General features: G+C 37.6%; 8 protein-coding genes across 10 annotated transcripts; 5 read left to right on the plus strand and 3 right to left on the minus strand.

Moving 5' to 3' along the window:
• The first annotated feature begins 542 nt into the window (after positions 1-542).
• Positions 543-19,628, plus strand: LOC145911048 (uncharacterized). 2 transcript variants are annotated; one of them, XM_082998288.1, is made up of 27 exons: positions 543-641; positions 1,143-1,213; positions 1,430-1,715; positions 6,084-6,313; positions 6,707-6,835; positions 8,147-8,258; positions 9,005-9,036; positions 9,097-9,145; positions 9,257-9,300; positions 9,630-9,681; positions 9,915-9,985; positions 10,445-10,511; positions 10,968-10,999; positions 11,214-11,259; positions 11,358-11,404; positions 11,668-11,739; positions 12,163-12,306; positions 12,918-13,058; positions 13,112-13,283; positions 13,338-13,533; positions 13,609-13,789; positions 17,723-17,815; positions 17,884-17,998; positions 18,448-18,608; positions 19,088-19,201; positions 19,277-19,365; positions 19,486-19,628. In XM_082998288.1, exons 2-27 carry the CDS (start codon positions 1,157-1,159, stop codon positions 19,613-19,615), a joined length of 2,862 nt encoding a protein of 953 aa, XP_082854414.1. In that variant the 5' UTR covers positions 543-641; positions 1,143-1,156; the 3' UTR covers positions 19,616-19,628. The 2 variants fall into 2 exon arrangements, with proteins under 2 accessions (XP_082854414.1, XP_082854413.1); XM_082998287.1 differs by lacking the exon at positions 543-641 and adding an exon at positions 651-792.
• On the plus strand, positions 13,796-17,197 carry LOC145911050 (uncharacterized). Of its 2 annotated transcripts, XM_082998289.1 has the most exons (5): positions 13,796-14,138; positions 14,285-14,494; positions 14,779-15,099; positions 15,170-16,642; positions 16,743-17,197. In XM_082998289.1, the coding sequence occupies exons 2-5, from the start codon at positions 14,299-14,301 to the stop codon at positions 16,871-16,873; spliced, it is 2,121 nt and encodes a 706-aa protein (XP_082854415.1). In that variant the 5' UTR covers positions 13,796-14,138; positions 14,285-14,298; the 3' UTR covers positions 16,874-17,197. The 2 variants fall into 2 exon arrangements, with proteins under 2 accessions (XP_082854415.1, XP_082854416.1); XM_082998290.1 differs by having other exon boundaries at positions 13,796-14,494.
• Positions 19,629-19,753: 125 nt separating the features above from the next.
• On the minus strand, positions 19,754-22,073 carry LOC145911051 (uncharacterized). Its single transcript, XM_082998291.1, has 8 exons — positions 21,892-22,073; positions 21,694-21,819; positions 21,494-21,627; positions 21,241-21,429; positions 20,779-20,854; positions 20,658-20,720; positions 20,528-20,597; positions 19,754-19,899 (listed from the first exon to the last, which is right to left on the minus strand). The coding sequence occupies exons 1-8, from the start codon at positions 22,003-22,005 to the stop codon at positions 19,817-19,819; spliced, it is 855 nt and encodes a 284-aa protein (XP_082854417.1). The 5' UTR covers positions 22,006-22,073; the 3' UTR covers positions 19,754-19,816.
• Positions 22,074-24,979: 2,906 nt separating this feature from the next.
• LOC145911320 (uncharacterized) lies at positions 24,980-27,828 on the minus strand. Its single transcript, XM_082998627.1, has 4 exons — positions 27,683-27,828; positions 26,858-27,580; positions 26,635-26,761; positions 24,980-26,367 (listed from the first exon to the last, which is right to left on the minus strand). Exons 1-4 carry the CDS (start codon positions 27,776-27,778, stop codon positions 25,430-25,432), a joined length of 1,884 nt encoding a protein of 627 aa, XP_082854753.1. The 5' UTR covers positions 27,779-27,828; the 3' UTR covers positions 24,980-25,429.
• A 2,449-nt stretch (positions 27,829-30,277) lies between these two features.
• Positions 30,278-31,436, plus strand: LOC145911423 (BTB/POZ domain-containing protein 19-like). Its single transcript, XM_082998749.1, has 2 exons — positions 30,278-31,192; positions 31,265-31,436. Exon 1 carries the CDS (start codon positions 30,297-30,299, stop codon positions 31,173-31,175), a length of 879 nt encoding a protein of 292 aa, XP_082854875.1. The 5' UTR covers positions 30,278-30,296; the 3' UTR covers positions 31,176-31,192; positions 31,265-31,436.
• A 5,849-nt stretch (positions 31,437-37,285) lies between these two features.
• On the plus strand, positions 37,286-38,137 carry LOC145911939 (uncharacterized). The gene has a single exon (XM_082999370.1). The coding sequence runs from the start codon at positions 37,286-37,288 to the stop codon at positions 38,135-38,137; it is 852 nt and encodes a 283-aa protein (XP_082855496.1).
• A 184-nt stretch (positions 38,138-38,321) lies between these two features.
• Positions 38,322-42,249, plus strand: LOC145911940 (uncharacterized). Its single transcript, XM_082999371.1, has 3 exons — positions 38,322-38,745; positions 39,054-39,600; positions 41,178-42,249. The coding sequence occupies exons 1-3, from the start codon at positions 38,322-38,324 to the stop codon at positions 42,247-42,249; spliced, it is 2,043 nt and encodes a 680-aa protein (XP_082855497.1).
• A 3,394-nt stretch (positions 42,250-45,643) lies between these two features.
• On the minus strand, positions 45,644-51,614 carry LOC145912586 (high affinity cationic amino acid transporter 1-like). The gene is made up of 13 exons (XM_083000109.1): positions 51,397-51,614; positions 50,440-50,559; positions 50,068-50,196; positions 49,185-49,340; positions 49,007-49,111; positions 48,705-48,851; positions 47,608-47,830; positions 47,205-47,344; positions 47,010-47,144; positions 46,838-46,957; positions 46,328-46,488; positions 46,165-46,273; positions 45,644-46,054 (listed from the first exon to the last, which is right to left on the minus strand). The coding sequence occupies exons 1-13, from the start codon at positions 51,524-51,526 to the stop codon at positions 45,960-45,962; spliced, it is 1,770 nt and encodes a 589-aa protein (XP_082856235.1). The 5' UTR covers positions 51,527-51,614; the 3' UTR covers positions 45,644-45,959.
• Positions 51,615-54,473: the final 2,859 nt, after the last annotated feature.

The following is a 54,473-nucleotide window of genomic DNA, read 5'->3' on the forward strand; positions in this document are numbered from 1 at the left end:
TCCTTGAGGCAACCTTGTCCAAGGCCGTAAATTTTTTAAAAGACAAATACCCCCCCAAAAAAAAATTAACAGACCCCACAGAATTTTATCAAAGTTAGTTATTGCCTAATATAATATTATGTTGTGTAATTCTCCCTCTTTTGTATATGCTCTCTTCCAAATCATCAAGTTATGTTGTGTAATTATCCTTCATCATTCGCGCTTGCTTCTTGTGTTATCCTATTTTTGCATGCGTTGCCTTTGTTTCATTATCTCGCTTTGGTACACGCCGGGCATCTACTAAATGCCCTTGAATAAAAAAAAAATATATATATATATATCATAAATATATTATATCATGTATATAAAAAGTAACAACGAATTATGTTGTGTGTTATTTTTTAAAAAATATCAGAAATAGCACACGATGACAGGACAGAAAAAGATAAGCTGCTTATCGGATAGATATGTACATAGGTTGGTATATCGAAAATAAAAGTTCAAATACAATTTTTAAAATTTAACGTTGCAAAATTTGACTAGAAAAAGATCATCTGGCAACCCTGCTGAAGCAATCACGGTGATTTTTGTGGTAACCGGCCACGATACTGTGACTGCTGGTTGTTGTTTGGTGTGGCGTCCCTGACTTCACTAGCAACAGTGTGAGAAAATCAAATATTTACGGATACATTCAACAACGCCAGTAGTAATTGCGAAAGTTTCTCCCAAACATTTAAGTATCCAAGGGCGTCTAGCGAAGTATTTCGTACTGGCACTATTAGGGTTTCTTACCAGAAATCATAATCATTTTCTGTAAGTAAATAGAAAAGTACATAAAGTGCCCTGTTAGGGCAGTAGCTAGCAAAAATAGTAGCCTATATATATAATTGTTTCATTTTGGTAGCCTACTGTATGTTAGATTTGTCAAGCAATTTGTTTTTTATATGCTTCATTATCATCAAATAAAACAAAATAGCAAATAAGAGAGGTAAAAGTTGTTTCTAATCCTCTCATATCAGCACAATACATAAACCACTGCAATTCAACAAATATATATCTTGTCTATGTGTAATAACCAACCATAACAAAAACCTTTGGTATTGTATGCAAGAAATTAATTGGTGAAATACCTAATGGTCAAAATTATGTGTCATATCATGCAGATACTTTTGTTAAAATGACCGATTTTCCCTTGCCTGGCAGTACAGAAAGTTTGCAGACACCCCTTCAGCTGGTAAGTTTTATTTAATTTCTTCAAAACATCAAATAAAAAATTTAAGGTGACAGATAAGCTAAGTGTCTGTATTACAACACCACAAAAACACGAAGTAGGCTGTGGCACTCAGCTTTAGGCTGCATGATTTATGCAAAACAAGAGTATATTTTGTATTGCAAAATTCTATTTTTCCAAGTAATTAACTCATTTTAAATTATCAATTGTAACTTGTAGAAATTTGATACATCCAATAAACTCGACAAAAGCTATGATGAAGAAACTAGAGATGACAATCAGTCTATTCCTACTTTAAAGGAATCATCAAAATTTAACAGGCTAAAACAGCTTGGGTCGAAAGTAAGTTTAAGTAGAAACAAAGTTGAGCCACTAAATGGAGAGAAGAGACCATCATCTGCACCTATTTCTTCTGCTGTTGTGGAATCTTCTGGATTAATGAGACCTAAAACTGCAATGGATAGACCCACAAATTACATGGATCTGAAGTCCTTGAACCCAACAGGTTTTTTATTTTTCTTTGCAGTTAACCTGAAATATAGTATATCCAGAGGGAGTCAAAGGGTCTCCACACTGTATTTATTTTATTGTAAGCCACAGCTTCTAAATGTTTTTCCTACCATTTGGGCTACTAAAAGTTAAGGGTGGCTTTTTTTTCAACATTTTGACGTGAAACATCAACATAGTTTTATTGTCCAACATAGTTAAGGTTTACAGCCCAAATCACAATTTTGAAAGACAGAACAATGTTTGTTTTCTTTTCATCAGAACAATGTTTGTATTCTTTTCATCAAGATTAGCTTATAGTCAAGTAATTACAGTACCTTTAAAACTTTTGACTCCAAGAAATAAGTATTAGCTGTGTCATTTCATTATAATACAGTCACTCTGTGTAACCCACAATTTTCGTATATGATCTCAAAATGTTTGTTACTTCATCCCCTATGTAATTTGTAACACTCAAATAGGTGGTACAATTCAAATTTGTTTTAATTTTTGGAATCACTGCAGTAGAAAAACATAGAGGCAGAATTTAATTACACCAAAAATAAGACAAGCGTTTTCGATATATCTTAAATATGACTCTTAAATGGTCACTCAGCACTCGGAAGGGGCCAAAATTCAAAAATTTTAGGTTTGATTTTTGTCCTACAATAATTTAGTTTCTAACAAGAAAAATTATAGACATTTTATTTTGGTGTTATAATTCCAAGCTATACCTTCATTTTTACAAAATGCTAGAAAAAATTTGTACTTCTTTTTTAATTTAGATTTTTGTATTATATATATTTTTGGTGAACAAACTGTTGTTACGTGTGCATTTTACTTAACATTATGTTTTCAGTAGAACAAAAACCAGTGTATGTTCTCCCTAAGGTGTAATTTTTGTAATTTATTCTTGTGAGTTTTGCTTCTTTAATTTGATTTTTGTTTCATTGCTGACAGCTATTGTTTTCCACCACTTCACATCAAATCCGCATGTTTATTTTTATCAAAAAAATACTTTCCATTTGCAACAATAATGTGAACATAAACAGTAATTTAACAAAGTAAAGTGGGTAAAGTATACTGCAAATTAAACAAAACTATTAAAAACACATACAACTGAAGATCAACATTTGGCTGATAAAACATGTGGATGTGGATGCATAAACTCCATACAAATATTGTTTTCTCTTGGATTGATTTCTATCACTGTGCCTAGCCACCAATGTCCATCATAAATTGCAACAATTTTCATAATATTAAAGTCAAGTGTTTGTTCTGTATAAAAATGTGAATTGAAGTAAAAAGAACCTACTAGTTCTTCATCTTCTGCAGTCTGTTTATATAAAATACAACCTACAGCAGTTGCAATAAAAACATGAAAACTTGAATCGTGGTTTCACGATGTAACACTATGAAAGAATCTTTCTGGTAAATTTTATTTCTTCTAATGCGATAAAGTAAAATTTAGATTCCTTCACATCTGATTGACAGTTTGTAAATATATCTATGGCAGTTAAAATTTGGTTTGATACGGTCCGAGTTAAACTTTCATGGTTTATTTTATGCTTGATTGGCCCAAATAATCCATCGAGGTGACTTCCCATGACTTGTTGCGAAGAAGTTCTAGTTTGTATTTAGGCTAAAGTCTTTATTATAATAAGTAACATTCAACATTCTGAGAATAAAGAGACTGGACCATATTATTTTTAACATTGCCATGTTTCATATTGACAATGGTATGGGTCAGTCTTGTTATTCTTAGAATTATGAGCAAATCCGTAAACAGTGTTCCGAACATTCAACAGATTTTGAAGTTTTTATGTTAGCCAGCACATCCATCTGAAAAATGCTCTATGGTTTGAATTGCAGGATGGTGAGTTTTCTAATATTTATATTAATAACACTGAAGTTTGTGAACAAAGGCAGTTTTATGGTTCAAGTCATCTAAGAAAAAATGCCATAGATTTACATTCTGTCATACCCACTTGATTAGAAAAGAAGATAATAATTGAATGAATTGTGCATTTCATTTTGTTTGAATGAACTTAAAAAACTTACTACGTTCTGTTGTCCAAGATTGGGGCTTAAGTAATAAAACTTGGATTTTTTCAGCATATGATACTTAGTTTAAGTTTTGTTTGAGTTCATCCGAAAATCTTGAGAAGAACTAGATACTGTGTCCAGAACAACTATTTGCAGGAGTTGATAGACCAATAACAGAAAAAGCTGATTCCAGATTTTTACAGTTATTTTGTTTTGGGCCTGTAATTTTTTTTGACTAGTAAAAGTCCTTTCAAAGCAAAAAATTGGGGAATTCCAAAAAAATATTTGGACCCTCCCTTTAGATATCCTGGATATTTTGGCCTGTTTGTTGTTTATGTTGAGAATGAAAAGAAAGAGGAAAAATATTATTTTGTGTCAGGGAAGTGTTGAGAATAGAGAGTTGGTTTTCTTTTTCTAAATTGTCAGATACAAAAGACACATTCATTTCTTCACTGTTTGTAGAAGTAGGTTCATGTGTGGAGTTGGCAAATAAAAAGCAGGAAACACAAAGTTTTTCTCCTGGAACAGTATACACGGAATTCTTTATAAGATAACCTATTTAGCTAATGAACAGATTGGAAAGTGTGTTTTTGCGCTGAGGATTTTTTTAGGTAATCGTTAATTGCGACGATCGAAACGTTTTCGTATGTTATTGCATTAGCAAATGTTTATTGCCAGATTATCGGTAAATTTTCGTAAAAGTTTTTTTCCAATCTGGGCTAATGATAATGATATTCCCTTTGTTGCGTTGGGTTTCCTTCTCTGTTGGTGTGCATTAAAAACATTGCTACATTATTTTTTTTAAGAAAAACGTTCTTAAATAAACCTCATAGTGGTGCAGGCATTCCTGACACAGATTAAAACTTGTTATTCCAGCCCTCCACATTATCATTCCTAATTCTTCCTTGCTAAGACCGAACATATTAGTGTGTCCTTTCTTTCTAACATACCACTCTCTGTGGCAAGGATTCTCTGCCTTTTTGTTTTTTTGTACAATTCTCCATAATTATATAACTAGCACCAGTATGTTTGCAAATGATTGTTTACAAAGAAATGCTTGTTAGTTATGATGTCATTATGACATTATTACCTTATAATCAGCTTTGTATGCACTTTATAGTTGAGGTGGTAGTTAAGATGAAATAACATCTTTAAATTAACTTCAGAGAAGTTTTTTTAATTCAATTTAAAAAAAGAAGTACAAAAATAAACTATCCAGCATTTTGTTATAATAAGGATATAGCTTGAAATTGTAACACCAAAATAAAATTTTAAGAAACATGAGTTATTGTGGGAAAAACAGATTTTGGTGGAATTAATTTCTATCTTTACATTTTTTGTTGGTTGTTGCTCAAGGAACTTTTTTATATGGTGGTGTGTTACAAAAAAAAATTTGACTGTACTCTAATGGAATGACTGAGCACACACACATGTGTACATATCGCCAATACATATAAGACAGATTTTGTTTCTATTCTTTCTTAACTACCTATACACAATATTAATCAAATCCTTTTTTGGTCAGATATATTCAAGATCTATCTAACTAAGTAAAAGACTAGAGTGCATGTAATACAGTAAAAACACTGAGTTTTTGGTAGCATAACACAATTACCCTTTTATGTGGTAATTAGCTCAGTCTATTTTATAAGGCTTGATGACTAGTAAAAGTCCTTTTAAAGCAAAAAAATTGGGAATTCCCAAAAAATATTTGGACCCTCCCTTTAGATATCTTGGATATGCCATAGTAGTAGCAATAAATTTGTCACAGCATTGAGTCCTAAATGTGACAAGCAGTGACTTTCTTGAGATTTATTGCATTTTTATTGCAAAGTTGATTTGTTTAACATGCATACTCTTGACCATTTTTGACAATTGTTGTAGGACAACATACTTTAGTTAAGTACTGTATTTAAAAAAATGCAGTCTCTAATGCGCTTCTACAAATTTGGGTGAAATGATGGTAATCCATTTTGTGCAAACCTTTTTCTCTTTGGTGTTTATTTGCAACTTTGTTGAAAATGTTAGTGCATGGTCCGGTGTAAATTGTCAAATAATATTGCCAGAGTGATCCTTTACACAAACAAAACATAATAAATAGAAATGAAATAATTCAACATTTGCTCTACTCTTCTTATTCACAAGAATGAACTTAAATCAACAACCAGCACAAGTAGCACAGAAAATTGTGTAGAATATCACAATGGAAGTTGACTTCCTAACTAGGAACCATTGAATTAAGTTGATATTATTTATTCATAGTTTATCAAATTTAGTTACCGTATAAACTTTTTTCCACCACTAAAAACATGTCAACATATTTCTTTTATAATTTAAACAGAATCATTTCATTCATTGAAGCAAGTTGATGATATTGGTTTGTTTTCCAATGAAAACAATTCAGATGTAAAGCCGACGGATGTGTTAAATGAAACAGCTTATATTCCTTATGAATATGCTCATGCAATGATTAGTCGCATTGTTGATGATATGAAAGAAATGAAACTTCATCATGTATCAGTTGTTTCCAAAATTGAAAGTCAATATCAGTCAATAGAGCATGAAACGCAGGTATAAAATTTTTTTCCAGATAGATGTGCAGCTTGAATGAACGAAATCATCAATAGCTTAGTTTATGATAAGCAATGTGGAGCCAATAATATGAAATTGTGTATAAGCTGCAGACAGATGGCCACTGTTTCGACCTAAAAGGTCTCATCAGTTATAGTCACACCAGCTGCACTGATGAGACCTTTTAGGTCGAAACAGTGGCCATCTGTCTGCAGCTTATACACAGCTTAGTTTATGTTTGGTACTGTAGTATAAACATTCTTTGTCCACTTTTGAGCACATGACCCATTGGTTCGCCTGACAATTTTTTAATAATTTCTGTCACATGAGTCGAAAAGTTTGTCTATACCTGGTTGTTTAGTTTTATTTCCATTATCAAATGCTTTCTTTCAGGCACAATTTGAAACTTTTCTTCAAAAATTGCAAACAAAAAACAAATCAAAAATTAGATCTTTGCTTCACATTGTTGATGTCCTCAAAGGCCGCCTTGCATCTTCTGATGAAAATCTGGATACTATTGACGTGAGTTTTCTAAACAAGCCTGTGTAAAATGTCCAGCTTTGCCACATTTATAAGAGGAAGTTTACAAGTATTAGGAATTCATGATATCATGACTATTGTAAAACCAAGTTCTATGATATAGTTGCAAAAATTTATATGTATAATATATGTATGTACATAGGCACCTATGCCTGGAAGGGTGACAGGTTGTCCTTTCCAAAAAAATTATGTTGTCACAATATAGCCGCCCACCCTCAAAATATGAAAACAAGGCGCATATATATATATATGATGCTGGTAAACTGTTTACCAGCATTATGATCAACAGCATTCTAGCTCCGGCTTTTTTATTTACTACTTAACACCATATATTTTGCACCCATATGCATATATTCTTTGTACCAATATAAAAAATACTATCAAAAAAGAATCTGATGATGCCTAAGTAGCTGAAATCAATTTTTCGAGTATTACTAATTAACTGGCTGACATTAATCTGAAGCATTTTGTTTCACACAATAAATTACCTATCTTAATATATTGTTGTCACTGGTATCAAGACACTCTGCTAGAATTAAGGAACTAGTCTTAAATTTCAAATACAAGGTTTTTTCGGTGATTGTCGCATTTACCCATCAAATGTAGCTAAAATACATTTATACTGTTGACTCGATTTAATTTTATCAATGCAGGATCTATTTCATTTTATTTCTCTGCTTCAAACACATTTGACATGATTTGTTAAAGAACAAATTGCCTGGCTTTAATTGTATCAATGTATCAAAAACATTTAACCATACAATGTGCAAGAAGTATAGCCACAAAATGTTTATTAATGCTGATACTTACAGTAATAAAACTTTTTTTAACATGTGGTGATTTGGTACTTACACAACTTGTGGCATAATTTGTACTAACACAACTTGGGGCATTATAACTATACAGGCACCACAATCAAAATTCAACTGAAAATATGAGCATCACTGATTACAAAAAAAGCATAAATATTTTTTTTCTACCAATCTAGCAATTGTTTTCTTAATGTATTAGTCAATTAAACATGGAAGAAGGTACAACTGATTTATCACAGAGAGTTAGCTGCATAGTTGGTCATGAATTATTGTTTGTCATTTTCTAATGCAGTGTTTTACCTCTCCATGTTTTACCCAATTTTCTGTTTTTTTTCGTCTAAAACTGTACTTGCTGTAAATATCAGCAACCAATTTATCTCAACTGCATTTGCTTTAATTTTGTTGATCTGAAACATTTTGCATAATTTTTGCTAACTGCCATTTCCAAGATGTGAAAAGTAATGGCTGTTTATTCTTGCAGGATCTTAAACGAAAAAACTTGCAGCTGCTTTATGACAAAAATATAATTTTGAAAGCTCAAAAGGAAACTGTTCAAGGTGCAGTTATTGTCCCTGCTGTTGAAATTGAAAAAGGTTGTTATAAATATGTTTGGTTAATATTCATATTTAATTATTATCAGTATATCTGGTATCAATGTTTAATATAATTTTTTTTTGTGTAAATGCAAGTAAAAAGTAGGTAATAAAGCAGTTTTTTGTTATTTTTAATTTTTTTTGTACAAGTGTTTTATTCAACAAAAAAGTTCTCTTTAACATAGCTTAATGCTATGTTGTTTCTGAACATTTTAACTGTGACACCTCTCTTTACTGTTTGTCCATTGTGTGTCATTCAGCTGGTTACTTTTTCCAAAGGTCATTTTGTTTCATAATAATAATGCTCTTGATATCAATCACGTCAACTGATGATGGCATAAGTTCTTGCCAAACGTTTTTCAAACATGACAAGGTTAACAACAGTATGGGCCAGTCTTTTTATTGTCAGAATTCATTTCCTGCTTTGGCAATTATTTGCAAATATTATTTTTTTAAAGAAACCCCTTTGAGGGTCAAAGACTACTCTGTACTATTCATTAGTTTTTAAATAAACAAAAAAAATTATTGTTTGTCATATAAATTGTCATGTGGAATTAGTTTATCTGGCAAATACCATAGTTCGCAGATATTTCATTGATTATTCAATGCAAAAAGTCCTAAGATTGGTCAGAATCATAGGCGGGGAACATGGGTATACCTATGCCACATAATATACATATCTAGACAAAACAAAGAATTTATGTTATGTTTAAAAACTTTATTTTAGTTTATTTTTAATTGTACAGGGTACTCGAGTCAAGACCATAATGAAGAAAAGGTAAGATTATGTAAAATGAAACAAAGTACAGTATTTGTTAAATTTATATAAATATTGCAGATTAAAGATGATCTCGAAGAAACAGAGAAAACACAAACAATACATCCTGGTATATATTTACATTACTGTTACAGTTTTATACTAATACAGAGTTTAGAAGTGTGCAATGTTTATTTTTACAACTTTTAAAAGTATTAAAATATATTTTTTTTAAATGTAGAAATAAAGTTGGGAGTTGAAGCTACCATCACAAGGGACAAAAATGTGGGTGAATATTACTTGGCATAAATATTTGTACCATAAGGGATCTATACATCGACTGTATTTTGCTAATATCCTATTCAAAAATTGCTTTACTAGCTGTCTATCACTTAAACAAGCTTAAACCACACATTGTGCACGATTTGTATTACCACATTTTTAAGTTAAATGTTGAACCACAAAAAACCTTCTAAAACTTTAACATGTCGGGTTCTATAAAAAATACTATGTATACAAGACAACTTTTCAGAAATCAGGTGAAAATTTAAATACCCAATCACAGAATATTCCATTAGTTACCTGAGGTTTACTTGAAAGCACACAATTTTCAGGCCAGCAAGTCTTTTGAAGATTTACACTTACCACAAGAGTCTTATGTGTCAGGTGAGAGTTTTATTTTCTATCTTTATTAAATTAATTAAAAAGCCACTGGAAAAAAATTTTGCCCTTAAAGCTCATCTAAAGATGGGGTTTTGAAGGTATCTAATGTTTTAATTTAGTTGTTATTTTTGTTGTTATTTATCACCATGCCTTACAGTCATTTTACAGTTTTCAAGTAAGAACATTGTACATATAATACATGGTTTAAACCAAACATTACTCTTATGGGTATGCAGATACTGACTTTGAACTGCTCAATGTCACAAAGGAAACCTTGGAGGAGATTGAAATAGACAGTTTTGATATGGTAAATATATTTCCACAGTGGTCTTTAAACTTTTATGATAAAATGTCTACAATATTTGCACAAAATAAACTAAACAAAATAACCACATGGGTTCGGAAAATGCTTCAATCCATTTGTTTTTAGTTAATCAAAATGCTGTTTTATTTTTAATGAAAAACAACTTATTAAAAGCTTATTTGGCCTAAAAATACTGATGGTTTGAAATAAAAAAGAAAACCAAATAAGTTATAAAAAAACCTGGAATTGGTGTAAAAGTTTATGGTACTTTTTTCTAATTAGCAAATTTAGTGTTGTGCCAAATTTGGACAGATTTCACAATGGCATTTCTGTAGATGTTTTTTGTTTTATACCAGTTTTGTGACCAATTTGTAATGTTTTGAACATTTTTTTACCAAGAATCCGATACAAATTCTTCAAAATAATGGCCTGCTTAATGTTTAAGCCTGAACTTCATTTTAGGAAGACACTGTTGAAGACAGCGCAGTGAATTCTCAACATAAACAAAAACATTTTATTGTGAATGAAGGTAAATTGTTTTATACAAGGTGATTTGTAATCTGATAATGAGTTGATTTAAAATATGTACAATAGAATCTGCTTATTGTAAACCCTGCTACTATACCATGATGGTTACAAAAACAGAACACTGACATAAAACTATTTAGCAACAAATGGCATAAAACATAAAATTGAGTTCTTTATAAAAGAGCAGACTTTTTCTTTAGTGCTAAAACTTTTGTTTCAACAGATTTTATCTTTTAACAAACTTAAAATTATATTTTTAACAATTTTTTTGTGTTCTAATGCATCATGTGTCAAGTGACAATAACTTTCTTTTAAATGTATGTTCAACGAGGGTGAACAGATTATACCTATTTATTATTTAACTGTCAAACAATGAGAGCTTTTGTGAATGTTTTTGTTACCAAATAATGCAATTCTATTTTTTGCAGAAATTTTTTATGATTATTTTTGTTTTTAGAGAGTGACACAGATCAGTCAGAACAACTTCATGTAAGTGTAGGATGTACTGTTGATTTAACAAATACTTGTAAATGGCTAATATCAATTCCATTTTTTTTTGCTGTGATATTTAATACATGTGTGGTGTTTGTAGTTTGTATTTGGAAGGGAAAGTGTTTTATATTCAATAAAAATAGGAATAAGTATATTTTTTGTATAAAACCTTGTTGCAAGATAATCACTGTATAGTTTGTACACTTTAAAGGACATTGAAGAAAAACCAGTATCACCTGTTTTGGATGAAGCTTCAGGTTTCTACTGTTGTGTTGTATTATATTTTTTCATGTAACATTTTCTGCATTTTTTATGCTAATTTCGTTGTTTTTATTATTTTTTTTTGCTTTTGAAGGCGATGAAGAAATATTGGTGCAAAACTCCACAGAAAAAAGCTTACAAGTAAAAACTAGGTTTTGGTTTCACAACGTGTATTCATTATTGTTAGATATATGTTTGGGTTTAGAAAACCACATTATTTTTTCTATCTTACGAAATGGTTTGATACCAGCCATACATTGATCAGGTTTGGTGCTTCTTTCAACTCATGTTGTTTACTCGAAAACTTAGCTAACAACATGCAAACTTTTTGCAGTTTTTCTGTAAAATCTCTACAATAGGCTGATATTGTATGTATATTGCACCTAACTTTGCATCTTTATTAGAGAGGCCCTACAAAAACAAAAAGTATGGACAAGCAGGAAACACAACTTCAAATTCAAAAAAGTCGAGTCATGGTATGGATAATTGGATATGCACGTTGTTTATTGTGACAATAACACGTCTTAATGCGTTTTAAATAACCCATTTGGTTAAGTTTAAGAGATATAGCGAAAATTTAAATATTCTGAGCAGATGTTGTACCCCTGTTTAACTCAGCGTTTGCAATCTGATTTAAATTGAACTGCTGGCACAAAGGCGTGGTTCTCGTTACGTAGTGGGCGAAGAAGAATGCTTACAAGGCGTTCCACGCATGGCTTGCCCTGGGGCATGGCCGATACAGTTAGACCCACGTATCGAGCGCGTTGTAAACAATTCTTTAATTACTACACATCTAATTGTTGGACACATTCTAACTTGCTTTGTTTTCTAACATACACAACAAATCATAGGAAAAAAATTTTAAACAACTAGTTTTGTGTATCCCCATTCTTTTGCAGTTGGTCAAATTAAAGAAGCAAAATGATGAATATTTGAAACAAATCAAAAATCTCGAACGCCAGTTAAAGTCAGCCGGCGGTTCCGGGGACGTCACATCTCCTTCTGTCGACAAAGATAAAAAGAAAATGGAAAAAAAAATTAAGGTAGATTATGCAAAACCCGCAACAACAGACAGCGCAAATATTGATTTCTCCCTTCCGCTCAAAGCAAATTCTTTCCGTAAATTCCGTCAAGGTTTAAAGCATGTCATGTTTCAGTCGCTATCGGTCAACGCCGCCGCATAACATTGCTTGGTACTAAATTGCTGAGAACCGGCCGGCGCTGGTACGGAACACATTTTGCCTGAAGCATCACAGACTGACACCGGGTTGATTTTAGCTAAAGGCGAAAACAATTACTTTTCAACGGACAGTATATCCTTCCGGGAAGAGGTGTTGGCGTGTCTCACGTCTCACTTATTACCGGGCACTTAGCAAAGGAAGGCGATGACTTAATTTTGGGCTAAATTTCTTTTGTACATAAGCTCCTTGATTAAACTCCTTTTTATTGTTTCGGTGATACCCAAATTATTTGCTTGTTGTTCTCCTTTTTTAATTAATTTCATCAATTGTGGTGCAAGTACCATCAAACAACCACAATACAAAATTTTGCATTAACTGTTTATTCACTCACTCGTGTTTAATTGTTTGGGGTAAAAATGCAAAAACTGTCGTGAATTATTGTCCATGCTAATATATGGCTCTGTTTGATTTAGGATTTGGAAAAAAAGCTTGAAAATGAAGTTCAAAAGCTCGAAAAAAACAAAAAAAATGCTTTGGAGTTACAAAACAAGCTCCAGTCTTCAACTAAGGAATTTGCTGACATGAAAAAATTGCTAACAATCCAAGAACAAGAAGTACAAACTAAAAAGTATACTCGTTAAAATATTAAAAAAAACAATGTTTTTAGTGTACCAAACTTAAAGAGTCTGTTGGTGCTGGAGCTATTGCGTTGCAACAACTCCCAGAACTGCAAAAAGAAATAAAAGATTTGGTAGTTCAAAACAAAACTTTGACAGAAAATTACAACTCTGAGAGAAACCTAAGAAAAAAATACTACAACATGGTTGAAGATATGAAAGGTTTTTTTACGGTGTTAAAGTGTATTATAAATTTAGTAAGATTTTCTATAACAGGTAAAATCCGTGTCTATTGTCGTGTACGTCCGTTAAGTTCAACAGAGAAACAAAACAACAACAGGAATATTGTGTTTTCGCCTGACGAATATACAATTAAAGTCGCACAATCGAAGGGTGATATGAAAGAATTTCAGTTCGACCAAATATTTACTGAAGACAATACACAGGAAGACGTTTTTGAAAATACCTATAGGTACATATTACTTGTTTTGTTTGTCCTGGCGTTATTTTTTTGTTACGTTTATTCAAATTTTGTTTGCAAATACAGTTTGGTCCAATCAGCTGTTGATGGCTACAACGTTTGTGTTTTTGCGTACGGTCAAACTGGATCCGGAAAAACTTACACGATGATTGGAGATAAAGAACAAAAAACTCCTGGATTGGCTTCAAGGGCTTTCAATCGAATATTTGAGCTAGTGGAAAAGAACCAACAAAAGTTTCAATTCCAGGTTCCCAATTGTCTTTTTTAATACGTGGTTGACAAATGCGAAAGTCGGCAAACCCTTCACGCGATACGACTTCTAAACCTGGCGATAAACAGGGTTATCGCGCCATCACACAATGTAGCAAGAAGAAAGAGACAGTAGGTCGTGAATGCCCGATAATAGCTAGTAAACTATGGGTTCTAGTTGCGGAGTAGCACAGCACCCTCTAAACGAGGCACAAATCGCCTGAGGCCAGGTCGCCGCAGCAGATATAAGGCAGTGCAGTGCAGCTCTTAGTCATTCCTCATCGACGGTTGTGAGCGCTTCATCTAGAAAGAACAGGATAACATCACTGAGAAAACAACGAATAAAGGTAATTTGTTAAAAATGATTTAAAATCTTGCTGAAACTGTTGTTAGCATTATATGAAAAGGTTTTCTCTTATATGTAAGCATTCTGTGCGTTAGGGTTTCAGATCATTGTTGAAAAGTTACCAAACGTTGTAATACTTTTTCACAGCGAATCAGACCAGAATGAAGACGTTTTTGTGTGTATTGAGTTTGGCCTGCGTAGCCGTAGCAATGCCTTCCTACCGCCCCCAAAGGGCCCCGGAAGAGCTGAATGAAGAGGAAATCACATTTCTTGCGGATTTAGCACAAAACCTTCAAACATACGAATCAAGAACTCGTAATATTACCGAAGAACCAACAGACTTAAGAAAAGGCAGAGGTTTGTCGTTGTTTTATGTTCCATAGTTATTGCCCAAATTCATAGTGGAAACTTTTTACCGCTGTGCGTGAATAAATCTATATAATTTGAAAGCATGTCATTTTTACTAAGAACATAACAAACTTTTCTAAATGCGTTTATTTAATCAATATTCCCACATACGTTAAAAATTGCTAAATAGCCTGTAAATATAGATTTAGCAAGAAAGCTGGCTTATCTGCATGAAAATCATCCAATTTCTATCTTTGTACTTGATTGTCATTGTTATTTTCGTTTTGTTTTAGCTTGCATCACTGAGTCAGATTGTGAGGAGTGGGAGTTTTGTGCCGACACTGCTGATTATGTTCGAATTATCACTGAAGAATATCATCACGAGTACGAAGCTGATAGACTCAAGACTAAGGCCAACATCAGAGGAAGAGAATGCTCAATTACTCCACACAATTTCATGAAAAGACTTGACTCCAAAAACGTGGTCAAGCTGTTCAATGAATCCGTCGAAGAAATCAGATCTATTTTGGATAATTTCCAAATTGATACCGAACTTCCGATGGTGTTGGATGTTAAATTCGTTGACATTACTGAACCAGTTCTCCGAACAACAGGTTAGTTGCTGGCTGGTTGTGGTGCCCTATTTATTGTTTCCAATAATAATCACATTTCGTGTTGTTTCAGCTCAAGATTCCTACAGCCAGTTCATGAACCTGTTCCTTATCTTGGCTCTACGTGGTGACTCTGGAACAAACGACCGAACAAATCTTTTGCTTCTTCTTTCCATGTTTTCCCAGCAACAGCAGTCAATAACTGGCACTGGCGCTGGCTCGATGAACCTTCTTTCCAATCCTTTCCTTCTCTACTCCTTGCTGGATTCTGGGTCATCCGGCATTTCCTCAAACATTTTGCTCTACTCTTTCTTATTAAATCCCACTGGTTTAACCACAACACCAACAGTTTCCAGTGATCTCCCAGTCGGCTCAAACTTTTTCAGCAATCCACTTATGTTGTACAGCTTGCTTCAAAATTCTGGTGGGTCCAACGACAACAACCTTTTGTTGCTTATGTTTTTGTCAGGCGGAATCGGAGGAATTGGAGGAGCTGGTGCTGGAGCTGGTGGCGGCCTTGAGAGCATTTTGCCACTTCTTTTGCTTTCTAACTCCTCTTTGGGCGGAGGCAGCAGCGACCTCAGCAGTATCCTGCCACTCTTGCTCCTTGGAGGTGGTGGTCTTGGTGGTGGCCTTGGTGGTGGCCTTGGTGGTGTTCCCGGTCAAGCTGGAGGAATTAACCAACTTCTACCATTGCTTCTGCTTCAACCAGATATTTTGGGAGGTTCAGGCAGCGACAACAATCTTCTTCCGTTGCTCCTTCTTTCCGGAGGAGGATTAGGTGGTGCTGGAGCTGGTGGCGGCCTTGAGAGCATTTTGCCACTTCTTTTGCTTTCCAACTCTTCTTTGGGCGGAGGCAGCAGCGACCTCAGTAGTATCCTGCCACTCTTGCTCCTTGGAGGTGGTGGTCTTGGTGGTGGCCTTGGTGGTGTTCCCGGTCAAGCTGGAGGAATAAGCCAACTTCTACCATTGCTTCTCCTTCAACCAGATATTTTGGGAGGTTCAGGCGGCGACAACAGTCTTCTTCCGTTGCTCCTTCTTTCCGGAGGAGGATTAGGTGGTGCTGGTGCTGGAGCTGGTGGCGGCCTTGAGAGCATTTTGCCACTTCTTTTGCTTTCCAACTCTTCTTTGGGCGGAGGCAGCAGCGACCTCAGCAGTATCCTGCCACTCTTGCTCCTTGGAGGTGGTGGTCTTGGTGGTGGTCTTGGTGGTGGCCTTGGTGGTGTTCCCGGTCAAGCTGGAGGAATTAACCAACTTCTTCCCCTTCTTTTGTTGGGCAACTCCAGTTTAGGTGGAGGATTGGGTGGCGACAATAATCTCCTTCTTCTCATGTTGCTCTCATCACAAGGAGCAGCAGGGGGCGTGCCTGGCGCTAGCGGTGGACTTGAGAGTATTTTGCCTTTATTGCTTCTTTCCAACTCATCTCTTGGAGGAATTGGAGGAAGTGGTGGAAGTAGCCTGAGCAACATTCTGCCTCTGCTACTGCTTTCTGGAGGAGGACTTGGGTCACAGATTGATCCCGCCACCGGCCTACCTATACAGTCACGTAAGTGTAGTTCATTTTATTTTATTTGTTCACCGAAGTCAAACACGTAAACTGATTTTGTTTATGTTTTCAGTGTGTTTAAAACTGATTTATTTTACAGCGATTTCGAGTCTGTTGCCACTTCTACTCATCAACCAGTCCGGCTCCAACGACAACACGCTGTTGTTGTTTATTTTAATGTTCTCCCAACAGCTTCCTCAAACCGCCGGTTCACCAACTATTTTTGGATAGTCTTTTTGAATTGCCAACTTTTCCCATTGTTGTTCCTTGCTAAACGCAAGTAACATTTTTTAAATTTTTGAATGAAGTTCGCTCCACGTACGACAAAACAAGAAGTAATTTATGTGTTTTGACCCGAATGATATCGTTGCGTGCCGCCGAAACCCAGACCACTATAAGGTACGATGCACAGCTGTTCGTTGGTCAGCAAAGCGGAGGGATACGGCTTTCACGAATGTGTGTTTTTGTGAACGATGATATACGACGCCGTTCATTTTCTTGTTGGTTGTTTTTTCATATTTGATTGGAATAAAATAAATCTATTTTGCAATACAATGTTGTAGTCCATTTCCGAAAATGCAAAAAGCATGACCCGGAAAGGCATGTGTTCAGAGAAGAGGCATAGCATATGCGAGATAAGTAGAGCTCGGAAATTTAAGTGGGCACTCTTTATGCTCAACTATCCAAAAACCTGCAACGCTGCCTTGTTGTGTTACTCTGGATCACATATATGGGCAAACTGCGGCCGGCGGTCCAAATCTCTTGGGTCTTTAAATTTGGCCCGCAAGAGTCTGTCATGTATTAGGTGTCACTCAGAAATTTGTTCATGTTGTTCTTTTATGCAATTTTTTCGAACATTTTTTTACTTTTCGGTTTTAGTATTTTAATGTTTATTTTTGTGAAAGGTTAGTACATAAACTATAGTGTAAACACGCTTTGTACACTTTAACAAACTTGTTCCATTGGCCCGCCTGTCGTTTTTGTAATAATTATTGGTCCGTGAGTCGAAAAGCATGCCCACCCCGAATCTAATTTTTTGCTATTCTTATAAAGATATATTAATAAGACTTTTTTAATCAGATATCGTGTTACATGCTGGAGTTATACAACGAAAAACTGATCGATTTACTATCGAAAACTCCGAAAGCGGATGTTCGTCTTGACATAAAAAAGGTGCTTTGTAAAGAATACCTGTATACCGATCTAAGTTTCCAACAATCAAGGCTAAAACATTTTTTTAGGATAACAAAGGCATGGTGTTCGTGCAAGGCTGTGCAGTAGAAAAGGCTCAGTCGTCGGATGACTTGTATCGTATATTTCTCCGGGGTTCAGAAAGTCGGCACATTGCATCCACAAGTATGACCAGTTTGATATATGTTACTGAAACGTTTCAAAATGAAATATAAGTAAGGTATAGCAACATACCTTTTAAGCGTATATTCTCACGACCCCATTGAAGCCTGATCAAATCACGCACACATATGTTGTGTGGTGCTGTGTTGTATTTTTTGCGCTGTCTGCTCAATCGTGTGTACCACAACTACATACTCAACCTATACATATGAAAACGAAATACTTTCAAACCAAAATTGACACATCAACAAACTACAATTGGGTCAGGCGAAAATAATAATTCAGCGACATATCTCTTAAAGTATCAGGTATATTTTACAATTTAAGCACAATGCAGTTACACACCAAAACAGGTTTAAAGAGAACTGTATAGGCCTATATATTGCTTGTATCAAGATATATCTTATTTAAACTATTTGGTTTGACATCAACGTATGATTTTGGTGTTACAGACATGAACAGCGAAAGTTCTCGTTCTCATTTAATCGTTGGCGTCATATTGGAAAGCACTAATCTTGCAACTGGAGCGGTAACACGTGGAAAGCTAAGTCTGGTAGATTTGGCTGGAAGTGAAAGAGTTGGTAAAACAGGTGCCACTGCCACACAACTAAAGGTAGGTATGATGATGAACAAAAGAAGGTATCCTGTGGTGATAGCGTTTTCTTTGCTTACGTTTACTTTAATTAGATACTTTGATTTTGTTCTGAGTTGCTAGACTTTATAAGGTTGGCAACCCATTTTCCAAACTCGGAGCCGCGAAACCTATTTCAAATTGAAAACCGCCTGAAGGCGTCGAACTGAATTTCACGTGCTAAAACATTAAAGGAGTCTAAACAGACGGTAGTCGGTATACTGCTACCAAATGTACACAAATTAGGCTTCAGCATACGTTTCTACCACCGAAAGCATAATACCTCTTAAAAAATGTACGTCCGCACCAAAAGTTTCCAGCGTTATTTATTTATTAAACAACATATTGACACAGAACAGAGAGATAGATAGAATAGCTGCATGTAGCTCTATGATTGCCGACCTCTGCGCCGGACTAATTATTTCGGCCTATTTGTTTGAAAATGTTTTCCATTTTTCTAGGAAGCGAATTCCATCAACAAATCACTTTCTGCACTTGGAGATGTGATTTCAGCATTGTCCAGTGAACAAGGATTTATTCCGTACAGAAATAACAAACTTACCATGTTAATGCAGGTATATTGTTGTCGTTTTTGTCTGTTTCAGTGAAGGTTACTTTTTTAAATACTATTAAATTAAACTAATTTTAAGGATTCTCTCGGCGGAAACGCTAAAACACTCATGTTCGTTAACATATCTCCGGCTGATTACAATTCTGCTGAAAGCATAATTTCTCTGACGTAAGTACAATGTTTTTCAACATTACTGCTCCTGTGTGTGATAGGTTAATATAAATGACGTTCATTTTGTTGTGACCATAGTACTTATTAACATACTGAAACTCAATGTCATTTGCACAGTTACGCGGCTAGAGTCAAGCTTATTACAAATGACGCAAGTAAGAATGCTGAAAGTCGTGAAGTTGTCCGCTTGAAACAAATCATTGCCAAGCTTAAATCTGGCGAGTCTGTTGACGATGCGGAAGCTTAAATGCATTACTGTACACGTTTATTCGTTCCCTTATAATTATTGTAAAGCACACATCAACTCTGAATAAAAAATGTCACTGTTTTTTGTCCTGAAATTGTTCACTGTGCTTTTTTACGACACTTTGTACACGTTTACCAATCGATTCGTGCGTTGTTTATTAAAAAGACATTTTAGTTGGGTAATGCAAGACTTAATATCTGTTTACAAATCTCCAATTCCTTGCAATGTCATGTCCATATCTTCACAGATTGCTTTAATCTTGCACTTTTCGGAATAAAGTCCATCTGAGATTTTAAACATAAAAAACATTTATTTTTATTTCAATAAAATATTACTTTGCTTATGATGGTTAAATAATGCAAGGCACAAAAGAATAAGTAAGTTAATAATCGAACAGTTTTATTATTTTCTCGAATGTCAATTTTTTGTCCTGGCGCTGTTTTAAAATAGTTACACTTTTAGCACTTTACTTTCTCACAAGAAGCTGTTATGCTCTGTGTTCACTGTGCATGTATTTTACAACGTACGAACACAGTTACGTCATTTTATCACATACGTTTTAACACTGCGAATAACAAGCTTACTTTGTCACTTAATAAAACACAAAAAAATCAGCAAGTATTGGACATGCAACAAGCAATTACAGTGTGGTGTTGATGACAGTGATGGAGGTGAAATTAAGACACTAATATGTTGAGAGGTCTTCGTTGAAATTCCGCATTCGCATTTTTTGTTTGTACAATTCGTCTAGAAATGGTGCTAAATTAGTTTTTCGTGCAGGATCAATGAATTACGCAAAAAATAAAGGATTAGTTTTTGCCCACGCAAATCAATGTAATGAATGAAAAACAAAATGATAACAGAAAAAGCTATGTAATGAATCAAAAAGCTATGTAATCGCTTTAATCTTACCCTCCAATTCATCAATATTCTTCTCGAGCTTCACGACGGTTTTCTCTGCAAACTCAGCCCTTGTTTCTGACTAAAATACATGCAGTACCTTTAAGTAAACAACAAAATTGCATGATAAAATTGTACTTACGTCCTTCAGTTTGTCAGAAAGTGTTTTAATCTCTTCTTCGTAGCTGCGTTCTTTTGCGGAATACTGAGAAAAACAATTAACTCAGTGCAAATAAAGATGAAGCTTGTTTGCATTTGTATACCTTTTCCGCTGCAGCCTCCAAAGATTTGAGGTTGTTTGCAACGATTTTTAGTTCCTCTTCCAATTCAGTCGCCTTGCTGTTAAGCATGACAAACTTTAAAACTCACATTTAACCTTGCATAAACTTATAGCCCAAGGAGCAGTATAGCGGTATACGTATTGGCATTGTGGAGCTACAGCACCTTTATTTGCGCTTGGTATTGTCGATTAAATATGATTTAGCAAAAAAGATTAATTTAAAGACAGTGGTCATCCTTCAGTTTATAAAACAGTACAAAAAAGTTTGTATGGAACTTGCAATGCCGACCTTGGCGTGCCAGTGGGAGGGCAAGGTTAAAAATATTTCTGAGCAGCACCCCAATAATTTTAGCTGCGAGTTGCCACTGCCAAGTAACAAAAAAATTGCAGATGACCCATTGGATTAGCTGACCGTTGACGTATACGCAATATAAATAAAATTCACCTTTCAGCAAGTTCCGCCCTCTCTTCGGCACGTTCCAATTCGGTTTCAACCATGACAAGCTTTCTTGCCACTTCTTCATACTTTCTATCGGCATCCTCAGCAATATTTTTTGCTTCGTTCAGTTGTATTTCTTGCATTTCCAACTTTTCCTCATCTTTCAAAGATCTGTTTTCGATGACCTTACGCCCCCTGTGGTAAAGTTGGCGTTATGAAAAGTCGGCCCAGAATTAATTAAACATGGGCAAAAACATACCGTTCGCTCTCATCTGCTGCCTTTTCTGCCTCTTCCAGTTTTTGCAGAGAAATGGTGAGCCTTTCTTGAGCACGGTCTAGCTCTTCTTCAACAAGTGTGATACGTCTGTTTAATGACGCCACTTCTTGTTCAGCCTACGAAGAAAAAACAGTGATATTTAGTTTTCCATCTATTTAAGTGGATCGATTCGTTGAACTTACGTCGGCCGCCTTTTTTTCCGCTTTTTCTAAATCTTCGTTTGCACTGCGCAGTTTTTCCTGGGAACTATCCAGTTCATCCTCGGTGCCTTTCAAACGCTTTTGCAAGCCCTGAAGCTCTTCTTCAAACTGTGCATAAAAATCAAGCATAGAAACATGATAAAATTGTTTCTGTGTAAAACGTACAAATCTCTAACTTACTGAGGTAACTTTGCCTTCTGCACTTTTCTTATCGGCCTCAGCTTGTTCGGCACGGTCAATTGCGTTCTCCTTGTCCAGCTTCAGCATGGTCATCTTTTTTTTAATCGCCTCCATGTTTACTTGCCTTGCCTGATTGCTTTTCCGAATAACAAACGATGAAGTCTGAAACCAGTGCAGTACAGATAAATATCGTAGTTTTATCAAGCTTATATAGTCAGCCCTTACCTCACGCGAACAGCCTTTTTTGCTTCATGCGTGATCTATTTTCAGGAGTGACGACACACGCAAGCGATAATCTAAATGAGTGACATGTGACGCGGCGGGCAGCTGCATGTTGCCCCATGGAGTACACCAGATGTCGTTGCGCTGACGTTTAACATTCTCCAGATGAAGACGATGAAATGACAACACAACAGTACCAGGCGAATAAAGCATTACATTTTTGTCAAGACTTTTTATTGTTATTAATTATGTGGAAATTTAATCACGGTATCGAGCACAGTTTATTGAACCATTTGGCACCTTTATGTGATCCAAATATATCTTATCTGATAAGACTATGAATGGTGATTACCTTTGTCGTAGTAAAATGTAATTGAACTTCGATTTGTAGTTTTTTACTTTATCACGCACCATAGACTGCTACATTTGTGTTGCAATGTTTCTATGTATAAAAAAACAGTAGTTGGCTTGTTTTATTGCATAGGCCTAGCCTGTATAAGTTACAGTATGTTAGATTGCACTGTATGTACCAATTTGGAGTGTTGGCTAATGACACGCTTGACTGTATTAAAACAAATCACTTTTTTGGTGCGATACTTTTCTCTACGATTTGCACGGTCTTTTCGGAAAAAAAACATGTTAATTTATGGAAAAGTTTATTGAATATATGTTAAGAAAGGTATGTATATGTTACAATTGATTACTGATGCTGCCAGGCATATTAGCCTATTAATACAAAGAGGCTCTCAAAATAACATACTTCCGTTAGCATTTCAAAAGCCCATTAGCTAAAAAAATCATATCCACAAAAGTCCAAGTAGGTGAAAAAATGTTAAATTTTGAAGCTGCCAATCAAAAATTATGACGAATGTAGGTTTCTAAATTTATAAATGCCGAACGTGGTGATATCATAAAAATATATGCGTCTTCTGTGGCTCCAGCGAATGTTGTCTCTTCTGGTGTTATTTTGACACGCGAGTATTGCCTATTATTTATTTTCCCAATAGCTACCACAGTGTAGGTTAAATCGCTTTATTGTGTATGGCTGCAAGGTTTGGAGAATTCGATCAGAATAAGCAGCCGCCATATCTATAACCAGTCAATTCCTGTTGGAGACTCGATCATACGCTGGTGTGCTGAGACAGCAACCGCCAGACAGAGGTACTATTCTTCCAAGCTGCTATATCTGTCTAAGCTGCAGCTGTATCTATTCAAATGACTTTTAAAAAGTAGATTTTGCGGTACAAAGCAAAATAAAAATACCACTTAAGATTTATAGTGGGTTGTTTATTGGCTTGTTTGAATAAATCAGGATCATTATCATTAATATGAGAAAATTAAAAAAAAAACTGGTTTAGATTATTTGTTAGACCACTTTGGCAGTCATGTATTAATTTGAATCATACCCATTGGTAAACTGCCACCATTTACTCAAATCAATTCAAATTAAATGCAAATAATAGTGCACCTTTTGTTGGTAGGCCTATTTTCCAGCAAACCCGATTTGCGTTTTGGACGTAGAATATTTGGGCGAATAAATTGTTATCTTGCACACATAGTGTAAAAAAAGGACGTCATTCTCTTTGTACTACATGTTCAAGTAATGACAAGATTTTTTGAAGATGCTCGCAATTTTTTGCGGTATCCATAAAGTCAGGAGAATATAAATCTGCTTGTGTCTTTGTTACTACGATAAAATACTAAATAATGGGGCACGACAAACAGGATAGGCTACAACAAAAATGATATAAAAGTTATTATAAAGTAACCGCAGGGCCTTCATGCGATGAAATTTCTCCATATATGAGACAATTAGTTAGAGATCACTTTGGATTTTAGAGACATCTCGTGGAGCCTGGAAGTAATGTAGTTTATTCTAAACATGCCGAAAATGTGTTTGTCGTGTAGTAGGGCAGTGATTCATAATTTTTTAGGTCATGGCACACTTGAATCCTGTGGAATCGTTTGCGACACACAAAAATTTAAAGTCGGTTTTAATAGCGTCTTTTTAGAGAGGAGCGACAGTGTTCCATTATTTTCCTCTGGACCGCACACTTTTTCGTTATCATCCGATAGAAGTTACTTAAATTTGAAGGTACTTAGTTTTTTTGCCATCAAAACATTGAGCGAAGCGCGTTTAAATAGCTTTGGGTTTCTTGTGTATTTATCGCGATATAACGTAAAACTACGATAGGGTTGCCAGACATCCGGATTTTGGAGCTAAAATCTGCGTCAGGGGGAAATGGCAAAAAGTGCCAATGTGTCAGGAGTTTTGAACATGGCAGAACCACTAAAGGCAGGTAAATTAACGTAACATTCCGCAGTTGGGGCGCCAGAAACTCTGAAAAATTCGTTAACCAAAGTCAAGGTCAATGTTTCAAATTTTGGGACCTGAAAGTTGTCAAGGTGATTGATATAACTCTGTCCGGTATTGTGCTTTGACAGTCATGGTAATCCTAAACTATGCCGATGTAATTTTGGAATTTCAAAAAAATATTGCCACCTCAACATTTTGCTAAAAATAATATTTTGTTACATCTTTACTCATTTCGCTGTAGCTTACCTTCTGTATTCTTTAAATTACAGTAGCCTAAATCAGTCAGTGAAAAGATGGCGGCATCATTGATCAATAGGTGGCAATAAATTGGCCTAATTTATAGAGGTGCTTCAAAAATGTGCTCCCCTTTTACTTAATCCTAAATACGACACTGGTTTCAACTTAAACTATGTTTAAACAACACTACTGTAGTCACACTTGAAACATTTCTAACCAACGGTGTGTGTCACATTAGTTATGCGTGTCGAGTGTTGTGTACACATACTTTATAAGTTGCAATGACTTGCACCTAAAATGAAAGAACAAATATGGATTGAAAATTCGTTTTTTGAATGAGCAAATGTAGTTTGTAAAGCACGAATTCTCGCACACCTAGTTTCCGAGCTGTCAAAGTTCATTTAAATGTGAAAATATAAAAGTTACAAAAGCTAAAAGCAACATTTTTAGAATTAAAATAAAAAAACAGCATTTTGTCTTAAAAAGTGATTTCAAAAAGAAAACTACCTAAATCAACAACAATAGTAAATTAATACACAACAAAATTCAAACAGCAATGACACAATGTAATAAACATTATGTGGTGTAATGTATTTTTATCATACGCTACCTAAATAAAAAAGACACAAAGCAATAGTGGCAAAAATAATCCAGTAACAAGTGCATAAAATAGAAAAAAAATTAATCCTTCTTAAATCATTGAAATGTTATCTCATAATGTTTAAAATACATTTCTAGTTTTATTGACAAATCTTCATACATTTAAAATTTTAAGCCCCTCCATTTTGACTTAAAATTTTGCGTGGAGTTTTCTCTTAATAGTTTATGTGTTGATAGTCCAACACTGAAAGAAGAAGTTGGTTCCAACTGTAAATCATGTGATTGATTCACATTGCTGTGTATTTTTTCTGTTAAAAGGCTTCCAATCGAGTTCTCAAACAATGGGTCATTGTACAATGATTTCAACTCCGGTTCGGGTTTCAAAAAATTGTCGTCTTGCTTTTCACATAGTATGGCATCAATGTCACCTGAAACAGGTACCCACTCTGGAGGTGGTTCTATTTGTCTCCCTGTAATTGTCAGGTCAATATCCCCTACATCAATAAGAAGATTATCCACTTGTTTCTCCCCATCTATTTGTTCCAGGTTAAGTGTGGTATAGTCTGTGCCACAGTTTTCAAATAATATTCCATCATTATCTGATTCTTCCCACATTATTGTATTATCAAGTGCATTTTCTTGACTAGCATTGCTGCAAACAAACTTGTTTTCATTGTTCAGATCTTCAACACCTTTATTCTGTACAATTGGGTTTGTAGACAGTATGGGTCCAGGTACAACTTCCAAATTAGTCAGTGGATTACTTGAAATTACTCCAGTAGTACGTTTTATAGCAGTTGATGTTGGTGTTGGAATTTGTTCCTCATTTAGGCCAAAAACATCAGCAAAAACAGAATTCCAATTGTAATCACCTTTTAATGATCCTAGTTCAGGAGCTTGCTCTTGAAGTAGGTTTTTTTTGCTTTTCTTTTGCATATCTACAACTTTTTGACAGTTGCAAGCCTTCACATTTTTTTTGCAATTGATTACTTTTTGGGGACTTTGCTGTTTTCTCTTTCTTCCTGATATTGTTAAAAACATGCTTTGCTTTGCATGTTCCACATCGTGGGGCTGTGATGCATCCAAGGATTGAATGGATTCTGTAAATGCCAAATCACATAGAACACATAAAACATCATTTTACCTTCCATATCATGGCACTTATTTCTACAGTTATAATATTAACAAACCTAATTTTATATTTACTGTTAAAATGACATTAAAAATGCTATGAATAAAACACATAAATCACTGCTTTACTACATATTTTTGATGTAAAGTGTGATTTATTTTATTAGAAGCCACTCTAAGTGTAGCATGATTTTTCAAAAATTTTGTGTTGTATATTCAAAAATAAATTATGATACCTTTTTGACATTGTGTCGTGATTTCTGATGGGTTTATTTGCCAAAACGATGTATTACATGGCTGCTTCTTTTTTCGCTGCACTTTGGAGAAGCATTTGCTTTTCTCCAATATTTCTTCCACAGATATCTAGAGGCATGTGTAATTTTTAATTTAATCATATACAACAAAAATTGTAATGTCATCACCGAAGTAATGTGAAAACACATCACAGTTTGAACATACCTGGCACAGATCATCAGCATAACGGTAGTAAATGAAGTTGTCTTTGATCCATTTACATATTGAAGAAGATGTCATCCTACTACGTTTTGACTTTTGCAATGCCATGTATATCAAGGAAATGAATGTAAATGGTGGCTTAACCAAAGCATTGGTTTTGTAGTCAACTGTCCCTTTATAGACGTCTTTTCTCATGTTGCTGGAAGAACTAAATGTATATGGTTTTGCTGCATCAGACAACAATGGGCCAATGCAGCTTTCTATTGGAAGTTTTGCATCATCTTCTACAATATGTTCGGCACTCAACATCGTGTTGCTGTTTACACAACAAGCCTTTTTCTTATTAGCTGCACACGCAAGTAACTGAGTTGGATATGAAACAGTCTGCCTCTTTACAAGAGGCTGATTTGATTTGGAAGAAGTGCATAAGTTAAAATCATTTAAATTGTGTTGATTATTGAAGTACAACTCTTCCTTAGGTGCAAAAAATGGTGTGCAGTTAAAATTTGTGTTTTGACTTGGTGACTTTGGAGCACAAAGCTTGCTGCAAGAAGCATTCTTTTGCAAAACAGGTCTTTGATGTGCAATTCGAAGAGATGCTTTTTCCTTTCCATTTACGTCACAGCATTGTCTGGAATCGATTGGGGGGTTAATATTGACATTGAGATTCCACAACCATTGCAAACTGGTCAAACTGTCATCAAGATGATCTCTACTGCAATTACCCTGTATAAACATAAAAGAACAAGAGCAACTAAAATGATATAAGCCCAGGCCTACATCACAAAAAATATGTTTATTGGAAACAAACATTTCCATTTAGCCTACCTGTTTTGGATAATGGTTGGAGAGTTCTTGAATGTTTTGCTGAATTTGTGCTTGGATTTGTCTTTTGGTAGAAAATTTCCCACTGTTTCTCAACATGTTTTTCTTTTATAAATACATCATGCCAATTGCTATGTCAAAAGGTTTACCAATCTAAAATGGAATGTTAAGTAAATGGGGTGAAAGTAAACAATATTAGACAACTAACTAGCGAAGTGAATATAATAACAATTACCTACCTAAGTCAAATGCATTTTTTCAATGCATGAACAAAGAAGTAGGCCTAATTAGGTATAGTTTTTTAAACTCATACATTCAAACGAAAAAAACACAAATAAAGAAGACATGTTGCCATCACTGACATGTGCGTTATGACATCAAGAATATGTAGCACATTATCTAAAAACTTCCTGGAAAGCCGTTTTAAGGTCAATCTACGAGTTAGGGTTTAGTAAACTAGTGCTGATGGAACAAGATTTCTTTCTTCAGGGCGTCACTAAATACCATGGTGATAACAACATCAATGTTTATGTTGGCATAGAAATCGTGTTTTTTGTCCAACTGGTGTAACTCTTGAGAGACGATATTTCTCTGGACGTTTGATTCGTTAAGTCAAATGTTTATTTTAGGGTTTACATCGCCTTTTGGATGCATTGTCTGCAATCCTTCAAAACTAGATTTGTGAAAACCGATACTATTTGAATAAGGCGACAATGCTAAAATGAGCAATACACGCAATCTAATATGTTGCTCTGTTTTGCAAATGTCTTGCAGACCGACTCAAAACTATGGTAAGCGAATTTTATTTCCGATTTTGTTGTTGGTATATTATTGGTTAACTGTGCTGATTGATGTATGATTTCTTGACGAAAAGCCGTGAACTATAGGGCTACGTTATCTGTATGCATTTGTGACCGTCATTGTCAAGTGATTGTGAAAGTGTGCTGAATTCACACGTTTTCGGAGTTTTGTAAGGCAGTTCTGCTATTAATGAAAATAACCAGTTACTGGGTATAGTCCCAATGTAAAGATATCTTCTGCATAAGGAATGGTCAACCACCGACCCGTGGTCGTTAATTATTTCCACATTATTTTAAAAGATTTTATTTGCCCTGGTGACATCTCGGTTACCATCACAAATTGAAGATCTATGTCTAAAAACACAGGAGAATTCCCGTCTGAATCACAAGAGTTGATTGATGTAATTGATGCTGTGAAACCTGTACGCAGACCGGTGCACCGTCTCCCAATGGCTCGGTACGGACTTTCAAAAGCACAGCGAATGCACGTGCTCGCCGAAATGCTGATGCCACCGCTTTAAGATTTCAACAGCTTAGGCGAAAATGTGCTTTAAAATCAAGAATGTTCGATCTTGAGCCCAGGACGATGTGGAATTGGCTGAATTCGCTGCGGACAGCTGTTAGACCTACGTTATATTTCTGTTGATAACACATCAAAATAGTAGCTAGAAAGCATTTTCGTGCTAATCATGAGAATCATGCTGATCATCAGGTATGGTTCGTTTCGAAATATCCCTAAAAAGTAGTCCAACGAATGAAAAGGGAGGAATGTTTTCTTTTGGAAAGCCAATTAACAGAACTGAAAGTTTATCAGATAATGGAATAATTGTGTGGGTATCACGATCGGATCCAGAAACTTTCTCACTTTTAGAAAGTATTGTGATACAATGATGGCGATTTAATAAACATAAATCTATTTCTAGACAACTCTTTTGTCTGCAACTACAGCGCTCTTTTTACTGTTTTGACATGTCGTCCTTAGTCACCAGCTGCACAGTTTGCACTGTCTGAAAGTTCACTGATAATTATTGGCTTGTTTGATTCTTAACAATAGAAAAAAAGTGAGAAAACAACAAAAATTAGACTATATAAGAATTCAAAACATGATTAACATATCACAACATTTATTGACTAACTAGAAAAAGGCGCACGCTGAATGCGCAGAATAGGAAAATCCATGAAAATTGCACGCGGTCGAAAGAGCGAACAAAATGGATACATAAATGTTTGGCACAATTGTAGGCAATATCGTTTCACTTTAAGTAATATTAGCGGTCGAAAGAGCGAACAAAATGGATACATAAATGTTTGGCACAATTGTAGGCAATATCGTTTCACTTTAAGTAATATTAGTCCGAAAACCTACTTAAGTTTTGCAGTCTGTTCAATCAGGAAAAAAACAACAATCTCCAATCTCCCTGGTAGTCGACTTGTGACAAAGCTTCCTTTCACATCCATTTGTTATTTGATAATAATCTCAGGTTGTTTTGTGCTATGTGAGTATAAATGATGTCATTATGTTGTTTAAATCTTTCCATTTCATTGACAATCTACAGAACAGTGATAAAACCACTAGTCTGTAAAGTGTGGATTGGAGAACGTACTTGACTTTGACATAAGTTTCATACTTTAATTGCGGACAAGTTGGCCAAAGCTGCTCGTTACAATAGGAAATACCTTAGGCTTTAAAACCAGATGGGCTAGTTTTAGAGCGTTGCCTCAGGACATTTATATTTCGTCCTAACCTATTCAACTTGTGATCATAAGACGTACAGTTTATGTCACTGCACAGGATTGTTCTTAAAAACGTAGCTAAGATGGAAGAAAGATTGGTACGAGGCGATCAGACGTCTTTTTACAGCCTAATGAGAAAGCGCTGCATTAACCACAAAGACTATAGCGATGTAATGTTTTTGGTTGGGCCACAAAGACAACTTATATATGCTCATAGATGCATTCTCGCAGCTCGATCAGAGGCTTTTCGTTCGATGTTTTCACAGCAGCCTATCCATGCAGTGGCTGGAAGAGACGCGCCTCATTCCCTTCCAGACGTGCGACCAGAAGTGTTTCTCACAGCATTGGATTACATTTACAGCAACTGCTGCACGCTAACACAAGATCTTGCACCAGATGTGATGTCACTTGCCATTGAATATGGTTTAGATGGTTTAAAACGACTTTCCTTGCGGTATTTGATGGATGGATTATGTGACGAGACAGCATGTGATGTACTGCAAGCTGCTGTTACCCATGCTCAACCAGACATGCTGCAAAAATCGCTTGAATTTATAGCTCTTAATGCGCTAAACGTTGTGAGATCTGATCGTTTTCAAGAACTTTCAGGTGAAGCTTTGGGAGCAGTTTTAAGAGGGGACTCGCTTGAAGCGGACGAAATGGATGTGTTAAGCGCTGTAAGACGCTGGTGCCGCAGTAACTCAATGCTTTCCAATAGGCACATAAAAGAACTAGCACCATCGGTGATGCCTCTCATTAGACTGCCGTTGTTATCACCTGAAGAACTAAAAAAAGTTGAGGAAGAAAACAAGAAAGATGGAATGATACCAATGGAGCAATTGGCAGCTGCATGGCGGTTTCACGCATTGAAGGAGAATACTCCACACTCTTATAGCACATGCCTTCGGGCAGGCACAAAACACCGACCTCATCACTCTTATTTGCCAAAAGAAAAGAAATAGTTGAAAGCCATGTGAAGGTAATACATGCTTACGATGCTGGAGAAGTAATAAAAAAATACACACGATAAACTGATTTTTATTTCGTCCAGGCAGTCACGCCATCCACTGCAATCACTCCTTAATTCAACCAATGTTGTCCAACAGCATACAAAAGTAACTTTTCCAAATTCTTAAATATTTTCTATTTGTTGTAAACACAAAGCATTAAATTGTCCAGCATTGATCATGCTTTTTTGTTTTGCATATCGTTTCATGGCAATAACCTGCAATAAAAGTGTAATAACGTTTTTGAGATATGATCGTATAAAGGCAAAAAATGTACAATGTTAAATTTAACATTTATTTGACTACAGTATGAAAAATGCAAAACTTTATTTGGCCATGTTAAAATGCTAAATGGGACGTAGTACTTGTAATGTAATGAGGGTACGCAAAACCTCTTTTGGTAGGCTATTACGTGTGGTATTGTGTTGTACAAAACATTTAATACTTACAGTCTTAAGGCCTTTGAAATGCATACGTTCTCACAACATTTTACTTCTGATTGTCGATAAACTCCAGTCGAGCTTGGCATCTGTCAAACATCAGGCATCAGTTAGGTTTGCAGCAAAAATTGTCTTAACCTCATGACACGCAAAGCACACACGGATTCCAGCACAAACGAAATACGTTCTTACAAATTTTCTTAACATTTTTAGTGTAATAAGGCCGCAAATGCGAAACCTCAAGTGTGTATGGCGCTGCATAAAACAATGTAAGTTGTTGCAAAAAACTCAAAGAAAACAAAACACACGCAGGAACACAGCAAAACTATTTTAAAGTGCATATGACACGGTCATGGCAACTTTGCGTAAAACTAAAGGTACATCTACAACATATATCAACAAACAAACAAGTTTTTCGGTTCTACGTCACTAAAAAATGTAGAAACGAAAAGTAGCGACGACCAAAATTGTCAACCTTTTTCGCTGTAGCAAGTTTGACGCCACACGACGCAATCGCGTCAAAAAATGCATTGTTTACATTGTAGAAGGTGCCTTATATTGCAGATACCGAATAGTTTCAAGCATAGGAGAAACACTAATTTACGGAATAAGGAACCTAAGGAATCTAAGGAAACTCACACTAATTTATGGAGCTAAGGAACGGAAATAGTCTAAGGAAAATACAAAGGGCTTACGGAACTGGCCAGGGGCATCTAAGGAAAATATATACAGCTTGCCGAACTGGCCTATGGCGTCTAAGGAAAATACATACTGCTTACGGAACTGGCCAAGAGCGACTAAGGAAAATACAAAGGGCTTACGGAACTGGCCAGGGGCATCTAAGGAAAATATATACAGCTTGCCGAACTGGCCTATGGCGTCTAAGGAAAATACATAGAGCTTACGGAACTGGCTAAGAGCGTCTAAGGAAAATATATAGAGCTTACGAAACGGGCCAAGGGCGTCTAAGGAAAATATATGGGGCTTTCGGAACTGACCAAGGGCGTCTAAGGAAAGTAGATAGAGCTTACGGAACTGGCTAAGAGCGTCTAAGGAAAATATATAGAGCTCACGAAACTGGCCAAGGGCGTTTAAGGAAAATATATCGAGCTTACGAAACTGACCAAGGGCGTCTAGGGAAAGTAGATAGAGCTTACGGAACTGGCTAAGAGCGTCCAAGGAAAACATATCGAGCTCACGAAACTGGCCTATGGCGTCTAAGGAAAATATATAGAGCTTACGAAACTGGCCAAGGGCGTCTAAGGAAAATATATAGAGCTTACGAAACTGGCCAAGGGCGTCCAAGGAAAATATATAGGGCTTACGAAACTGGCCTATGGCGTCTAAGGAAAATATATAGAGCTTACGGAACTGGCAAAGGGCGTCTAAGGAAAATATATAGAGCTCACGAAACTGGCCTATGGAGTCTAAGGAAAATATATAGAGCTTACGAAACTGGCCAAGGGCGTGTAAGGAAAATACATAGAGCTTACGAAACTGGCCAAGGGCGTCCAAGGAAAATATATAGGGCTTACGAAACTGGCCTATGGCGTCTAAGGAAAATATATAGAGCTTACGGAACTGGCAAAGGGCGTCTAAGGAAAATATATAGAGCTCACGAAACTGGCCAAGGGCGTCTAAGGAAAATATATAGAGCTTACGAAACTGACCAAGGGCGTCTAAGGAAAATATATAGAGCTCACGAAACTGGCCTATGGAGTCTAAGGAAAATATATAGAGCTCACGAAACTGGCCAAGGGCGTTTAAGGAAAATATATCGAGCTTACGAAACTGACCAAGGGCGTCTAGGGAAAGTAGATAGAGCTTACGGAACTGGCTAAGAGCGTCTAAGGAAAACATATCGAGCTCACGAAACTGGCCTATGGCGTCTAAGGAAAATATATAGAGCTTACGAAACTGGCCAAGGGCGTCTAAGGAAAATATATAGAGCTTACGAAACTGGCCAAGGGCGTCCAAGGAAAATATATAGGGCTTACGAAACTGGCCTATGGCGTCTAAGGAAAATATATAGAGCTTACGGAACTGGCAAAGGGCGTCTAAGGAAAATATATAGAGCTCACGAAACTGGCCTATGGAGTCTAAGGAAAATATATAGAGCTTACGAAACTGGCCAAGGGCGTGTAAGGAAAATACATAGAGCTTACGAAACTGGCCAAGGGCGTCCAAGGAAAATATATAGGGCTTACGATACTGGCCTATGGCGTCTAAGGAAAATATATAGAGCTTACGGAACTGGCAAAGGGCGTCTAAGGAAAATATATAGAGCTTACGAAACTGGCCAAGGGCGTCCAAGGAAAATATATAGGGCTTACGAAACTGGCCTATGGCGTCTAAGGAAAATATATAGAGCTTACGGAACTGGCAAAGGGCGTCTAAGGAAAATATATAGAGCTCACGAAACTGGCCTATGGAGTCTAAGGAAAATATATAGAGCTTACGAAACTGGCCAAGGGCGTGTAAGGAAAATACATAGAGCTTACGAAACTGGCCAAGGGCGTCCAAGGAAAATATATAGGGCTTACGAAACTGGCCTATGGCGTCTAAGGAAAATATATAGAGCTTACGGAACTGGCAAAGGGCGTCTAAGGAAAATATATAGAGCTCACGAAACTGGCCAAGGGCGTCTAAGGAAAATATATAGAGCTCACGAAACTGGCCTATGGAGTCTAAGGAAAATATATAGAGCTCACGAAACTGGCCTATGGAGTCTAAGGAAAATATATAGAGCTTACGAAACTGGCCAAGGGCGTCTAAGGAAAATACATAGAGCTTACGAAACTGGCCAAGGGCGTCTAAGGAAAATACATAGAGCTTACGAAACTGGCCAAGGGCGTCCAAGGAAAATATATAGGGCTTACGGAACTGGCCAAGGGCGTCTAAGGAAAACATATAGGGCTTACGGAACGGGCCAAGGGCGTCTAAGAAAAGTAGATAGAGCTTACGGAACTGGCTGAGAGCGTCTAAGGAATATAAATAGAGCTAACGAAACTGGCCAAGGGCGTCTAAGGAAAATATGTAGAGCTTACGAAACTGACCAAGGGCGTCTAAGGAAAAATATAGAGCTTACGAAACTGACCAAGGGCGTCTAAGGAAAATACATAGAGCTTACGAAACTGGACAAGGGCGTCCAAGGAAAATATATAGGGCTCACGGAACTGGCCAAGGGCGTCTAAGGAAAACATATAGGGCTTACGGAACGGGCCAAGGGCGTCTAAGAAAAATATATAGAGCTTACGAAACTGACCAAGGGCGTCTAAGGAAAAATATAGAGCTTACGAAACTGGCCTATGGCGTCTAAGGAAAATATATAGAGCTTACGGAACTGTGGCTAAGGGCGTCTAAGGAAAATATATAGAGCTTACGAAACTGACCAAGGGCGTCTAAGGAAAGTAGATAGAGCTTACGGAACTGGAAAAAGGCGTCTAAGGAAAATATATAGAGCTTACGGAACGGGCCAAGGGCGTCTAAGGAAAACATATAGGGCTTACGGAACGGGCCAAGGGCGTCTAAGGAAAATATATAGAGCTTACGGAACTGACTAAGGGCGTCTAAGGAAAATATATAGAGCTTACGGAACGGGCCAAGGGCATCTAAGGAAACTATATAGAGCTTACGGAACTGACCAAGGGCGTCTAAGGAAAATATATAGGGCTTACGGAACGGGCCTACGGCGTCTAAGGAAAATATGTAGAGCTTACGGAACGGGCCAAAGGCATCTGAGGAAAATATATAGAGCTTACGTTACCTCAAAAGTAGTGATGCACCGAAAGTTCGGTTTGCCGAATTTATTCGGCCGAAACCTAGGTTTCAATAATTATTCGGTTTCGGCCGAATATTTTTGCAAAATTTTTACTGCCAAAACCGAAACTTTTTTACTACATGCGACATTGGTACGCAAAGTTTAGTAAATAGTTTAGAATCATAGTTCAAACTGTACTGGTGTGTTTTATTCGTTAGTTGTCATCGAAATCAACTTTAAGCAGTTGGTAGTGCCAATAAAAGGTTGTATAATAGGATCAGATGCATTCCAGCAAATGTTTTGTTTAAATTTATTGCGATTTTAAAGAGATGGATAACAAAATTAGTTTCGGTTGATTCGGCCGAATTTATTCATCAACTTTTACCGAATATTCGGTTTCGACCGAATAAAAAAAATGCTGTTTCGGTGCATCACTACTCAAAAGGTCAGGACAAGGTTTTACATCAACAAAAATATGTCACTGTGACTTCAGAAACCATAGGCTTATTTGTCCCTGATTGTCAGAAGACAGAAGGGTATAGCAGCAACGACATTACTCTGTACTTCGATACGACGGGTGTTACGACAATAAGCTTCCCAGTACAAAATAATTATTTCCCGCCACTACATACAGTGATTTTGTTGTCGACGTCTTGTGACGAAATAAGCACCTAATATCTTACGATCCCCACGTTTCAGCCGGTGTAATGTTGAGTCTGGTAAAATAAGCCTGTATGTGCTTTTAATATTCTTTTTGAACAGGTGTGGTCAAAATCTTTTAAAATCGCAACATAGGAATTTATTTTGGGACTACCGGAATAAACGTGAATATTTAAAACTTGACCGACCTTATGCAACCAGTTGAAGAACTGTAAGGTGGAATTGAGAAAGGGCTTGAATTCCACATTATTTTAAAAGATTTTATTTGCCCTGGTGACATTTCGGTTACCATCACAAATTGAAGATCTATGTCTAAAGACACAGGAGAAGTCCCGTCCGCATCACAAGAGCTGTTTGATGTAATTGATGCTGTGAAACCTGTACAAACCGGTGTACCGTCTTCCACCACATGCACCGTCTCCCACTTTCAAAAGCACAGCGAGTGCACGTGCCGCCGCTTTAAGACTTCAACAGCTTAAGCGAAGATGTGCTTTAAAATCAAGAATGTTGGATCTTCAGCTCGAGCTCTCTAAAGCCCAAGACGATGTGGAATTGGCTGAATTCGCTGCGGACACAGTAAGTGAATTCGACTCATGCGTATCTACGCAAGGATGGGACCTCACCCCAGTTATGAAGCAAGAGCCCATCTGTTTGAACACGCCAAAACTCCTGAACCACACAAACTGGGAAAAACATCCACGAAGGAAAGCGACTTTTTGAGTCAACCAGACTCCAGAGTACATGAACATGATTTGACACCATCTGATAGACCGTCATTGATGGACAGCAGTAAAATGATGAATGTGAACTCGACAGACAAGCCACTTGCGGCAGGCAAGTTACAAGCTCCAGTCGAGCCTTCCAGTGCCCTCCCAGCGAAGGATTTGGTCCAGCGGTTGCCACCAGCGCAGATGCCACTGGGGCCGGCACATTTAAGACGAGTCCTCTCAACCGAGCGTTGGGACCACATAAAATACGTCCACAGGCGACTACCTCAGATTTGTTCGTATTTGCTGAAACCGTGAAGCAAGGTTTTAACTTACCCAAACTGACGTTAGAGAAATATGACGGAGATCCTCTTAATAATCACAAGTTCATGAACGATTTTGATCGACAAGGCTTATCTATCTGACGTCGATAAGTTGGGATACCTCTGTGAATTTTGCGTTGAAGACGCCCTGACTAACATTTTGGAATGCAAAAGCATGCCTCCCGAATTAGGATACAGGGAGGCATTGGATATACTCCACAGGAGACATGGGAGATTAGATCTTGTTGTTAGAGCACATATGGACAGATTGACCTGTCGGCCGCCACTTAAAGACAACGACTTCGGGGGTTTGCGTTCTTTTCGAGCACAGGCTTCTGAGAGTTATGAGCTGTTCAGTCAGTGGAACTGTCAGTACACATTTGATTTGCCACAAAACATTGAGGCCGTTGTACAACGTTTGCCACAAAACGCGATCAGACGATTTATCACAAAGTCATCCGAACTCCGTTTGCGAAATCGGCCAGTGACTTTTCAAACCTTGTTGGATCTTCTTGAGCTGTTGGCAGAGGATAATCGTTCGCCAATGATGAGGTTTGTTTCCGTCGACGAATGTAAGTCAAAAGGTCAAGCGAGCATGAAAGGAAAGCCGCCCGAGCGAGTTGCAGCTACCTACTCAACGGTTACCAACGGTGTCTCAGCGGAGACTTCTGTGGATCACGACTCCCTCCGACCCACTCAAACCTGCCCCGATTGCGAAGCCTTTCATTTTTTGTGGAAATGCGAGGTCTTCAAGAAACGGTCGCTCAAAGAACGCCACGCATTGGTACGTCGTAACAAGTTGTGTTACAATTGCTTTCGTCCCGACCATTTCGCGTCTGAGTGCACATTGAATCAGGTGTGTCGACTAGAGGATTGTGGAAAAAGGCACCACACACTACTACATTGGACACATCCTATTGGTCCATCGGTTCAACGCACAAGTTCACCGGTGAAAGGTCATGGGGCCGGCGTGTCTGGAACGTCTGCTGCCACGCTACGAGCGCTATTGGCACATCCGCGACCTTGAATTGCCTGTAATTGATTGTCCAGATATTGACTTGCTTGTTGCAGCCGATGTGTACGAGGCGCACGAACAACGCGATATTGTGCGTGGCACACGAAGCGACCCCGTTGCTATACGCACTGGGTAGAGTTGGTGCTTGTTTGGCCCAGGAAGAGAACATTCCAGCCAGAAAGCCTGTATCAACTTCATGCATTCAGACACGGAACTAAATCGCCATTTGGATCAACTATACAGTGATGAGTTTCAGGAGAAAGGCCATCAAGGCCCGGGACTGTCACTTGATGACAAACGCGCTATTTCCTGTGGATGGACATTTACTAGATTGGGTTACCTTGGAAGTCGCCCGAACCGAAGCAGCCATACAATAGAAATTTGGCAGAGCGACTTGCTACATCTAAAGCGGCGTTTGGAGAAAGATACCAAGTTTTTTGAAAAGTACAAAGAAAAAATAGAGGATTACTTAAAACAAGGGTTTGCGCGGAGAATACCCACGGACTGTTTGCCATGTACAGAGCAAACATGGTACATACCACATCATGCTGCGGGTAGCAAATTTCGAATTGTTTTCGACTGTGCTGCTTGCCACAAAAGAATCCTCTTTGAACGACAAGGTGTTACAAGGGCCAGACCTTACCAATAGTATTGTGGGAGTGCTGATACGTTTTCGCCAGGAGGTTGTTGCCTTTGCGGCCGACATCAAGTGAAGGTTGTTCCAAAGGACTGTGATTCACTATGATTTCTATGGTGGCCTGATAGCGATTTAAAACGCTCCCCTGTGGACTACCAAATGCTTGTGCATTTGTTTGGTGCACCTCTTCGCCGAGTTCTGCAAGCTTTGCGCTAAGAAAAGCAGCGTTGGATAAGAAGGACTTGTTTTCGACACCAGTTGTTGAGACTGTTTTAAAGAATTTTTATGTAGACGACTATCTTAAGTCAGTGCCAACAGTTGCCCTGGCCACTGAGCTTATTAAGGATGTAAGTGCCATTTTGCGTGAGGGAGGATTTCATCTAACGAAATTTCTCAGCAACTCATCTGTTGTGCTTGAATCTGTACACCAGGACGACCGCTCGGTGTTGAACTTGGATTTATCGAACTTGCCGTTGGAAAGAGCATTGGGTGTTCAGTGGGACATGGCCAACGACTGTTTTGGAATTCGTGTTAACATAAAGGAAAAGCCATATACTCGCCGTGGTATGTTGTCAATGATCAGTCAGGTCTATGACCCGCTGGGGTTTATTCAACCGTTGGTTCTTCCCATGAAAAGACTGATGCACAGAATCTGTGCAACCAACAACGTGGTTGGGACGACCCACTTCCTTCCCCAAAGTGTGGTCGGGCATTGGAATGTCTGGTTGGACCATGTGCATTTGTTAAAAGACGCGACAATTCCGCGTTGCTTCAAACCGCCTGGCACTGTTATCGTATTGACTGAACTTTACTGCTTTGGTGATGCCTGCGAGGCCAGGTATGGCGCCGTTTGTTATCTACGTTTTGAGGACTCAAGCGGGAATATACACTGTGGTAGGAAAATCACGAGTGACCCTTCTAAAGCCGGTCACGATACCTCGACTGGAATTAGTGGCCGCAGTAACTGCTGTCAAATTGCGGACAATGATTATTCATGAATTGGACTATGACGTAGACAATGTGTGGTTTTGGTCTGATTCCACCACGGTGTTGCACTACATGAACAATTCTTCACGCTGCTTTCAGACCTTTGTTGCGAATTGACTCGCTGTTATTCACGAACACTCGATACCGTCGCAGTGGCGACATGTGGGAAGTAAAGATAATCCCGCTGACATTGCTTCGCGCGGGATGATGTCCAGCCAATGTGAAAAGGCTAGAACGTGGTTTAGGGGCCCAGAATTCCTGTGAAAAGGTCGGAAATTTTGGCCAGATCAACCGCATGTCCCTTCCCGTGCTAAATGCATATCTCGACTTAAAAGCACACACTGTTTGTGCTGTGAATGTGACCGTTAAGCAAATGCCTTTACAGAGCCTGTTGAAACATTTCTCCTCATGGGTTACCTTACAAAAATCAGTTGCCTGGTTAGGGGAGACCGGGGATACCTCGGACACGGGGATACCTCGGACCAGGCGTTTTACGTCACAATTAGGTATTGTTAAGACACTTTTACAAAAGCTTTATGTCTCCATCAAACGTTAACAGGAACGTTGTAATTAAATCATGTCTGCTTAAAAAGTTATAATCGAAAAAGTCGATTTATCAGTGAACCAAGTTTTTCAATTTGTATGTGGAAGGTTATATATCAGTCACAGTTAATGAAAATGCAGTAAGTTTTGGTTGATTGCATATTCAAATATGTATTCTTGGATAGGCCAATGATGATTTTGTGTTACCTTTAAAAATACGGCCATAGTTTAGGAATTTCTATGTCGTCACGTGGTCGGGGATACTTCGGACATCATGGCAAAAAATCGCGAAAAGGCAACAATTTTTGAGTTTTATGAAAAATTATCGGTCATAGTAGAGAATAAACAGAGGCTGGATGAAATGATTGAATTTTGGCAGTAAGAAAAAGTCCCAAAGATAAAAAATCTTTTGTTGACTCTAAAATCTATGATATCCGTGCTGCCGTTAAACGTACACGATTTACCCAAAGCATGAATGTGTGGAAGGGTCGAAACGATAAGTGGCCACGCCCCGATTCCTGAAAGCTTGAATGATATTTTATGCGCTAATGCCCCAATGCTGATATTGCGTCAAGTATGATTTCAGTTATTTGTTAAATAAATAAAAAAACGTCTGTTAAAACTTGCTGTCCGAGACATCCCCAGTGACGTCCGATGTTACCCCGGTACCGGGGTGACTTCGGACATTTGAGACCTGTTTAAAAAATGGGCTGAATAAACATTTTTAGTGAGCTAAAACGAACGAAAAACCTTTTGTTTTTTGAGCAATGCTTTACTACTTACAACAAAATAAAATTTAAGAATGTGGTTCATAATTTAAAAAAAATATGAGCAATTTTCCCCAAACCGTCCGAGCTATCCCCGGTCTCCCCTAACCCGCTTCAGGAATTGTCTGCTGTGGAAATACGGACGAAGGGAAGCTGCAGTTTTCACTGAAACCCCGAAATTTTGTTCGGTGGGTCTAACAGTTCAAGAGTTGGATCTGGCCACGAGAAATATTCTGCAATTGGTGCAACAAGAAGCTTTTCCTGCTGATCTAGCCAATCTGGTGAACTGTAAAATTTTTGAAGAAGGAATTAAACACCATTGTGCAACGAGCTATGCGTCGTCGCTGTGCAAGCTCTACCCTTTTTGTGTCGTCAACGGAATAATTCATATTGGAGGAAGGTTACGTAAATCAGACTTCGATTTACAACAGAAACATCAGGTAATTCTGCCCCATCGCCACCATGTAACGGATTTAATCATAGATTACTATCACCGCTCCGAAGGACATAGCGGAACTCTACATGTGCTCGCGTCAGTACGCGTCGTGCGTCAGTGTACGAGCTGCAAACTGCGGCACGCCAAGACAGAGTCGCAAATCATGGGTGCCTTACCAAAACAACGGATTACCCCTGGAAACCCGCCATTCACTAACGTTGGTGTTGACAACATGGGGCCTTTTCTGGTAAAGGTGGGAAGGAGCCAAGTAAAACGTTATGGTTGTGTTTTCACGTGCATGTGCACGAGGGCTGTACATATAGAGGTCGCTCACTCGCTAGACACTTCCTCGTTCATCAACGCTTTTCGAAGGTTTTCGAGTCGAAGAGGTTCGCCTTCTGACGTGTTCAGCGACAACGGCACTAACTTTGTCGGGGCGGAACGTGAGCTTGGTAATGGTATTACCAATTGTAATCAAACTCACATACCCAATTATCTGAGCCAGAAAAGAACCAATTGGCATTTCAATCCCCCGCTTGCAAGTCACCAGGGTGGAATATGGGAGCGTGTCATTCGTTCCATACGCCGCGTTCTTCAAGCGGATGCGGGCAATACTTCGTTGTACGACGAGTCTTTGTGTACCTTTCTTGCAGAAGTTGAACGAATACTGAATAACCGACCAATCGCCGCCGTTGGGGACGATGTTCGGGACCTACGTGCATGCTCTCACTCCCAACAACTTGTTACTTGGTAAGATGGACTGTTCGCTCCCCCCAGACGAATTTGCGACGACCGACGGCTACCGGAAATCATGGCGTACAGTCCAGTGGTTGGCCGGCATGATTTGGAAGAGATGGCTACGGGACTACCTTCCAACGTTGCTGCGCCACGAATGGGTCCGACACTCCGCAAACTTTGGAGTGGGCGACCTGGTTTTGGTCTAGGACTGTGACCCATGAAGATCTACTATAGTACTATTCAAAGAGAGAAAAAAATGATTGCAGCTGCATTGGACTAAATACAGCAAGGATCTGAGGAGCCTCCAGGAGGATCTTATGTCCTATAGGATAGCAAAAAAACAGTCCCAAGCAAACTTCCAAAGCAACTTTCCTGTAACAATTTATTTTGCTATTGCGTAGAAAAGGGTTGGGGCCAGCATTAAATTGCAAATTGGATGATGTTTTTGCGATTCATTTTTTCGCAAAACCAACTTACATTATTTTCAGCCTATTTAGCTAAAATAATGTCCGACCAGGGGGCGAAATGCCCCCTGGGGGGCGCCTTAAGCAACTATCCTGCAACTAATTTTGACCTGATTGCGTAGACAAGAGGCGGGCCTAACATAAAATCACAAATTAAGGTAGGCCTATTCAATTTTGAGCTACATCCCCTTGAACATTTTGATGGTTTTTCAACTAACTTTTTCACAGCACCCAAATTTGACCCCAATGTATCAGCGGTTGCCTTGTGACGTAACTAAGTTTCTCTGTGACAGAGGACTAGGAGTACATTCCCCGCGGGCAAAACTTGTTTAATAGAAATACTGATATGCGGTCTTAAATGACCACGACGTTCGCCTCTGAAGCAGAAATTCAGTATTTTGAAGTCCATGTTTGCAACGACTCTCCCTGAATTTTCTCGGCACAAACAAAATTTGCGCCATTGTCACTGAAGATGTGCTTCAGTGCTCCGCTTCTCCCAATGAAATGACGAAGGGCAGCTATAAACGAAACAGTAGATAGACTGTGGGCAACCTCCAGATGAGCGGCACGGATTGTAAGGCAGGTGAATAGAACATGGGTTAACTTGTACACGGAACGACTGCAGTCAGTCTTTTTCAATCGGGAATTTCTACTTAATGCAGGGAGAAATGAAGCAGAGCCTTTCCGCTGCTCGTACTTGACAAGTTCCTACTATAGGCGATCTTCAACTCAGGCAAGCCAATGTTAGTTAACAGGACAACTAATGATTTCCTTCAATGCATCAAAAGTATCTTAAATCTCATACACCAGATCATGACTTTCTTTAATGTAGGCATGAGTAACGTTCAATGTTTCGATCCATGGTGCTTCGGTTGATGTACTTCAACAGTACAGGAGGCCGCAGCCTTTCCCATCGGATTTAATTCCTGAGGAAGATCGGGAGCATTTGGCGGGTGCGACAGCCAGTTGGATTCAGGCTCCAGAAGAAACATTGGGCCTTTTAACCAGCGACTCGATTTGACAAGGGCTTCGGCGGGTAGACCTCTTGAGGCATTATTGGCGGAATTCAATTTCGTAGGAATGTGATTCCAATCCTAATATCGGTCAGTCGCTCGATCTCGGCCAGGCGATTGCTGGCGACAAATACTGGAAACCGTTTGGTTGCATTTCGAATACTTAACAGAACAGCAGTGGAATAACTCCAGAAAACCGAACTTTCAATGGTCAAGTCCAGTTCCATTCTCATGGGGCTATCCATCCTCGCATCGAGCACAGCAGCCGTAAGCTCCAGTCGAGGGGTCGTCTTCGTGTTCAACAGGGCAAGTCGGGATTTTCCAATCAGGAAAGAACATTACTGTTCTGCGATTGTCTTCGGTGCGAAGATATGACACGGCTCCATACGCATACTTAGATGCACCAGCGAAATGATGCAGTTGGTACTTACAGTGGCGGTTTCAGCTTCGAGGACTTGAAGCAACGTCGAATGAGAACATTGCTAAAGTTAGACAACTCAGCAAGCCACCTCTTCCAGTTATCGGAAAATCGACTCAGGAATGTCGTTGTCCTAATTTATTTCCGATTTGTACAAGTCCTGCAGCAATAGCTCGGCCCTCAAAATCACGGGAGATACAAAACCTATAGGGTGCTGGTAAAGTGAACTGACAGCTGAAAGAATTCCTCTACGCGTGTGTGGCCTGCTTGGAAGTTCGACCTTAAACCGAAATGCGCATTCGGTTACAAACCAATGAACCCCAAGGACTCAATCGCAGTATCTACATCCTTGACAGATGCGAGGCAGTCATCCAAGTAGAAATTGCGCCTCAGAATGTTTTTAACCTGTGGATCAAAGTTTTTACCAAATGAATCTGCGGTCTGCTTTAGGCAGAAGGTGGCGCATCTCGGATAGGACGTCGCGCCAAACAGGTGCACTTTCATCCGATGAGGTGTGCATGTCATATCTCCATCGGGCCACCAAAGAAATCGGAGTGAATCGCGATCACGGGGTTCCACTCAAACCTGGTGGAATATTGCCTCGATGCCAGCAATCAAGGCAACTGACTGACAGCGAAATCGGGTTAACACGCCAACTAAACAGTTTACAAAATCGGACCTTTCATGAGTGTGTCGTTCAGCGAGACGCCTCTGCTTCGGGCAGCACAATCGAAGACCACACGAAGCTTGTCAGGCTTATGTGGATTAAACACCGGGTGATACGTCAGGTAACAGACGCGATTGTTTGTCACGACCTTGTTGTCGGAAATTTCTTCAGCGTACCCTTTGATATGTCCGTTTGCATAGTGTCTACATATCCTTTTCGCAGAACGTCGTCGTTGGACAATCGTCTTTTTAAACTGATATCGCGCTTTTCCGCCATCTAGCGGCTGATTGGCAACTTCTCGATTCCAGGTCGGGCAGTTAAACGATTTTTTTTTCGGTACGATCTAGTTCCATTTTTTGTTGCTTTTTTACCAAAATATTGACTAATCCGTGGTCTGGGATGGATCTTTCGTAAAATCACGAATAATCGGCCATTTAAACGGTTCATTTTTCCACAAATACAGCTTGAATTTTGTGCTCCATTTTCACCATAATTTTCAGCAGCACCTATCACCAAGTTACTACCTGAATAAAATAGCCCAAAACCCCACTAAAACTGCCCCCAAACACCTGGACATTCGCCATGACAACAGCACACACATGTGCGCTCATTCAACCGAAAAATTTACCCCTATGCATTACTGGTTTGCTCTGTGGCATGCTGTTTCCTTTGTGACAGAGGTCAACACGGTGGGCATTTCTCACCACCGAATCTTATTTTCATAGAAATACCAATTTGCCTCCTTCAGATAACGGACATGCGAATTGCTTTTTGCAGACGAACCAAGTGCGGGACCAAAAAGTAACCAGCCAAGAGATGTCTTTACGGCACAATTAAGAATAGCCGCTGAATTTATTTGATGTACAATGGTTCACAGTTTCTTTCCTTTATATTTATTTGCTTTGGATTGCTGACCACTCATTAGGCTCTATATTTATATTTATCAATTGCCTTAAACATGGAAATGAGATTTGGAATATACAACTGCACGAAAATATCACCCACAACCACATAAAAAACAAATACAGAAAAATTTATAATATTGGTAAGAGCCTATGATTTAGCAGGCAAACATTAACTAAAATTACTTCCACAATGGTATGTCAAACATTAAGTTGGCAAAAACAGTAAAATTGTCAAGAGCAAATCTGCATGCACAAAGTACTACTCCTCGTTTACACATTCTTCATCTTGTATCAGAGAGTCATTAACCATGTTATTGCTATGACGTATTCCATAACCGAAGTACATAATGAAACCTAACAATAGCAAATCACACATTAGCCAAGAGAAAATGATGATATGGCATTAAAGGAGCAACAGAATGACAAGAAACACGCATACAAATAAATAACTTTCTCGAACTTACCAAATACCATCCATATACCAAATCTCACCCATGTCATTGTTGGAAGTTTTAACATCAAGTAAATATTAAACATCATGCTAAACATTGGAACAAGGGGGACCAATGGTGTCTAAACAAGCTTTTTGTCAAGAATTTTATATTCAGAATAAGTTACAAAAATTACCTGAAAGGAGAGTTTAGTGGAACTTTTTGGCTGCCTTCCAATTACAAACACTGAAAGCAATAAAAACATTGCCAATATCACCAGCAGGAAAATTCCCCACCATTTTTCGAGGTTTCCATCACCCCAGACAAGAAGTATTGCCAACAAGATCATAACGACCACTAAAATGTGTTTTTAGCATAATAATATGTCATAAGGTAACAAGACCCATAAGAAAACTCAAGCATTAAAGTAACGAGTGTTTTAGTACAAAAAACAGGGCATATTTTCATCTTACACTTATATTCTTTAACAAGTTAGTTCATTGGAACATTACTCCTTCCAAAATTTCATTTGACAAAAAATAATGGAAAATAATGTATATGTTTTAGGACTAAACCACATTCCACTGATTCTTTTAGCCCCGTGACATTAAACATTAGACAATTAGTGTTTGTATAGGGATCGTTGACAGAGAGGTAGAAGCTGTGTGCCTGGTGTATCGGGTATTAGTCTACAATTGTATGGCACCTGACAAAGAGGAAACAATGTTAACAAGCATGTTTGTTGATTGTGTTGGTATTTCCATCTTTGGACTAAAAATATTCTTCCAGGAATAGTTTTGAAATGAAGCAAACTCCTTTGATTCCTCTGAAGAACATTTGTTAAGTTTTCCATATTAGGTTGAAATGGACATTTTTACCCAGTGATAATTTTTCTTTATCTGGACGAAATCTCAGTAATAACACAGAGCATGCCACTAACGTGTAAGCCATTAATGTGCCAATAGACATCATGTTTACTAAGTCATCAAGGTCAAACAACAATGCCATTAAAGCTGCAATAATAATGTTGTTGAAGAAGCATTTCACAACTCAAACATAAGTATACACCACACCTGAAAAAACTCCTGATAAAATAGTAGCAATTACAGGAACATGTGAGTTTGGGGATACCTTGGAGAACTGTGTAAATATGAGTCCATCACGGGCCATTGCAAATACTATTCTTGGCATCCCAACAGCTGCACCTAAGACGCTAATAGTTTGAAGAAAAATACAGTGTCATAGCCATTTCGCTGAAAAGTATTGTGTAAAGTTCAATTATTACCATTAATCAATGATGTCATTGCAGCATTCACCAAGGCATTGCAGCATGCAATTGTCTGAAAACCACGTTATGGTTTAAATCATAATTTTTTTTTGGCAATGTAATCAACAAAATCAAAGTATCACATGAAATGATAAAATCACAAACATAAAACGTGTTGAAAAAGCAGCAATACATTTTTTAATTTATACCTGGCAATTAAAGCGCAAATGGAACCAACTGCTATCGGTTTGGATGCCCAACCTAAATTTACATAAATAAAAGCATTCGGCAGAGGAGCATTTTCATTCAACAAATAGTATGGTTGCATTAATGTTAATGCAGAGGAAACAGAAACATAAGCCAGTAAGCAAATGACCAGTGTAATAACTATGGACCTCGGTATATTTTTTGATGGATTTTTGGCTTCTTCGCCTGCAAAACATTGAGAGACTTAAATAATACCTTTATTGGTGAAAATATATAAGAAATACAATGATCCAATCCTTTATAACAAGTTTTATTTTACTTTGTACAGGTAGCCAGGCAAAACAAAATCTTTAGGCTAAAAAAAAAAATCTTTAGGCCTTGCAGCATCATTACTGATGCTGCAAGGCATGCTGCTTGTAGTTAAGTATCCTAATAACCAGGAGATACACAATTTCAGGCATGGTTAGCCAGTGTGAGTATCTGTGTAGGATTTCGGAAAAGTCAGCAATCATTTAATGCACTGGATTTCAACCTTGCAGTTGCTAAGGTCTTGATGGGGTCACAAAGTAGTGACGAAATCGTCAAACAAAAACTTTGTTATGGAAAGAAAAGGTTTGATCGGTTTTGCTGCAACCAGGTGACAGTAGCAGGACAAGTAGCGGACCCAGACAGTTGCATTGTTGAACAGAAAATGTATCCATTGATATAATAAAGTGAGTATTGCCATAGAAAAACAATGCAAATGAATAAGCCAATCTGACACTTACAGTCCTACATGCATTTTTTCATTAAAAACCATCTAGTTAGTTTTGTGCAACGATAAGATAGACCTTGTTAAACACGGAACTATTTAGAAGTTACCCTGGCCTTAATATGTGTCTATATGTTTTCAGAGGTATATAGTAGTGTTAACCATTATGTATGAAAAAAGTGATCGATAGGAATTAGGAAGTCACAGGTTGTACAAAAATTAAAAACACTGATTTGATGGTTTTCCATCAAAGTTACAACATGACTTTAAAGCTGTGTTAAAATAGTGATATTTTTCACATTATCAAAACAATCTCAGGCTTGAAACATTAAAATTGTGTCCACTTACCAACACAAGCTATTGTATCAAAGCCAACAAATGCATAAAAACAAGAAGCTGCACCTTCCATCATCTTTGAAACACCATATGGCATAAAACCACCATTTCCATGTCCATTCACCTCATTAGGTTTCAAATGCCAATTGTTAATATCAGCTGTAACAAATAAGACACTATAAGAAAACAGATAAGCAAACATTTTTTAAACAAAACAAACACAATCATAAAAAAATGTAAAGGTCCATCGCAAAAAAAACATCATCCACATGAATTTAATACCAAACTAATCTGTATGTAGCTACCAAATTTACCATTAATAAATCCTGTAATACTGCAAAAGCAAAGAACAACTACATTGATAGCAGTCAAAACAGTGATAAGAATGCTTGACACTTTCATTCCAATGGACAGCAACACTGTAAAAATAAAATGATTAAGAAAATTGCACTGATAATTTCAAACAATATTAGCAAATAAACAAAATAATACCTGTAATAACTAAAATGAGACCAACAGCAAGAAAGTCAGGGTAGGTAGCAAATCCCGCTATATTCATGGGCATTGCTGCCCTTGAAGCATTTGCAATGATGCCACCAGTCAGTGCATCAACATTTGCACTCCAAGCCCGTGCAACACTTGATACACCTGAAACAGTACAACAACAAAATATTAAAATGGTTATAACTTACTTTAATCAATAATTAAAAAAATTACTACTTTATTTGCTACATGAATTTCACAAAAGATCTTGACAAGTACACAAAGATATGTTTTGAAAGTCCAAGTGTTGGGTGGTAAACCAAAAAAGATAAATGTTCATTGGAAAATACTGTATTCTGGCCACTTTAAGTTAAGCAACAAAAGCTATACAATTTTAGCATGCAACCAACTGCAGGCATAAAAAATTAACATGGTATTAATGGTAGTTGGTCTTGTTTACTTTCATCAACTAAAAAAGAACGCATGAGTAAAGAATACAATTTTCCTTTATGATTCTGTATTATGATTTTAAAGAAATCTGAAAATTAGATAAATTGCATGACCTTTAATTTGGTGGTGATAAATCCGACAAGGGGGTGTCGAAAAAAACATATTGGCAAAAGACAGAAAAGGCTTGCATTTAACATTGTTAGAAGTTAAATTAAAGTTAAAAAACAACTTAAAAAAAGGACACTATAGCTAACACGGCTTTAAAACAGAACATCCCACAAGAACATTTCATAGAAATGAGGACAATAATATAAGGCATTGATCAAAACAAAGACAGCATGACATTCATGCCAAAACACAATGTACTATATACCACATGTTTAATGAAAAATTGAATTGTAATCCTGTTATACTAAACAAAATAATACTTAACCAGCATTACCTATGATATACTCCAGTATAAGATTCCAACCAATAACAAATCCACAAAACTGACCCACAGTAACATAGCTGTAGATGTATGCAGATCCTGCTTTGGGAACCCTGGCTCCAAATTCAGCATAACATAAACCTAAACGATAAACAAACCACACCATGGTATACACCAATATTTTTTTAAGGTTTTGATGTCATGCCATATGGTTATTATACACTTAGCACCATAGGTGAAGAGTTTTGTACAATGTCAGTGGTGCAGTCAGAGAAAAAGCTAATTGCAGAAGGTCATTTGTACCATAACGTACAGGTTTTTAGTGCCTTTATAAGTTGCAGCTTAAAAACTAGACAGCATTACCATGTTTAATTTTGGTCCTACCTGCCAACAGAGATGCAAATGCAGCAACAGAAAATGATAGTATGATTGATGGTCCAGCATCATTTTTTGCCACAGATCCAGCAAGAACATAAACTCCTGCTCCCAAAGTACTTCCAACTCCTTTAAAGTAACATTTTTTAACCAGTTGAAAGGTAAAACACCAAATCAACACAGCAGACACTATCCTTTGAAAAATTATTCATTACAAAAAGTTGTGGTAAAGGTTAATATCACAACTGGCCATAAATATTGGGTTTAGGAGGCCTTTTAGGAGGATTTTAAGCAATAGAAAAAATGTAAGGGGAAGGGGGAATCAACTTTTCACTGTCAGACTGTATCATAGGCTACATTGAATAGGCATCTACAGCCGTCGCATTCGTCACCATAGAAATGTGAGTGTTGTAACAATGGAAAACTTATAAGAAAGCTGACATTGCAAAAAACAGCAAGGCGCCATCACATTGCCTCCAGGGCCTATCCCCATGGTATCCTTGTTTGAGTGAAAGTTCCTCATATTTTGATTACTCTTTTATTTGCATAAATTATTAAATTAGGAATAAAAACTGCAACCAACAAGGCCTTATTCATAGATTTTGTGTTGTATCTTAATTGTATGGGCTTGTTTTGAAAACAATGTCAAGTAGTGAATTGTTGGTCAGTTTTCTTGACCAGTAAATACCCCATTTAACTGCTAAGCTCACATAGCTCAGTTGGTAGAAAGTAGTGTCTGGTTAATCCAGGTAGGTTTTAACCTTACCAGGAGCATCTTTGCTCCGATTTGTTGGTTTAAGTAACCAAGCCAGTTTGGCTGTGAAGCCAGTAAACCTATTCTGAGTTTTTACAGAAATTTCTACCATGCAAACCAAATCATGTGCATTTGGCACAAAAAAAGAACTATGCAGATAAACAATAAACAAAAGAAATGGAATACATATATTTTTGCAGTAGCCCACTTACCTATAGAAACTAAATTCCATAATGATAGGTTCCGTGCAAGGTCTGAACTTTCAATATTGTCCATAGACATTTGTTTCTTACTTGCAAGTTGATTTGCCAAGCGTTTTACATCACAATTTTTGCAGCACATTTTGACACATATAACCTACATACGTTTTGAAAGTTCTTTCAAAAAGTGATTTAAAATTAAGCTACATTTATAGGTTTGTTATTTTTCAGTGGAAACCAACTAAATGTACTTGAGCAGGGCTGCCAGATGGTCAAAACACTTGACGGCCAATTTTTTTTTCTCTCACGGCCAAAATTCGGCCAAATCACGTTTTTGATTTTTTTTTCTCTTACGGCCAAAATTCGGCCAAATCACGTTAAAAGTTTGATGATTTCTATAGAAACGACTATATAGCCGGAAATAAATTCGTAAATTGTATGTTTAAAACACTGTTATCTATATGCTTATCAGTGGTTTCAAACCCGGTTATGTTGCTAAAGCATTACGATTGCAGCATAATTCTTTACAAACTCAGTCAAGATTAGTTTATGACGTAACAATTTTTCGGAGACATATTTATGACAACACAATCGTCCACAAATCTATTGATAACCTGAAACCAGCAATGCCTTTTGTGGATTTATATAGTACCAGGTGACATTCGGCCAAATTCGGCCAAATTCGGCCAAATTCGGCCAAATTCGGCCAAATATCTGCCTTACGGCCAAACGATTTTTTCGCGGCCAGGCCGATTTTCAAACGGCCAAATTTCTGGAATTTGGCCGTGAAGACGGCCAAATGGCAACCCTGTACTTGAGCTTTCATTCATTGTTCCGACTTAGCCAGTTAACAAAAGTTTGAACGCGGGTTACTCGGCCACCTTACGAGGTAGCGGCATCATTTTTTCACACGATACAGATCATAGGCTGACCTTCCAACGATACCAAAATTATTAAAAAAAAATATATTCATATTCGGTTATTAATATCATATGCGTATTATGACATAAGTCGCGAAAACAAAATTCGCTTCGCTAAATTTTAAAGCATAACATTTTACGCGCTAAACCCTTTCAAACGATGTAAAAACATTTTCGCTTGGGCTTGTGCAGAAAAATGAATTTATATTTTTGAAACAAGAAAAAATATCGATTTTTCCTTAATAACTTTTTTTATCGTTATGGCCCAAGTTTCAATTTACAACCATACGAAAGCTCAAAAATCAAGCTTTCCAAAAATATTAAAGATGTCTAAAAACACATTGAGCTGCCGCTGTACGAGCTGAATACACTTCAACCCTACACCCCCATTGCAAACACGGTTTAGGGGTGCTCTAGTGCATACTTTCGCCGATAAATGTTGCTACAAAGCGAGTCGCAAGCTTTTCTTTTGCACAAACAACCTTATACCATCCCACTATCGAATGAAATCAAAGTTGAATCAATTCAGTCGGAGATGCTATGCTAAATCCAACGATTACTTACTCCAACCCGACCGCCGCCCGCCGCTCTTTTAAGCCGTCAAGCCATATGTATGCGCGTCACGTACTTTCGCCGATAAATGTTGCTACAAACCGAGTCCCGAGCTTTACTTTTGCACAAACAACCTTATACCATCTCATTATCGAATGAAATCAAAGTTGAATCAATTCAGTCGGAGATGCTATGCTAAATCCAACGATTACTTACTCCAACCCGACCGATTACTATGAAAACTAACATTATTACATGTATTTTATCATTTAACAAATCCCAACTGGTTTTAGCTTGATTTGCGTCTTTTGAATTATAAAGTAAAGTCATGTGAAACAAAATTTCCTCAATTTCCTTTATACCCTCTGCGGCTACTAATAAACCAACGATAAACATCGATTCGGCGCGTCGCTTTTTGACTAACCCGCATAATTGCTTCAAATTTTTCATTATATGACTATTACATAAATGTAGGAACGGCTTCTGATTTAACTGCCTGTCACTTGCTTTGCCCGATACGACCGCGTAACACCGTTCTATATAAGCGTGGAAGTCCTCAACCATATACTCGACTAAAATTGAACGAATAAGCGCCATTGAACTATCGCACATTTTGAGTTTAACGTTCGTTTTACCGACGTATTTATTTTCGTTGCTTTTATAGAGTTTCAAAAATTGCGAAATAGATGCGATATTATGGCGGTTTGTCACATACGTTGCGACAGCCAACGGCGCTTCCCCTTTGTTCGGGTTTCTTACAACTATTTCGTAAACGTAAAAATGCGCATCGTTACCTCGGTTTTTAATCACGCTGCCGGTTGCGTCTATGTACATTATGTCACGTTTAGTGCGTTCGTGGAAAATCTGTAACGTCTCTTGCGACCACAGCATGATACTGGGAGTCGAAGTTACATGCTGCAACGTTCCGCCCAACTTTCCTTTCACCGCAACGCCGTCGACCTTTTGTTCTTTCTGCATATTCGCAAGCGCTTCTAATTCCTGTTTGGACGGGACGCCTATCCTAATCGCCGCGTTTCGAGCCTTTTTTAACACCTCCTTGGATGGCGCGTCATCCCTATTTCCTGATTCTAAGACGTCGGGTTCAACTTCTTCGAGCATTTCAACATGTGTCCAGCGGGGGCATCGATTCGTTACACGTTGTTTAACTTTTTCCAATCTTAATCCTTTTAAATGGGTGGATTTTGTTGTTCCGGTTGGATGAACAGGAATTGATGAATAGTTTACTGTAAAATTTTTTTTATCCAAACAAACCAAGTCAATGGACACAGGGACAAGTCCCGAATGTGCACCGAAATTTGCTGTGAAAAAAGCGACCCGTGTTTTGCTTGACATACCATCTTTGCTCCTTTGCCGCGAAAGAACAGTACGGATTACTGTCCTTCAATGCGCGTCGAATGATTTCCGGCCATTCCTTTCCTGTACAATATCTACCTTTAATACCTTCACTAATATAATTAAACTCGTCTGTAGTTAAAGTAAAACTTGCTTGGAGACCAATGCGCGTCGCGTTTAAACTCGATAAACTCATCAACATCGCACTCGCCGCATTCTTCGCGCACATCAGTCAAACCTGTTACCTGTTCGTTTATACCTTCC

This window comes from Ascidia mentula, chromosome 8, assembly GCF_947561715.1.
Source record: "Ascidia mentula chromosome 8, kaAscMent1.1, whole genome shotgun sequence".
Lineage (NCBI taxonomy): Eukaryota > Metazoa > Chordata > Ascidiacea > Phlebobranchia > Ascidiidae > Ascidia > Ascidia mentula.

What these genes read in the sequence shown, in the direction of transcription:
- LOC145911423 (XM_082998749.1), top strand. Translation starts at nt 30,297, where the DNA reads ATGGAAGAAAGATTGGTACGAGGCGATCAGACGTCTTTTTACAGCCTA.
- LOC145911320 (XM_082998627.1), bottom strand. Translation starts at nt 27,778, where the DNA reads ATGTTGAGAAACAGTGGGAAATTTTCTACCAAAAGACAAATCCAAGCA. An exon ending in CCAACCATTATCCAAAACAG is followed by an intron (nt 27,581 to 27,682) that starts GTAGGCTAAATG and finishes ATGTTTATACAG; the next exon opens with GGTAATTGCAGTAGAGATCA. An exon ending in ATGCTGATGATCTGTGCCAG is followed by an intron (nt 26,762 to 26,857) that starts GTATGTTCAAAC and finishes ACATGCCTCTAG; the next exon opens with ATATCTGTGGAAGAAATATT.
- LOC145911940 (XM_082999371.1), top strand. Translation starts at nt 38,322, where the DNA reads ATGCATTCAGACACGGAACTAAATCGCCATTTGGATCAACTATACAGT. An exon ending in AATCCTCTTTGAACGACAAG is followed by an intron (nt 38,746 to 39,053) that starts GTGTTACAAGGG and finishes ATTTTTATGTAG; the next exon opens with ACGACTATCTTAAGTCAGTG. An exon ending in GGTGATGCCTGCGAGGCCAG is followed by an intron (nt 39,601 to 41,177) that starts GTATGGCGCCGT and finishes AACCCGCTTCAG; the next exon opens with GAATTGTCTGCTGTGGAAAT.
- LOC145911050 (XM_082998290.1), top strand. Translation starts at nt 14,299, where the DNA reads ATGAAGACGTTTTTGTGTGTATTGAGTTTGGCCTGCGTAGCCGTAGCA. An exon ending in AGACTTAAGAAAAGGCAGAG is followed by an intron (nt 14,495 to 14,778) that starts GTTTGTCGTTGT and finishes GTTTTGTTTTAG; the next exon opens with CTTGCATCACTGAGTCAGAT. An exon ending in CGGCCTACCTATACAGTCAC is followed by an intron (nt 16,643 to 16,742) that starts GTAAGTGTAGTT and finishes TTTATTTTACAG; the next exon opens with CGATTTCGAGTCTGTTGCCA.
- LOC145912586 (XM_083000109.1), bottom strand. Translation starts at nt 51,526, where the DNA reads ATGTGCTGCAAAAATTGTGATGTAAAACGCTTGGCAAATCAACTTGCA. An exon ending in TATACTGGAGTATATCATAG is followed by an intron (nt 49,341 to 50,067) that starts GTAATGCTGGTT and finishes GTACTGTTTCAG; the next exon opens with GTGTATCAAGTGTTGCACGG. An exon ending in TATTACAGGATTTATTAATG is followed by an intron (nt 48,852 to 49,006) that starts GTAAATTTGGTA and finishes TATTTGTTACAG; the next exon opens with CTGATATTAACAATTGGCAT.
- LOC145911939 (XM_082999370.1), top strand. Translation starts at nt 37,286, where the DNA reads ATGCCTCCCGAATTAGGATACAGGGAGGCATTGGATATACTCCACAGG.
- LOC145911048 (XM_082998288.1), top strand. Translation starts at nt 1,157, where the DNA reads ATGACCGATTTTCCCTTGCCTGGCAGTACAGAAAGTTTGCAGACACCC. An exon ending in AAGACCATAATGAAGAAAAG is followed by an intron (nt 9,037 to 9,096) that starts GTAAGATTATGT and finishes TAAATATTGCAG; the next exon opens with ATTAAAGATGATCTCGAAGA. An exon ending in TTCGTCTTGACATAAAAAAG is followed by an intron (nt 17,816 to 17,883) that starts GTGCTTTGTAAA and finishes ACATTTTTTTAG; the next exon opens with GATAACAAAGGCATGGTGTT.
- LOC145911051 (XM_082998291.1), bottom strand. Translation starts at nt 22,005, where the DNA reads ATGGAGGCGATTAAAAAAAAGATGACCATGCTGAAGCTGGACAAGGAG. An exon ending in CGGAAAAAAAGGCGGCCGAC is followed by an intron (nt 21,628 to 21,693) that starts GTAAGTTCAACG and finishes TTTTCTTCGTAG; the next exon opens with GCTGAACAAGAAGTGGCGTC. An exon ending in GAATATTGATGAATTGGAGG is followed by an intron (nt 19,900 to 20,527) that starts GTAAGATTAAAG and finishes TTAAAATCTCAG; the next exon opens with ATGGACTTTATTCCGAAAAG.